At 50.8% G+C, this 67468-nt stretch overlaps 1 long non-coding RNA gene across 1 annotated transcript; it reads left to right on the forward strand.

Moving 5' to 3' along the window:
- The first annotated feature begins 7039 nt into the window (after positions 1 to 7039).
- Positions 7040 to 44775, forward strand: LOC125126722 (uncharacterized). Its single transcript, XR_007134766.1, has 3 exons — positions 7040 to 7201; positions 24745 to 24835; positions 43765 to 44775. It is a non-coding gene; the product is annotated as an uncharacterized LOC125126722 (long non-coding RNA).
- The last annotated feature ends 22693 nt before the right edge of the window (positions 44776 to 67468 follow it).

A 67468-nucleotide genomic window follows, 5' to 3' on the forward strand; every position in this document is an offset into this window, starting at 1 on the left:
GTCTTCCTTCAGTGTTGAATGGCAAGGAGATGAAGCAACAGAGATGGCCCCAACACTCTTGGAACCACAGTCTCTTGCCATAGAGACGATTCCTCTTGTGCAGAGAATGTGATGTCTGCCCACTTCCCCACTGTCACTATGGTATTGCCTAGAAGATGGGCCAGGAGAAAATGGAGGGTAGGGTGGGAAATCTTAGAATTTCTCCATCCTCTGATCTGTAGGCATCTCCTCTACTACTCCTTGGACCACAAGTAGAGCTCTTTCTGTCTGCATCCTGTATGTAGTTCTGGGTTTGAGGCTGCCTTTGAGACCAGGGTAGGAGATAGTAAAGGAAAAAAATTTTAGTCCTTCCATTTACTCTCATAATACTAACATACTCAACACTTTTAACAAGAGATACATGCGGAGTTTTCCCCATCAAGCAATTTTTTATGACGCTAGCTGGATATCCTACAGTTTAACTTGGTTACCTGGACATAGAGTTAGATCCCACAAACAAAGGGATCAGTCCTACAAGACTGTTCCCCCTTACCCCCCCCTCAGATGCCAGTTGCAAATTCTGGTGCCACCTGTGCTTCTGATCAATTGACTCATATCTGAGGTTCCATGGCTCCCTCCTTGGGTTCAATTAATTTGCTAGAGCTGCTTGCAGAACTCAAGAAAATAGTGTTCATTAGTTTATTATAAAATGATATGATAAAAGAGATGGACATAGAGATGGGAGAGATGAGTAGAGCAAGATAGGTGGGAAGGGGTGAGGAGCTTCCATGCATGCCGCAGGTGAACCACTCCCAGCCCCTCCCTGTGTTCACCAGTTCAGAAGCTCTCTGGATGCTACACTGTTGGGATTTTTATGGAGGCTTCATTAGGTAGGCGTGATCAGTTATTAACTCCATTTCCAGTTATTAACTCTCTGGAGAAGGAGGGCATGCTGAAAATTCTAAACTTCTAATCATGGCCTGGGCTTTCTGGTGATCAGCTCCCATCCAGGAGTCACCTCATTAGGACAAAAGACACTGCTATCACACGGGAAATTCCAGTGGTTTCAGGGGCCTGTGTCAGGAACTGGGGCCAAAGGCTAAACATTTTTTTTGTCTTTTTTTTTAGGGCCGTACCAGCGGCATATGGAGGTTCCCAGGCTAGGGGTCTAATTGGAGCTACAGCTGCCGGCCTACACCACAACCATAGCAACGCAGGATCCAAGCCGTGTCTGCGACCTACACCACAGCTCACAGCAACACTGGATCCTTAACCCACTGATCGAGGCCAGGGATCGAACCTGCAACCTCAGAGTTCCTAGTCAGATTGTTTCTGCTGTGCCACAATGGGAACTCCCAAAGGCTAAATATTTTTAAAGAGATACTTCTAGTACTCTTGTCATTTGTGAAATTACAAGGGTTTTAGGAGTTCTGTGCCAGGAACTAAGGACAGAGACCAGTACATATACACATTTTCCATTATCACATATATATAAATTTTTTCCATTCTTTTACTATTTTGGTTTATTTAGGCAGCATAGTTGGGTCTTGCTCTTATCCAATTTGACAATCTCTGCCTTTTAACTTTTAATTGAGGCATTTAGACCACAATTGAAGAATGTTTTCTGTAAAGGACAGGTAGTACATAATTTAGGCTTTGTGGGCCGCATATGGTCTTTGCTGTGTACTCCTTTGCTTCCTTTTTTTTTTCTTTTTTTTTGTCTTTTTGTCTTTTTAGTGCTGCACCAACGGTATATGGAGGTTCCCAGGCTAGGAGTCTAATCAGAGCCACAGCTGCCAGCCTACGCCACAGCCACAGCAACTCCAGATCAGAGCCACATCTGTGACCTACAGCACAGCTCACGGCAACGCCGGATCCTTAACCCATGGCGAGGCCAGGGATCGAACCCGCCACCTCATGGTTCCTAGTCAGATTCGTTTCCACTGCGCCACGAGGGGAATTCCTCCTTTTTTTCTTTTTAATAAATTTATGGATTTTTTTTTGCTGTTTTACCACTAAATAGAAGATAAGATACGTGCCAGATACGATAGTGCCATTAATTTTTAAGTGATTTTTATTTTTTCCATTATAGTTGATTTACAGTGTTCTGTCAATTTATACTGTATAGTAAAGTGACCCAGTCATACACACACACACACACACACACACACACACACACACACATATGTATCTCACATTACCCTCCATCACATGTGACTAGATATAGTTCCCTGTGCTATACACCAGAATCTCATTGCTTTTCCACTCCAAATGCAATAGTTTGCATCTGTTAACCCCAGGCTTCCAGTCCCTCCCACTCCCTTCCACTCTCCCTTGGCAACAACTACAAGTCTGTTCTTCCAGTCCATGAGTTTCTTTTCTGTGGAAAGGTTCATTTGTGCCATATGTTAGATTCCAGATATAATGATATATGATATTTGTCTTTCTCTTTCTGACTCATGTCACTTAGTATGAGAGTCTCTGGTTCCACCCATGTTGCTGCAGATGGCATTATTTCGTTCTTTTTTTATGGCCGAGTAGTATTCCATTGTGTATATGTACCACATCTTCTTTTTTTTTTTTTTTTGTCTTTTCTAGGGCCACTCCCGAGGCATATGGAGGTTCCCAGGCTAGGGGTAGAATCGGAGCCGTAGCTACCGGCCTACGCCAGAGGCACAGCAACTCGGGATCCAAGCCGCGTCTGCAACCTACCCCACAGCTCACGGCAACGCCGGACCCTTAACCCACTGAGCAAGGGCAGGGACTGAACCCGCAACCTCATGGTTCCTAGTTGGATTCGTTAACCACTGCGCCACGACGGGAACTCCTACCACATCTTCTTAATCCAGTCATCTGTCGATGGACATTTAGATTGTTTCCATGTCTTGGCTATTGTGAATAGTGCTGCAGTGAACATGTGGATGAATGTGTCTTTTTCAAGGAAAGTTTTGTCTGGATATATGCCCAAGAGTGGGATTGCTGGGTCATATGGTAGTTCTATTTTTGGTTTTCTGAGGTACCTCCATACTGTTTTCCATAGTGGTTGTACCAGTTTACATTCCCAACAGTATAGGAGGGTTCCCTTTTCTCCACATCCTCTCCAGCCTTTGTTGTTTGTTGACTTGTTAGCGATGGCCACTCTGACTGGTATGAGGTGGTACCTCCTTGTTGTTTTGATTTGCATTTCTCTAATAATTAGTGATGTTGAGCATTTTTTAATGTTATTATTGGCCATCTTCTTCCTTTTTAACACTTTAAGTGTACAAACCATTGTTAGCTTGAGGGCCATGTAAGAGTATGGTGTAGGCAGGCTTTAGCCTACAGACCATAGTTTTCTACCCATACTGTAAACCATTCACATTTTATATAATCACTGATATGGTTGGCTTTAAATCTGCCATCCTCATGTTTGTTTTCTGTTCGACCCATCTGTTCTTTGTTCCCTGTTCCTTCTTTTTTGGCTTTATTTTGAATTAATTGAATACTTTTTATAATTTTATTTCCTCTCATTTATTAGTTTCTTAGGCATAACTCTTAGTTTTTTATTGTTTTAGTGATTGTTTTATGGTATCTTTGTACAACTTTAATTTATTAGTCTACTCTCAAATAACATTATACCACTTAAAATACAGTATAAAAACCTTACAACCTTGTACTTCTATTTTCCCTCCTTCCCATTTGTGCTTTTATTGTCATATATTTTGCTTCTCCATGTTATGCACTCCACAATACATTGTTATTATTTTTACTTTAGGTAGTCAAGTTCCTTTTGAAAAGATTTTAAAAATAAGAAAAATACTTTTTTATATTTATCCACACACTTACCATTTCTGATGCTCTCCATCCCTTTATGTCCATCCATATTTCCATCTGGTAGCATTTTTCTCCTGTCTGGAAGACTTCCTTTAACGTTTTTTGAAGTGAAGATCTGCTGGTGATTAATTCTTTCAATTTCGTATGTCTAAAGAAATCTTTAGGCTCTAGTTCTGGGTAAAATGGAGTAAGTGCACTCCACCCTGTCTCTCCCACTGAATACAGCTGTAAAACCTGGACAGAATACATGGAACAGCTATCTGAGGACTCTGAAAAGTCAATATTAGTAGGAACATTGGAAAAGAAGACAAGAATTTGGAGCACCACTAAACCAGCGGTGAGTCTACCAATTTTTTTCCTACAGTATTCTCCAGCCTGAGCACAACACAGCCTGAAACTGAGAAGTGGTGTTGGCATACACAGTGAGGAGTCCAGGGGAAACCTAGTTCTCACTGGAGGAGCAGGAAAGGGACCTCCTAATGCTCAGGGAGAGGAGAGAAATTTTCTTCTTCTTTTTTTCCTCTAGTCTCTCACACCACAGCCCCACTCAACTCTGTGGTAGGGGTATGAGACATCCCAGTGGAGCCCATGGGACCAATTCCTCAATAACAGCAAACTTCTGAAATGATTAAATAGTTAACCTGAATAGCTCCATATCGATTGAAGAAATTGAATTCATAGTTAGAAATGACCACTGAACTCATCTAGGTCTGGAGCTGTCTGTTTTGGAAGGTTATTAATTATCGATTAAATTTCTTTAATTTAACAGGCCTATTCAAATTGTCTGTTTCTTCTTGTGTGAATTTTCCAGGTTGTGTCTTTCAAGGAATTGATCCATTTCATCTAGGTTATCAAATTTGTGGGTATAGAGTTCATAATATTCCTTTACTATCCTTTTTAAAAAGTCCATGGGATCTATAGGGCTCTCTCCTATTTAATTTCTGATGTTAGTAATTTGAGTCCCTCTCTCTTCTTAGTTAGCCAAGTTAGAATCTTGTGAATTTTATTGCTCTTTTTAAAGAACCAGTTTTTTGTTTCATTGACCTTCTCTATTGATTTTCTGTTTTCAATTTCATTGATTTCTACTCTTATTCCTTTTTTTCTTTTGACTGTTGCACCTGCGGTATATGGAAGTTCCCTGGGCTAGGGGGATGAATCAGAGCTGCAGGCCTATACCATGGTGACAGCAGCACCAGATCCAAGTAACATCTGTGAACTGTGATGCAGCTTGCAGCAACATCAAATCCTTAACCCACTGAGCAAGGCCAGGGATTGAACCCCCATCCTCACAGCCACTTCTTAACCTGCTGAGCCATAAAGGGAGCTCCTCTACTCTTATTGTTATTATATCTTTTCTTCTGCCAGCTTTGAATTTAATTTGCTCTTCTTTTTCTAGTTTTCTCAAATGGAAGCTTAGATGATTGATTTTAGATCTTCTTTTCTTTTCTTTTAATATATTAAAAGCTATAAATTTCCCTCTTAGCACTGCTTTTGCTGCATCCCACACATTTTGATAAATTGTTTTAATTTTCATTTTTCAAAATATTTTAAATTTTCTGTTAAGATTTCTTCTTTGATCTATTTGTTACTTAGAAGTGTATTGCTTAATCTCAAAAAGTGTTTGGGGATTTTCCATCTTTCTGTTATTGATTTCCAGTTTAATTCCACTGTGGTCTGATAGCAGACATCATACATTTTCTGTTCTTTTAAATTTGTTAAGGTGTATTTTATGGACCCAAATGTGGTCCATCTTGCTGAATGTGCCACATGAGCTTGAGGAGAATGTATATTCTGCTCTTGTTGGGTGAAGTAGTCTATAGATGTCAGTTATATCCAGTTGATTGATGGTGTTGTTGAGTTCAGCCATGTCCTTATTGATTTTCTGCCTGCTGGATTGAATCTGAGCCACAGCAGTGACAACACCTAGTGCTTAACTGCTAGGCCACCAGGGAACTCCCTGCCCTTTGTGGTTTTAATTGAACACTTTTGTTATTCCATATTCTCTCCTTTCTTAGCAAATCAGTTATACTTCTTTTTTTAGTGGTTGCCCTTGAGTTTGCAATATATATTTACAACCAATCCAAGTTCACTTTCAGATAGCACTATACCACTTCACAGGTAGTGCAAAAACCTTGTAATAACAAAATAATCCTAATTTTCCTCTCCTATACCTTGTATTGTTGTCATCATTCATTTCACTTAAACATAAATATACATATATGTGTATGTATTTAATCAAATAAATACATTGTTGATATTATTCATTTGAACAAGCTATTATCTGTTAGATCAATTAAGAATAAGAAAAATGTTTTTATGTAAACTTCACTTATTCCTTCTCTAGTGCATTTCTTTTCTTTATTTAGAAGTGAGTTTTTGTTCTTTATCATTTTCCTTCTCTCTAGAGAATTCTTAAAACATTGTTTGCAAGGCAGGTCTACTGGAAACAAATTGTCTCAATTTTTGTTTGAGGAAGTCTCTTTCTCATTCACTTTTGAAGAATACTCTCAACCTAGAATTCTAGATTGGTTATTCTAGATTTCCTCTAAATACTTTAAATATTTAAAGTAACAGTGCTTTTGATCTCTGGCACTTTTTTTTTTTTTTGGTTCTTTCTTAAAATTTCCATATCTCTGCTTACATTGCCCATCTGTTTTTTTTAATCCTGTCTTTTTTATCCCTTAGAACTTTTAGTATATTGATCATAGTTGTTTTAAATTTCTGGTTTGGTAATTCCAGCATCCTTGTCATATCTGAGGCGGGGTCTGATGCTTGCTCTGTCTGTCTCTTCAGACTGAGTTTTTTTGTGTTTTAATATGCTTTGTAGTTTTTTCCTTGATAGCTAAACATGATGTACTGGGTAAAAGGAATGGCTGTAAACAGCCCTTTAGTGATACAGTGGTAAGGTGGGGGTGGGGGAGCAATCCAGATTAGATCTTAGTCTTTGAGTGAACCGATGCTCTTGAACTGGGAACTTCACAAGTGCTTATCAGTTGTTCTCCCCCACTTAGGTGGGACAGGATGGCTTGAGTGGGCTGGAGTTGAGTATTTCCTTTCCCCCAAGTCAGTTAGGCTCTGATAAAACCCCTGTAAGTAAGGCTCTGGCTAGAGAATTGCTCCTGAGTGCAGGCTTTGTTAAGAAGAACAGAATGCTCTGGTATATTTCATAATGGTTTGTTTTCTTCTCCCCCTGCCAGAAGCACTAGGGGATTTTTCTCTGGTATTCATCCTGAGAACTTGGTAGAGCTTCAGGAGGTAAAACTCACCGAAAGTGTGGAGGGTCATCCTGTGACTGAATCCCTTGGAGTTTTTATTTATCAGACCTGTCCACCCTGAGCCTTCAGCAGTTTGTCAGTTGCAGTTCACGTTCCCCTATCCCAGTATTTGGTTCCCATTAGTTTCTGCTCGGGTAAGCTATGATTCTCTGCATTCACCTGCCTGTCTCTGCAGTTTGGGGGGAGAGCCGTTATACCTGTGACCTAGCTTCACTGATAGATCTGAGAAGAATTGTTGCTATTTCAGTTTGTTCAGCCTTTTACTTATTAAGATGGAGTGATGCCTTCCAAACTTCTTACATGCTGGGTGGGAAACTTTCCCTAAAAGTTTTGGGGTTTTTTTTCAACATGAATGGATGTTGGATTTTATTGAATGCTTTTTTCTGCCACTGTTGAGAAGACTATGTCATTTTTAACCTTTATTCATTAATATGTTGTATTACATTGACTTTTTTTGTAAATTAACATTGTATTTCTGGGATAAATTCCACTTGGCTTGATGTTTTATCTGTTTTATATGTTTCTTGGTTGATTTGCTAATGTTTCTAATGGATTTTTTATCTTTATTCATGAGAACTCTTGGTCCATAACAGGGAATCAGCAAACTTTTTCTGTGAAGAGTCCAGTAGTAAATATTTGAGGCTTTGCAGACTATATAATTTGTGTCGCAACTACTCAACTCTGCCACTGTAGCATGAAAGCAGCAATAGACAATACATAAATTAATGGGTGTGGCTGTGTTTTCATAAAACATTATTGACATAAACAATTGCAGGCTGGTTTTGGCCCCTAGGCCATGGTTTGCTGTGTCCCTGTCTACATTTGTTAGGGTTTTTTCCCCCTTGTAATGTTGTTGTCTCAGAGTAACACTGGCCTCATAAAATTAGTTGGGAAGTATTCTCTTCTATGTTCTCTAAAAGTTTTTGTGAGGTTGGTATTACCTCATTCTTAATTGCTTGCTAGAATTTACCAGTGAAGCCATCTGGGGCTGGAATTTTTCCTTGTTGGAAAGTTTTAACTCTAAAATATAAATTTTAGTAGATATAGACTCATTCACATTTTTCTGTGTTTTCTTTGTACTGAGGCATAAATCACATACCATAAAATTCACTTTTTAAAATGAACAATTCAGTTTTTTTAGTGTGTTCACAAAGTTGTACAACCATCTTCCAGTTTCATAAACATTTTTATCCATCCCCCCCCAGAATAACCCCATACCCATTAGCAGACACTCATTGTCCCCCTCCTCCTAGCTCCTGGCAAACCACTTTCTGTCTCTATAGATTTGCTTATCCTGGACATTTAATGTAAATGAAATCTTATAACATATGACCTTTTGTGACTGGCTTCTTTCCCTTAGCATAATATTTTCAAAGTTCATCTATATTGTAGCATGTTAAATACTTTGTTCATTTTTATAGTTGAATATCATTCAACTATATGGGTATACCACTTATATACCATATGTGGGTATACCACTTTATATTTATCCATTCATCAGTGATAGATGTGAAGGTTGATTCTGATTTGGGGCTGCTATGGATAATGTAATGCTATGAACATTAGGGTGTGCATTTTTGTGTGAACATATGTTTTCAGTCCTCTTGGGTATATACATGAGAGTAGAATTGCTCCTTTGGCAACTCTATGTTTAACTTCTTAAGATACTGCCAAACTGTTTTCCAAAGTGGCTGCACCATTTTCTGTTTCTGCCAGCTATGTATGAAAGTTCCAATTTCTCCACATTCTTGTCAACACTTTTTATTGTCTTTCTTTTTATTATAGCTATTATAGTGGTTTTGATACATCATGGTGTGGTTTTGATTTTCCTTTTCTCAGTGACTAATGATGTTGAGCTTTTTTTCATGTGCTTATTGGCCATTTTTATGTATATCTTCTCTTGGGAAATGTCTATTAAAATCCTTTTCCAATTTAAAGAATGGGTTATTTATCTTTTTATTGTTGATTTAAGAGTTCTTTATATATTCTAGATATATATATATAGCTGATAGTGCCTTATCAGCTATGTGATTTGTAAATATTTTCTCACATTTTGTGGGTTGTTTTTTCACTTTCTTAATAGTGCTTTGAAATACAGATGCTTAAAATTTTGATGAAATATGATTTACTTCTTTCTCTTGTTGCTTGTGCTTTTCACATCTTATCTAAGAAGCCATTGCTTAGTGCAAAGTCACAAAGATTTGCAACATTTTCTTCTAAGAGTTTTATAGTTTTAGCTCTTGCATTTGTGATTCTTTTAGTTAATTTTTATGTATTGTAAGAGGAATTGTTTCATTACATTCATTTTTGAATTGTTCACTTCCAGCATATATAAATTCAATTGATTTTTGAATATTTCTCTTGTATTCTTGCTGAATTTGTTTATTAGTTCTAATACTAAGTGTGTACGTGTGTGTTCCTTAGGATTTTCTATGAATAAGATCCTGTCATCTGCACATAGAGATAGTTATACGTCATCCTTTCCAACCTAGATGTTTTTATTTCTCTTTCTTGCCTAATTGTCCTGACATCTTTGTCCTATTCTTGATCTTAGAGGGGAAGCTTTCAGTCGTTCACAGTTATGATGTTAGCAGTGGGTTTTTCATAAATGCCCTCTATGCCATTGAGAAAGCTGTGTTCTCTTGTAGCTCACTCAGCTTCTTTAAAATGATGATTTTGAGTTATTTGCCAGGCAATTCATAAATCTTCATATTTTTAGGGTTCATTTACTAAAAAATGATTGTATTCTTTTGGTGGCTGACATGTCACCTTGATTTTTTTGTGTTCTTGAATGTCTTGCACTGTCTTCACATTCAAAAAAGCAATCACCTTCTCCAGTCTTTACTGACTGGCTTTGGGAAAGAAATACTTTAACCATTCAGCCCAGTTAAGAATTCTGAGGCTCTCTCAGACCTTTTCCACATGTCTTGTTCCCTTAGAGGGGAATTCTTCTATTGATTCTTTAAAAATCAGGCTGGAAACTGAGGGTTGTGTTTGTTTTTCCCAGGGTTGTACCCTGAAAATGCTCAAGTTTGGGTGCTTCCCCTCAGTCCTAGAGTCAGGCCAGCGCTCTGTATGTGCTTGCAAGTTGTCTGCAAAGATTCATACTCAGTGTCCGTGCGGGCATGTGCAGGGAACCGGCCGTAGTCGTATGTGTAGAGCTTTGGAGGTACACTTGGGCCAGTTGAGGGGGTCTGCAGGTGAGGTGTCCCAAGGGCATCAAGGGTGGGCTTCCCGATGGAGCCCACAAAGTGGTTTAGGATCTGCAGCCCTTTGATGGGCCACGGCAGTAGCAGTGCTGAGTCCTTAATTGCTAAGCCACTAGGCAACTACCAGTTTCTTTTGAGTCCATTTTAGTAATTTGACCCTTTCTAGGAATTTGTCCATTTATTCTAGGTTATCTACTTTGTGGTATGCAGTTGTTCATAGTATTACTGAATAGTCTTTTCTACTTCTGTAAGGTTAATAGTAAGGTCCATTTTTGCATTCTCAATTTTAGTAATTTGAGACTTTGCTCTTTCTTTTTTCTTTTCTTTTTTTTCTTTTTTTGGTCTTTTTAGGGCCGCACCCATGGCATACAGAGGTTCCCAGGCTAGAGGTGGAATCAGAGTTGTAGCCGCTGGCCTACGCCAGAGCCACAGCAATGAGGGATCTGAGCTGCGTCTGCGACCTATACCATGGCTTACGGCACTGTCGGATCCTTAATCCACTGAGTGAGGCCAGGGATCAAACCTGCGTCCTCATGGATGTTAGTCGGGTTCTTGAACCGCTGAGCCACGACAGAAACTCCCAGAGACTTTGTTCTTTCTTTTTCTCATTCAATCTAGTTAAAGGTTTGTGAATTTTGTTGATCTTTTCAAAGAAACAACTCCTGGTTTCATTCATTTTCTCTATTGTTTTTCTATTTTATTTACGTTCCTTTCATCTTTATTTCTTTACTCAGCTATAGTTTGCCCTTTTAGCTTTTATCTCTTGTACCAGTCTTGATAATTTGTATCTTTAGGGAATTTGTCCATTCCTCTTGAATTTATTGAATATATTGGCATGATATTGCTCATAATATCCCCTTTTTATCTGTTTAATGCATATATAAACTTTAGTTATGCCCTTCTTTCTTTACATTGATCATGTGGTATACTGTTTTTTGTTTAAGGAATCTAGTCTGAGTTTTAATATTTGTGACAAGAATCTTAGGCAGCCCTATCTATGGTCCCCACCTCCTGGTATTCTTTCCCTTGGGTTATCTTCTCCCCTTAAGTATGGATGTGACCTGTGACTTGCTTCTAATAAGTAGAATATAGCAAAGGTAAAGGAATGTGCATGATTATGTATATATAGTTGTTTTATATGAGATAATAGTCGACATTACTAGGAGATCCCTCCTCCCCCATGGCTTTGAGGAATTAAGCTGCCATGTTGCAAGCTGCTATTTGGAAAGGGCCTTATCTCAAGGGGCTGAGGGTGGCCTCCAGCTGACAGCCAGCCAGGGACTGAGGCTCTTAGCTCAGCATCCTGTTAGGAACTGAATTCTATCGATAACCATGTAAATTGAAAGTGACCTCTTCCCCAGCTGAGTCTCAGATGAGATAGCTTGATTGCAACCCTAAAGCTAAGACCCAGTTACTCTCTGCCTGGACTCATAATCCACAAGAACTATGAGAAAATTAGTGTATGCCACTTAAAAGCCCCTGTGTTTGGGGTAATATTGTTATATAGCAATAGATAAGAAATTCTTTAATAATTTGAACTTTTCAAATCAACTGCTTTTTGTATCACAGTTTTCTTTATTGTTAGTCTACTTTCTGTTTCATTAATTTATACTCTTTATTATACATATTTCATATCTCAGGTTTATTTTGCTGTTTCATTTCATAGCTTTTTAAAGTAGAAGATTGATTATATGCTTTTCACTTTGTGTATAGCAATGAAAACTGTAGATTTTCCTCTAAGCACTGCTTTTAGAGCTACTTCCCACAAGTGTTGATACAGTCCTTTCATTTCCATTTAGTTCAAAATACTTTATATTTTCCCATGTGGTTTTTTGTTTTGTTTCACCTATGGGTTATTTTTTAGAAGTATGTTGATTTCTTAATACCTAAGAAAATTTCCAGATATTAGAATTCACCTTGTTTCCCTCCTCTTAGGGGTCGCAGTTCAATGTTGCTTCTTGTCCATGTTGGACAGCTTCTGTGTCATATCTTTTATTTGGTTTTCTACTTGTTAAAATGGGAGGGCAAATCCAGTGTCTGTTCCTCTTTGTAGCTAAATACAGAGTTATATGTTTGAGTTTATCTTTACCATCTTGTTTCTTTTTTTCTCTTTGTTCCCTCAGCTTTTTTCATTTTTGCTTCTTTCCCTTCCTTGCTTTGGACTGACATTTGTATGTTTGTTTGTTTGTTTCTTTTGGTTTTGCCTTACATTGTTATCATTTTTAAACCATTGAAAACTAAACTGTTAAACTACTAGCCTATTATCTAGTTTCTCTCTCTTCCCCCGCCCCTGTGTGTGTGTGTGTGTGTGTGTGTGTGTGTGTGTGATATTGCTCTAGAGTTACACTTTGGATTTGTAGTTTATCATATTCTACTTTTAAAGTATATTTAACACTTCGTGAATAATATAAAAACTTTACAACAATACTTCCACTCCCCCTTTCCATCCTTTGTGCTATTGTAGTCCTTCATTTTACTTCTTTGTAGGTTATAGACCCCACAATACAGTGTTATTTTTTCCTTAAAAATCAGTTATCTTTTTTCCTTTGGTGTTTTTGTTTGTTTATTTGTTTTTTTAGGGCTGCACCCACAGCATATGGAGGTTCCCAGGCGAGGGGTCCAATCGGAGCTATGGCCACCAGCCTGTGCCACAGCCACAGCAACACTGGCTCTAAGCCATGTCTGTGACCTGCACCACAGCTCACAGAAATGCCGGATCCTTAACCCACTGAGCGAGGCCAGGAATTGAACCCGCATCCTCATGGATGCTAGTCGGGTTTGCTAACCGCCGAGCCATGGTGAGAACTCCAAAAGTCAGTTATCTTTTAAGGAAATAAAAATGAGAAAAAATGTATTTTCTACTAAGTCCACATATTTACCATTTCTGGTGCTCTTTGTTGTCTTGTATATCATATTTACATATGGCATCTTTTTCCTTAAGCCTGAAAAACTTTTAAAATATTTTTCTACTGTAAGGTAAACTGGCAATAGATTTTCTTACCTTTAATTCCAAAATACCTTTATTTTCATCTTCATTTTTGAAAGTCTCTTTTCATCAAATAAAGAATTCTGGGTTGAGTCTGTCAGGAACCTAAAGATGCCATTTTATTGTTCTCTACTTTTCATTGCTTCCAGTAAGAAGTCAGGAGTTAGTCTTATCTTTATTTCCTCTGCATAATATATCATATCTCCCTCTGGTTGTCTCCCTTTTTTTTGGTCTTTGGTCTTTTTAGGGCCGCACCTATGCACATGGAAGTTCCAAGGCTAGGGATCTTATTGGAGCTGTAGCTACTGGCCTACGCCACAGCCACAGCAATGCAGGATCTGAGCTGCGTCTGCGACTTACACCATAGCTCACAGCAATGCCAGATCCTTAACCCACTGAGCAAGGCCAGGGATCGAACCCATGTCCTCATGGATACTAGTTGGGTTTGTTAACCACTGAGCCACAACGGGAATGCCCCCCCACCCCAGTTTCTTTTAAGATTTTCTCTTTATCATTGGTTTTAAGCAACTTGATTATGATGTGCTTTGGTGTGGCTTTCTTTGTATTTTTTCTCCTTGGGATTGTTTGAGTTTCTTGGATGTTACAGTTTATGTTTTACATCAAATTCGAAATTTGAAAGAATTTCAGCTCTTATTTCCTAGCCCTATGGTTCTTCAGTAATAAATGAATTAATGTTGTTTCCAAGTATCTATTAAACTTAAAAAAAATCTTTTCCCCCCTCTAATCTGCATCGAAGCTCATCCAATGAAATTTTCATTGCAGACATATTCTCGGCTCTAGCAGTTCCATTGGTTCTCTTTTATGTCTTCTCTCTGTCTCTCTTCATTACATTCATTTTTTATTTTAAAATATTGAATACATTTATAGTAGCTTTTTAAAAGTTTTGTCAGCTCATTTGATTATCTTTGTCATTTTTGGATCTAGTCCATTGATTTTTTTTCTTGGTTATGGGCAGTGTTTTCCTTCTTGGTTCCCCAGAAACAGAGGCTGAGTCTGTTATTAGAATTAGGTGCAATGATTTCCTGAGGGAGGGAGGCAGGATATGGCCTTAGGAAAAGTGTGTTTTGGGCCTGATTTACAGGGAAGGCTGTGGAGCATAAATTGCACCACCATTTTCACTTCCTAGAGACAAGAAGGCCCCCATTTCAGCTGGTCATTGACTGTCAACTGCTTGACTTCCAGGCTAATAGCTCCCATCAGCTGAGAGTCCATTCTCTGGGGAAGGGACAGCTGTGAGCCAGGAGCAGTCCATGTTCACAGCTCAGTTGTATAGGTGCAGCCAACAAAGGGGATCTGAGCGGAGTCCTGCAACAGCCTCGATCATGACATCTTTCTCAGAGTGTGCCTGACAGCAAGCGCCATTCTGGATGTGCGGGTGGAGGTTAATTACCCTAGAAGCAACCCTCAACCAAGGAGAAAATGCCCATCTTTGTCACTCGGACAGAGCAATTGGGTAGCATTCTGTACAAGCCCTGGAGGTTCCCGTGGAGTTGATCCCCTGCTTGCCTACAGCAGACCTTGAGAGAGTATCCTTAGGTGACTTGCGTACTTTCTCTTTTCCTCACTCCTGTCTCTTGGAATCCTCTTCCAAATTCATGCCTCACCTGGGCACTGCATTTGGGGGAATCCAGACTATAACTCTTGGAGTAGAAGTTCTAGACTGAACCCTGAGGGTGACAGAGACCTGTAGAAAGGTGTTACACTTCCAGGGTGACTTAATTGAATTTTCACTTTAGAACAGTCCCAAGGGGCAGTGAGAAGTGGGGATGTCACAGTGGACCATGGGAGAGGGGTTCAGCTGGTGGGTGTCAGGGGAGGAAAAGGACAGCAGTCACTGAGAGGGTGTCACTGATTGGAGAGGGCAGGGAGAGTCTCTAGCCCAAAGCCCTGGCAGCCTGGAGCCCGGATCCTGGGCAGCATGGGTCTTGGAGAGAAGCTGGTTGGGGGCAGCAGGCGGATCCGGTTTGCCCAGTGCCCTGCTTCTTTAAAGAAGCAATGATTGCATGAGATGTCCAGGGTAGGCAAGTCTGTTGAGACAGAAAGTAGATGAGTAGCTGCCTAGGGCTGGGTGGGGGCGGGGGAGGCCGGAAGGATTTGGGAGTAGGGGTTGATAGCAAACGGGTTTATTTTGGGGATGAGGAAATGTTCTAAAATTGACTGTGGAGTTGATGGTACAGCTCTGAATATGCTAAAAACCATTGAGTTGTACACTTCAAATGGGTGAATTGTATAGTACGTGAATTATATCACAATAAAGCTGTTGTTTAAAAAAAAAAAAAAACCAGTAAGTGCAAAGTTGTGCAAGGGATGTGGAGTTGGCCGAGGGAGGGCACTTTGGTGACTCATGGAAGGTGGAATGGACCTCCAGAGTTCTTTCACTCACCCACCTTGTTTACCAGTGGGGCGCAGGGAAAGGGGGAGTCGAGGGCTTAAAGCCAGGTCTCGGGACTCCCTGGTGTAGTGTTCCTCCCGCCACCACCAGCCACTTTGCCTGTAGGTGCCCCCTCCCGAGCCACTTCATCTGTAGCGTTGCCTTTCCTTTTGCCAGTGGCCTGCTGAGAGGTGGGTGACAAATTATATGAATGACCTTTCTGCTTTCTGCCCCCTCCCCTGCCTGCCTGGTGAGTCTGACTCCCGCCCCAGGGGTCTTCTTGCTGCCAAGGAGGCGGCCTGGGAGGACCCAGCTTGGGTGGAGGGACAAGATGTTTGGTTCTTTGAGCAGGAAGAGTTGGGAAATTGAGTCTGACACCTGGCAAGGCCCACTGCCCGGGCAGCACGCAGGGGAGCCTGGCCGGCACCCCGGCCAGCCTCTTCCAGGCCAGCCCCTTGCCAGGGTCCTGGCAGAGGCCAGAAGTGGGCGCGCCGGGGGATGGGGGTGGGGTGGGGAGGTGGTGGAGTGGGTGGGGGTGTAGCAGACAGCCTGTGGGTAATGGAAAAGCTAGAACATTGGTCATGGAGGGCCTGCAGTATTCGTGTGTTGATGTCAACAATAGAGGAGGAATTTGTGACCTTTTGCCAAAGATGCTGGAATTCCCAGTGGCTGCCTCAGAACGCATGCTCGGATCGCTCCTGGAATCCTCTTGCCACCCTTGCTTCACCCTTGCTGCTAGCAAGACCCCCAAGGCCCCTCGGTCTCAGATACTTCCATCAACTTCATTATCCCATTCCTGGCAACACCTGCCTGCTCAGAAACCTACCTAGTGCTGGTACCCAATGTGCCCCTTTTGCCTGTCCAGTGTTATTCTCAGCAGACCCTCTGCTGGGCTCTTGTCTCCCCACTGTAGTGGCCTGGGGGCTCAGGGCTGCTCTGCATTCACCCAGTAGAGCCTTTGCTTTCCTGCCGACTGTGGCGAGGGCCTTGCTTCCTCCCTTGAACAGGAGGGCCTGTCCCCAGGCCACCTCCCGACTATCTGGCACCCCAGTCACTAGGCCTCTCACTGAGTTGGAAACCCCTACCCAGTCAGCCGCCTGAGTCATTCCTGACGCTTCATTCACATTAGCTAATTCTTGGGAGGCAACTGGATCCCCTTTCTCCCCATCCTGTTATCTGGAGCTAGATGCTCATTGGTGACACTGACTGGTCAGAGGGGCTTCGGAAACTATAATAAAGTTATGGCTAGAGGAACTTCTGCGTTTGGTGGAGGGTCCTGGGAACTTGCGTGTTTGGTGGAGGGTCCTTGCAGCAGTTCTCTGACTGTTAGTTTCATGGTTCCTCTTGCCTCCAGTTTCACTGGCCACAGCGGCATCCCCATTACCAGCACCCTCGCCACCACCACATCTCTGTCATTCCCATCATTTTCAACATCATCACCTCCATTCTCTCTACCACATCTACCATCACCATCACTCTAGTCCCATCCCTGCCGTCTTCACCAGCTCTGTCGTCACCACCACCATTGTCAGTGCCAGCTCTGTCGTCACCGTCACCATTGTCAGTGCCAGTTTCTCCATCACCTCTATAATTTCCTCCATCTTCACCTTCACCAACCACACCACCTCTACCATCACCACCACTGCTACCCACCCAGCTCCCAGGTTAGGCCCCTGATGTCACTAGACATTTCTTAACAACCAGGCCTGTGTCTGGAGAGGTGGAGTTTGGCCAGAACCAAGGTCCCAGCTGCCTTGTGGCTCACATTTGCCTGTGAGTTGAACTCTTATCTTGTGCAGTTATGGTAGAGGTCTGGGCTGACTGGCCTAGAGTCTGTGCAGCCAATGCCTGAGAATCCATCTGGTTGATGTGCCCTGGGGCCAAGGAGCTTGTCCTCATATGTAACCTCAGAGACAGCAGGAGATCCCAGGGTAGGGGAAGAGCCCGAAGCTGGAAGCACTCTGGCTGTGCCATGGACTCAGCGTGGCGTCCAAAAGTCACTGCTTCTCTTTGGGCCCGCCTCTTCAAGAGCAACCCTCCCTTTCTCCACGGAGAGCTCTTGACAGATGCAAAATGTGTCTGCAGCCTCCGCTCCCCCGAGGGTGTGCTGCCCAGCAGGTCACCCCATCCAGCCCACTTGGGTTATTTCCAGCTTCCACCTCTTACCAGTTCTGAGATCTTGAGGAAATCATTCATTCTTCCTGCAGATCTTCCATTGCCTTATCTGTAAGCGGAGGTAAACTCTAGACTTTACCTCTTAAGACTGCTGTGAAGATTAACTGAGCTCATCCACGGACAGCACTTAGTTCAGATTCTTACCAGAGCCTGAGGCCTGCATGGGTGTTGTTGCTCCACTTTGCAGTGGGGGATGCAGAGCTGACAGTGTATGGGTAGGTGGTGGGGAGTCGGCAAGGAGAATTGCTGAGGTCAGTTTGCTCAAAAGTGACAGAGCAAGGATTGGGAGCCAGGCCACGAGCGTTCTGGTTCCTTTTCAGAGTTCCTGTTGACTTGGGAGCATCTGCCCAGACTGTGAGGGCCACACAGGGACATGGAGTCTCCTGCCCTGGAGCCCATGGCCTGGGCTGGGGAGGGGAGAAGACAGGGCCCTGGCAGGAGAGCCCAGCTAGAGTGTGTGTGCTATTCCAGGCCTGCCTGCAGGGCTCAGGAGAAAGTCCTTGACAAACTTGGGGCAAGTGTCCCAGAAAGGGTAGGCTGGGTAGATGTTAGGGAGCCATGGGGTCTTGGGCCACCAGAGGCAAGGAAGATGGCATCCCAGTTAAGAGAAACTGAGCAAGTATTGGAGACTCGAGGGAGCATGGCCCGTGTTGGTCAAAGAGGGTAGACTGGGTTCAAAGGATCCTGAATCCTGAAAACTGAGGGCCGAAGGGTCCTTGGAGGCCATCAGTGTATCCACCTAGTTCAAAAGAGAAGCAGAGCCAAAGGGCCAGACAAGGGCAGAATCAGGGCTGTCACCAGAATTCTTCCTTCCTGCCACCCTGGGCTTAGAGGGGTCATTCTGATCATCATCACAACTGTTGAATGTCACAAAGTCTGGTGGTCAAGTGCTGGCTGAAGCCCTAGACTTTGTTGTTCAAAAGGGACAAGGTGTCCTTGTTATGGGTCCCTCTCTAGACGAGGACTTCAAGAGAATGATCAAGAGGAGTTCCCATTGTGGCTAAGCGGTAACAAATCCAACTAGTATCCATGAGGATGTGGGTTCAATCCCTGGCCTCGCTCAGTGGGTTAAGGATCCAGTGTTACCATGAACTATGCTGTAGGTCACAGACACGGCTCAAATCTGGCATTGCTGTGGCTGTGATGTAGGCCAGCAGCCACAGCCCCAATTTGACCCGTAGCCTGGGAATTTCCATATGCTGTGGGTGTGGCCCTAAAAAGAAAAAGAGAAAGAGCAATCAAGAGAGTGACCCAGCAATGTGAGAATTCCTGGCCACAGATCTTTCGGGAGACTCTTCCTCCTGTGCCATGATCCTTCTGGGGGTCACTGCCTGGTGCATTGTCATCTGCCCTTTAGTGAGGCCCAGCTAGAGTCTGGGCACTGCGTCAAGTTAGGATCCTCATTTTTTTAGTGGAGAAACTGAGGTTCAGTGAAGTTAAATCACCTACCCAGGTGCTTTGCTAGAGCAGGGCTGGAGTTGGATGCAAGGGGTGTCTGTTAGATACCCCCTTGTGAGACTCATGCTAAAGCCCCCTGACTCCATGTACTTGACCAGAGCCTGTGGGGGAAAGGGATGAGCTGGATGGTGATTTGGGGAGGAGTGGAAAACAGGATGAGCAGCTGTGGCCACAGCCAGCTGCGTGCAGGCCAGGGCTCCCTGCCACCCACAGTCCAGCTTGCTCCCTCGCCAGGGCCTCTTGCCTGCTGCACTGCCGGCGGCCAGAACGCCCAAGCTCCTGGGGCCACCACCCTCTCTCCCCGAGGCCCTGGCACAGCTCCCTACGCCAGTGGGCCTGGATGCTCAGAATGCCATCCACAAGTAGGCTCCAGTTCTATAGCCCAGTGTGGCCAGCCATGGGATCTGCCATGGACACCCGGCCTTACTGAACAGGAGGCCCAGGGCCTCTAGGGCTGCCACTGGCCAGGATTGGGCTGTGGGCTGCCTAGGCAAAGGAGTGCCCCCCTTCCACCACCCATGCAGGGGAAAGCTATCTGAGGTGGAATGGGGGGCTGGGGCCTAGGCAGTGACTGGGCACCTGGGGAGGGAATTTCCAGGTAAAAGGCAGTCTGAGGTCCTCATACCCAACCATCCCCTGCTGGATGGCCCCCGGGTTGCTGCCAATCACTTGCTTCCCCTGGTCCTCCTCTGTAGGTCCTGTCTCAGTGGCTGAACCTGCCAGCTCCTCAGTCCCCACCAGAGTCCTGGCAGCCCTCTAATGACAGCCACATGGTCATTGCTCCAGGAGAGACCTCTCCATCCTTTATGCAGTCATTCACCAGCCTCTGCCAGAGACCTACCCTCTTCCCCCAGACCTGCCTCTCAAGCCCCATTGGTTGTCAGGGTAGGCTTGAGTAAGTGGCATTTGGGGCCATGTCACCCCGAGCCTTATGTCTTCCCTGGCTCCATGTGACTGCAAAGAAAATTCCAGCTCCTTAGCCAGTTGTCAAGGTGCCTGGTGTCCCAGGCATCCATGCTCTCTGGGCCCCAGTCTCCCTTCCAGGTGAAATGTCTCTGATCCCCGTTCAGTAGCACCTCCTCAGTCCCAGGCCTAGAAAGTTCTTCCCACAGATTTGGCTAAAACACGCACCCTTCATGAAGCATTCCTGCTGACTCCTTTGGCCTGGGGGACTTGCCGTGATGTGGTGCATCCATGTGCCACCCTTATTGCTATGCTCATGGGCACTGATTTGGGTCTTAGCCTGCCTTGCCTACTACAACGGAATATTCCTTGTAGTAGGAATATTCCGTTGTAGTAGCAGGAATCAACCCTATTTCCTTCTATCGTCCCAGTGCCCGGCTCAGGGTCTGCCCCAGAGAGAGGATGCAGGAAGTGCATTCATCCATCCGTTCATCCATCCGTACACTTTTGAGATGTTCTTGGAAGACTGGACAACATTCTCAAGCAGGACAGCCGTGGGCAGCTATGCTTAAAACCGCAGTGTTTGGAGGCAGCTGACAGGACCTGAGAGGCAAGGGGAGGGAGGCACAGATGATTGGTGTCTGAATGGAGAGACCTGCTCTCATCCCAGGGAGACTTGTTTTGCGTTACCTAGTGCACGGGACAGCGTGGGTGTGACTGTAAGTTCTCCCACTTCCTGGCTGTGTGTCCCAGGTAAACCGCTCACGTGCTGTGAGCTACAACATTTTCCTTTAGAGTTTTTAGGCGATGAGGTGGTGCTGGTAAAGCATATAGTGGCTGCTCGATAGATGGTTACTCTCCACCCCTTCCTTCTTTGGGGAGCTTCTGGTTCTATGTGGGACATTTGGGGCCTATTCTCAAAGAATCGGGGAGTTGGGATCCCTCAGCCTGTAGAAGCCATCCTGAGTGGGAACGTGAGGGCAGCAGAGCGGTCCTAGAGGTCTCTGCCCTGGGAGAAGGGGCAGCCCAAGGGTGCCCACCTGCCCTTCCTGCCCACCAGCTGCCATGGCTCCTGCCCTCTACACTCCTCAGCATCCCAGCAGGGCCTGGACTGGGTATGCCCAGCATTGGCCCTGCAGCTGCTGGCAGGGCCAAGCCTGTCGTTGGGCCTGGCCCTGTGCCTGGCATCCCTCTGGCATTGCCTGGATACTGGCTTCCTGCAGGCGGATGCAGGCTTGTGCCCTGTGTTGGCAGGTCCTGCACAGAGCCAAAGGTACCTGGGGCCAGGCCCACTCCTGCTGACCTTCCTGAGGGAGGCCTGATGAATAGAGATTTGTCAGAGAAGGGCTACCTCTCCCCTCAGGTCACAGCAACCAGGGCAAGGTGACACCTCCCTCCTCTGACTGGGGCTTCTCAGAGCAGGACCTTGCACAGCCCCCACACTAGACTTTGTGAGGCAAGTCTTTGTCTCCCCCCATCAGATTAACTGAAGTTCCAGGGTGGGTCCATGTCTCCTCCTTCATGCCACCTTCACGAGGCACAGCAGTGACTCTTGCTGAGACTAAGAGAGAGGATGCTTGCAAGAACATCCTGGAAGTACGTGATGGCGAGGGAAGCATGGCGAACTAAGGACCCTACAAATGGTCCCGAGGGTGGTGGATGTCAAATGGTAGAGGAGGGGAAATAATGGATGAATTGTGGCGGGCCCTGTGACACCCTAAGCCTGGGCTTTTGTCCTGGGGATTGTGAGAAGTAGGAGAGGAGAGCAGGAGGGTCAGATGGGTGATTCTCACAGATCCTTCTAGCTGCTGTGCGGACCACGGGGGACAGAAGCCTGCTGAGTGGCGGTGGGGGGTTGAGAGGGCACAGGTGGGGCTGTTTGGGGAGGTGGAGTTGCTGGACCTGGTGGAGGGGGGAGGATGGGGAGTCAGGCCCAGGCCCCTGAGTTCTGGCTTGGGCAGTCAAGGTGGGACCTGCGGCAGGGGAACCACGGTGATAGCCATTTGGGGCCTGCACTTAGGAGGTGCCCAGAGACCATACAGACTATACACCAAACTTCAGAATGCAGAAGTTTGAGTCTGAGGAGTCGGGCAGCAGGTGGAGTTGCCATGCGTGTGTGAAGTGGCCGGGGAGAGGGAGATATTTCAAGGTTGTGTTGGGAGGACACAGGGATGAGAAAAGGAAAAGAAAGTCTCTGCTGCTATGCTTGTTTCTTTTTCTGGGGGTGGCGGGGGGGAAGGACACTTTTGGCCTGGCTGGGGTAGGGGGCCCAAAGTGGCCGATGGCTCAGATGACTCTCTGGGTTCCCTAAGGTCCCCTTGCCCCAGCCTGAAGCCTCTAGCCTGGCCTCCGGCCCTTCCACTCAACACTGAGCCCTCACACTCCTTTGGAATTTTCCAGGTGGAAATTCGCCTCAAAGGTCCTCTGGCCCCACGTACTCAATACATCTTGTCTCTGGTCCCACCACCCCTGACCCCCAGCAGTCCTCTGGGCTCTGGGACTGAGGCTCCCCTGGAGCCCTGGGCCCTCCTCCCGGGGCGGGGGGGGGCTGGCAGCCAAGGAAGGAGACAGGCCCCCCTGGTGACCCCCATGTACCTCTCCCCACTCCCCACCAGTTCCAGACACATTTGCGATTTATCTTTCTCTGTTGTTTATTGTGTGGAGGCCAGGCCTCCCAGCCAACTCAGAGCTGGACCGGCCAGCCGTGGCCCGAGACAGCCGTCCCAGCCAAGCCCAGAGCAGCCCCCCGCCTGCAATCCTCTCCGCCCCTGAGCCAAGCCGGGCCGGGCCGGACGCTCTTTATGGAACCCCAGGGCCTGTCTCCCCTATTGTCTGCCCATGTTTACAGCCTCACTGTGTTTGCCTCATGATTTTACTCTGGGTGACGCCCCAGTCTGGACAGGGCCTGCATGCCATCCTGCTGAGGCCTCTCTCATCACTCAGGCCCTGGGCCCTGGGCTCCTGGACTCCTCATCCATCATTTCCTTGAAACTTGCCCATCTGCAACAGCGGTGGGAGGGCTTATCAGCCACAGCAAGGGCTCATCGGAGGAGCAGGGTGGGAAGTATGTATTTCTGTGCATTTGTGTATATGCATGTGTGCATTCACCTGCATGCTTGTGTTTGTGTGTTGAGAGTTGGGGAGGGTGTGTGCACAGACACATGCTTACACACTCACTCACCCCGTGAGCCTGCCAGCTGTTGCCCTGTCTCTGCTGTTATGCTAGGACCTGGAGAGCTAAGGATGTGAATGCCCACAGACCTCCAGACCGGGCACCCAGGCTGCCCCTCTCTCACAGGCCAAGTCCCTCATCTGTCTCGGTCTCAGTTTCCTTGTAGGCAAAAGGGAGGCTATTTTGATACTGGCCTCACAGCATGCCTTTGGGCATCTAGAAGGCTTGTCTGTCCCTCTGTCCCTCTTTCCCTGAGCTGTAGTTGTTAATCTTTGAGGCTCTTCCCAGAAAAACACACCCGTACACATGCAGGTAAAGTTCAGTGAGTCCCCTGAAGCACCCCCATTCATCTTCTGGCGAAAAAGCTTCTCTATAGGGCTGGACAGAAAACTCCCCAGCAGGCCTAGTTTTCCATCACAGGTGCACTGAGAGTGGTCATCACTGCGAGGACCCAAGAGGTGAACAAGGGACCCAGGTGGCCACTCGGGCCCATCTCCTCTGTCTACTAAGAAACAAAATAAGGGGGCAGGTCTCAGACACGCTGAGGCCAGGTACAGCTGATAACCTGAGGTCACACCTTGACCTGGATTCTTTGATGACAAAGGTTGGCGCCCCCATCTCTAGAAACTGGGGGTACCGGAGTGCTCATGTAGCTGTGTAGCCATGGGTTGAGGCCTCCCGCCAGCCTCCTCCCTGGTGTGACCAGGGGAGACTGTGACCGGTGGCCTGGAGCTCTCCAGGCCAGGAAGTGGGCATGAGGGGAGGACATGGCCAGGCATCGAGGTGGGTGGTGTGTAAGACGGCAGAGCTTTGTTGATCTTGCTCATTCTTTATGGGTTGCCAACAGCCAGGCAGCACTGCATAGCACTTCCCAAGCACACCCCTGTCCCTCGGGACTGGAGCCCTAGGGGCTGACAGTGGCGGTCGAATGACCACTGCCCGGGGCTCCCAAGAATAGGCCTGGAAGGTTTGTAAACTCCTTGGAGACGTCAGTTCCCAATGCCACCTGCCTAGGATTCCTGCCCCACAACATGGCTGGATTCCCAGGGTCTCCCTTTCTGGGAGCTGCAGCAGTGTTCCTGTGTTCCCCGGTGCTCCCCTTGGCACCAGAACCAGGAATCTGGAGACTGAGGACCAGCCCTCTGGGGCTGAATGAGAAACTGACAGGTTGGGTAGTTGTAGCTGAGGCAGGGGTGGCACAGGGGTGCCCTGGGGAGGTAGAAGGGTCACCCCCAGGAATATGGAGCCTCCAAGGGGACAGGGATCTCCTGGGCCTTCTGACCTCAGCTCACCCATCGCCACTAACCCGGGTGGGCAGGGGGCACCCTCAGAGCTTGAGGTGATCAGGCCTGGGTAATCTCTGCTCCCCTCATCCACCCCAGGCTGCCTTGGACTAAGAAGCTTCCGCCTGTGCCACACCAGCCGAGATTGCCTGAGGAATTGAGTCAGCGTCTTCCTGGATGGTGCTGAAAGGTATGTGGAGGATGGGAGGCTCTGTAGTGGGTCCCCTGTCCCCATAAATGAGCCGATTCCTCAAGATCCAGGTTGGAGGCGGGGATGGTTCTGGAGAGCTCAGCTCCTCATCCCTCCCTGTGGTCAAGCCGGCCACTCAGGAAAGGCTGCACTGTGCACGTTTGTGAATGCATGCATGCCTGAAGCCTGGAGGTCTGTCCAGAGTCTACAGAGACAATTAGCATGCCCTGTGACTCTGAGGCAGGCCATGCGGATCCATCTGGGAGTCCGCGGTCCTGGCCAAGGACGGGCTCTCTGCCCACCCACCCCATACTCACACAAAGGCCAACATCTCTCTGATCACCCGCCTTTCAGAGAACAGAGGGTTGAGGGTTGAAGGTCTTGGGAGAGCCCATAAAATCACCAATAAATGCATTTATGTTCCTCCAAATGACACCGTAACAAAGCACACGAAAGAGAGGCAGCGTTTCACGCATCTTAAATCATGGTCTTGGGGACCATGCAATTAATTTCCATTTATCATCTTTCCTGTGCACTAGAAACATTCACGTCTCAGACTAGCCCCAACCCCCACAACCCTGTTTCAACCAGACGCTCATAAATCTGTTTTGCTGGTTCCACACGAGCTGCCTGGGAAAAGGCCCCATTTGCTGCGTCTGCTCTTCTGTCCAAGCATTCAACGCCTTCGAGATTTTATGGTTTCAAGTTATTGACTTGGCTTCCCAAGTCTCCTGGGGCAAGCAGCTGGCTATTTGAGAGTGCGGCAAGAGGCTTGGGGCGACCTCAGGTTCACCCCCTCGCCTGGCCGGAGCAGCCTAGACCATGTAAAAGTCCTGCAGCTGCCCAAGGGCCCTGTGGCCTCATGTGGGAACTCTTGGGGGACCTTGACTGGGGGGCTGCCCCCCGAACCCTTCCTTAGGCCCCCACCTACCCCATCCTGAGGCCCTGGGCCCGTTTGTCCTCAACTTCCCCAACCTGCCTTGCCAAACCCTTAGTTTCTGCTTCCCTTTTCTCTCTCCTTCCCTAGCCTGGCTCCTCCTTTTCCCAAATGCCCCCAAGGAAACAGACTTGAGGTCAGTGGGTCCTGGAAACTAAATGTCCAGGTTCAGGGGAAGCTGTGCAGGGGTAACACTTAGGGTCACTCACTCTCCAGCTGTTCCAGGCCTCCTTCATGCCACGGAGGGCACAGATAAAGAACAGGCTGATTTTCAGTTGGTCTGTCCTGGAAAGGTGGCACAAGTCGCTAAATATTTTGATGGTGGCCCAGAGTGAGGGGCTGTTGCCCTTGCCTGGAGGGAGCTGGTTCTAGAGGGGGAAACAGGCAGGTAACTAGATAATGATGATCTAGGTATTCAGCATGATATGGGTACTCGGAGGTACCAGGTGCCCTGGATCGAGGCTCCTGGGGGAGGGGCAACATCTGCCAATCCCTAATGAACCGCAGGAAATTCTCAAAGTTTATGGTGCCAGAGGGGATGGGGTAGTGGGAACTTCCAGGCAGAAGGAACAACATGTTCAAACTCAGAAGCAAGAGAGAGATGTTTGATGTATTTGAGAAACTGCTTGTGGAGTTGATAGAACAGGAGATACAAGCTGGAGAAGTTATCTGGGGCCAGCTGTGAGCTAAGGTACCTATGAAGCTGGGCTAGAGAAGCTGAAGTTGGCCTGTGGAAAATGGTTTAAGCAGAGGAGTGATATGGTAAGATTTGAATTTTGGCAAAAACCATCCTTCGATGAGAGGAGTCTATTGGAAGAAGAGTAAGATTAGAGAAGTCACCCTACCTCCTACCATATGGAAATTAATACAAAACGGATCACAGATCTACCTGTAAGAGCTAAAACTATGAAACTTCTAGAAGAAAATCTTAATTACCTTGGGCTTGGCAAAAATTTCTGAAATGCAACACAAAAAGCATAAACAATAAAGAAAAAGGATAAATTGAACTTCATTAAAATGCAAAAGTCTTCTAAGACAATGATGAAGGCAAGATACAGACTATGAATTTTTAAAAAACACATACCCAGCAGGAGTTACCGTCATGGCGCAGTGGTTAACGAATCCGACTAGGAACCATGAGGTTGTGGGTTCGATCCCTGGCCTTGCTCAGTGGGTTGAGGATCCGGCGTTGCCATGAGCTGTGGTGTGGGTTGCGGACATGGCTCGGATTCGGCGTTGCTGCGCCTCTGGCGTAGGCCGGTGGCTATGGCTCTGATTGGACCTCTAGCCTGGGACTCTCCATATGCTGTGGGAGCGGCCCTAGAAAAGGCAAAAAGACAAAAACAAACAAACAAAACCTCCATATACCCAACAAAGAATATTTGGAGAAATTTTACAACTCTGTAGTAAGAAGGACATCCAATTTGAAAAACAGACCAAAACAGGAAGCCTCATTCATGGCGATGGGATTGTAAAGTGGAACAACCACTTCGGAAAACAAGAGTGGCAGTTCCTTAAGATGCCGAACACACACGTACCTCATGACACAGCTATTCCAATAATAGGTATTTCCCAAGAGAAATGAATGTATCTATCCACACAAAAAATTATACGTACGTATTCATAGCAACGTTATTTGTAAAAGCCCCAAACTGAAAGCAACCCAAATGTCCATTAATGGGTGAATGAACGAATAAACACACTGATATATAATTATACAGTGGAGTAAGACCCAGCGATAAAGAAGAATGAGCTCTTGATACAAGCTACAACGTGGACCCATCTCAGAATAATCATTCTGAGTAAAAGAAGCCAGGTAGAAAAAGAATATGCAAAATTGTAGAAAATGCAGCAAATTTAAAGCGAGTTATTTGGGTGGAAGGGTGGATGGAGGGACTGAAAAGGGGCAGGGGGACACCGGTGAGTAATGGATGTGTGTGTTCATTATCTTAAATATGGCAGTGTCATGGGTGTGTACCTCATAACATGGAAATCATGCATTTCAGATCATTGCTGCTAATACGTGTCAGTTGAACCTCAATAAAGCTGTAAAACAAACAAACATACAGACTGTAGCAGGCAGCCAGAGAGGTGTTGTCCAGGGGTGATGTCCAGGACTGTGGATGGAGTAGTAAATCCGTCATCATTTGTTCACTCATTTACGCCCATGTTCACTCATCTTTGGCTAAATTTTAAGCTCCATAAAGGGAGAAATAAAGTTCCCTGTACCCCACGTTGTTGGAGGCACTGGGGTAGAGAAAAGTGGATCGATTCAGGAGGCCTTCAGAAGGTAGGTGGCCAGACCTGAGGATATCTGAGGTGGGGGAGGTTAAGCAACTGAAAATGACCACCGTGGTTCCAGCTCAAGTAAATGCTGCCAGAGTGCAGGTCTCAAGGGGGAGAGCAAGATGCATTCAGACTTGGGGTGCCGAGTTTGTGGTGCTGGGGGACCATCCTGTGAAGGCAGACAGGATTTGGGAGTCACTAGCATCTCTCCTGGTGGTTTGCAATGTTGGCTTATATTAGAGTAAAATTCAAAGCTTTTAAGAAATGCTGATGCCTGAGCCCCACCCCTAGAGCAGCTGGATCTCTGAGGAAGGATTCTGCTTGGCACTGGAATTTTCCTAAAGCATCCAGGGGATTCTAACAGGCAGCCAGGGTTGATACACATCCCTGGGGATGGTAATTGAAATCTTTGGAGAAGATGAGCTCCCCAGAGGAGGGTGTGTGGAGTGAGAAGAGGACAAGGGACCAAGCCTCCAGGGAAATATAAATTAAAGCCACAACAAGACACTCCCATATATCTCCCAGAATGGCCAAAATGAAAAATCCTGATAATTCCAAGTATTGACAGAATATGGGGCATTTTATACTCACAGGATGCTGGAGGAAGCATAAAATGATCTGCCACTTTGGAAAACTCTTCAGCAGTTTCTAATAAATTTAAACATGCATCTACCTTCTTTTTTTTTTTTTTTTTTTTTTTTACTTTTCAGGGCCACACCCACGGCATCTCCTTTCTGACCCAACAGTTTCATTTCTAGTTGTATAGCCATGAGAAGTTAGTTTACAGGTCCAACCAGAAGACTGGAATGAGAATACTCAAGACAGGAGTTCCTGTCGTGGTGCAGCAGAAATGAATCTGACTAGGATCCATGAGGATGCAGGTTCAACCCCTGGCCTCGCTCATTGGGTTAAGGATCTGGCATTGCCATGAGCTGTGGTGTAGGTCGCAGACACAGCTTGGATCTGGCGTTGCTGTGGTTGTGGTGTAGGCCAGCACTACAGCTCTGATTCGACCCCTAGCCTAGAACCTCCATATGCTGCACCTATGGCCCTAAAAAGCCAAAAAAAAAAAAAAAAAAGGAATACTCAAGACAGTTTAATTTGTAATGCCCCAAGCCATAAACAACCCACATGTCCATCTGCAGAGAATAGATAAATGAATTGTATATCCATACAATGAAATTGATACAGCTAACTCTTGATTCACACAAAACACGGATGAGTCAGAAACATGTTACTGAGAAAAACTCGGCACAAAGATATATATACTATGTGACTCCATTTTTGTAATGTTCAAGAAGAGATGAAAGCAGAAGTGGTGACTGAAGTGGAAGGAGATGTGCTTCCTTCGTCTTCATGACTGGAATGAGGATGTGATGACTGGAGCTTGGACAGTCATTTTGGGCTGTGAGATGGATGTCTTATGTTGATGCTAAAGATAGCAGGGAAGCAAGAAGGAAGCATCCTAATGACTCTTGAAGCTCCCCTGTGACCCTTGAATACATTTCTCTAAACTCTTTTTAGAGAGAGATAAACCTCTGCTTGTTTGATGTACTTTTATTTTGGATTTTCCGTCACTTATGATCCAGCCTTTTCCTGTCTGATACAGCAATGGAGAGGTGGAATCTGGTCCGGAGAAGGAAGGTGGTGAGGGCCAAAGATGGTGGAAAACATTCGAGCCCACAGACTGCAGATCCTGATGCAGTGGGGGGAGAGTGGGTGTGGAAGCCAAGAGGTCAAGATGCTGTGTCACAGGCGACAGTCACAGAATGGGAACAGTGTAGGTGGTGACACTGTCCAGGGTTGGATGGGAGTAGGGGGCAGAAATGGATTAGAAGTCTGCACGCTGTCCATCCTGTCCTTGGGCAGCAGGAGACATGGGGCCTGGGCCACAGGTGAAGCATGCAAACTAGAAGCCATCACCTCCTGGGAAGGACGGGTGACCAGGAGGTTGGGAGATGAGGCAAAGGAGAGAGTGGCTTAGCCAGAAGACCTGAGCCTTGGGTTCAGGGTGGAAGAATGGCTTGGAAAAGGCATCAGGAGGCAAGGAGATTGCGTACTCCATCTTTCTAGCCTGAAGCGGGTGGTTGAGAAGCTGGGAGGCAGGAGTTTGGCAGGAACCAGCTTTCCTTTGAAACCAGAATAGGCTAGAAATAGGGACCAAGATTCCAGAAGCCCAGAGGCCAGGCTTGGGAGAGCAGGAGCAGTGGGAGGGGTGAAGTGCTAGGCCAGAAGGTGCAGAGTGATATGAGGTGGACAGAAGGGATCAGATGACCTGGGCTCAGGGCAGGACCAGATGCTCAGGGCAGGACCAGAACATGAGTTGGGAAGCTGCAGGCAGCAAGGACTTGAGGTCTGCGCTGGCCAGATTCTGAGGTGTGACCAGGGAAGCAGGTCCCAGCGGCAAACTGGTTCCCAGGGGTGTTAGAAACAGCAGTGGGAGGGTGGGCTCTGGGCTTTCAGGAAAGTGTAGATGTGGCCTTTTTCCCACAGCTGGGAGGAAGGGGGCTTGATGTTGACAAGGAGTCACAGTGCTTTGACGTGCTACTCTCCAAGGCCTGAGTGCCCCTACTCCCCCAGAGGGCACAGCTGGGAACGGCTGCCTGAAGCCACACAGTCCCCGTTTCCCTCACATCCCTCCTGTCCCCCACTTTCTTTCCATTTCCATCCCATCAGCCTGTGGCCCCTGAGGTCACAAAGCACTGCCCTGGGCCATCCTTTTCAAGGCCCGCAGCGCAGCCAGCACAAATCTCAGCTCACAGGGTGGGCAGCAGAGGCTCAGTCGTCCTCTGATGGCAGGGTCCCCTCTCTGTGCTGGTCGTAGGGTCTCAGGGCTAAAGGACCCAGTTCCCAGCTTGGTGGAGGTGAGGAAGGTTCTGGGTGTAAACAGTATTTGTCCTGCAGGCCCTGGGCTCTGGATTGGGTTCTGTACCAGGAAGGTCTTGGCAGGAGGTCAGTGATACACCCAAAGGGATTAATAGAAGCAACTTTAAGGAAGAGTGTGCAGAAAGAGGTGGGGGTGGGGCAAGGAAACTGAGAGGGTTGCAGAGGCCCGACATGTTACCCGCCGCCCCCAGGCCTGCAGTGGCACGGGAAGGGAAGGTCAACCGTGAGCTGGGACCATGCCGTGGGAGCCCCTACCCCACGCCGGAGCTCAGACTCTGGCAAAGTCAGGACCAGGCAGGAAGCTAGCTGGGATAAACATCCCAGTTTTCTCCTGCCCTCCTCCCAGGAGCCCCTCAGTGTATCACTCTATTGTCATCCCTCAAAGAGGTGATTTTTAGTCCATTTTATGGGGAAGGAAAATCAAGGTCAGTAGTGAGTGGAGCTGCCTGCCGCCACCACACAGTTGGTAAGTGGCCAAGGCACAGGCCTGGGACCTTGACCTTGATGCTCAGGGTAAGCCTCCCCAGGTGCTCCTTGGGCAGAGGATAGAGAAGACAGCCTGGGGTGGCTGGTGAACCAGCTTTGAAGACTCCAGCTTGTCACCAAGCAAGGTGGTTCCCTTAGGATGGTGAACTTAGCCCCCTCCTGCTTCAGAACTAGGGCATTGAGGCAAGACTGGCCCCCTTCTGGTGGCTCCCTTCATGGCCATGGCTGGAGGCCGGCCCATCACGTGGCTGGTGCTGATAGATTGGGTGTCTCCGGTGTGCCTGCAGCTCCCGCTAAGTGGCTTTCTGGCAGGGAGTCAGAGGTCACCTCATCGCCACTCTGCTCAAATAGAGCTGGCCTCTTCAGGGCGCCTCCCACGTCTGTCTGCTGTGGTGGGGTGTGTTTAGCATCAACTCTGAGATCTAGCCCCTGCCTGTTTACTCTCCAGGGAGAGCAGCCTGGGGAACCAGCAGCCCCACAAGACAGATAAACTGCTGGCCAGAGGGGCTCTGGGCCCTGGTTCCAGAGAGAGCTGGCAATTCTCACACCTGTGTACCCGGTGTGCCACACATGCAGGACTGGCCATGTGTCCTGTGATCCTGTGTTGCATCCCCTTGTTCTGGCAGGTGATGTCCAGGCCCCTGGCTCTGGGCAAGTCTTTGACGTCAGAACTTTTCTTTTCCTTTTTGCGGTAGTTTTTCCCCCTCAAGGCCATCTGTGGACTGGGTGAGCCTGTGGGGTCCCTGGTTGGGGCTGTAGGCCTGGATCCCTGCAGCAGGAAGCCTGGCTCCATAGCCAGCAGGCAGAGCCCTGCCCAGCTGACACTCACTCTTTGTCTGCATCCCAGCAGGGGAGGGTGCCTGGGTCGGTGTCCAGCTTGGTTGGTGTCCAGGCCAGGTCAGCAGCGCCAGCCTCCCATCTGGCCCCAGAGATGCCCCCAGAGTTCCAAGGCTCCGCTCAGGACACTGGCACCAGGGTTGGAGAGGCCTTGGGCTTTTCCACCACTCACAGGCTGAGGCTCAGTGGGTGCCCAGAGACATGGATGGGCTGTACTGGGCCGAACCCCCAACCCAGCTGGACCAGGATGGCAGACCTCACGCTGCCCAGATAGCTCGGGGGCTCCATGAGTTTGCACAAGGGATCACCAAGGATCCAGACTTGAAATAATCCCTGCTCAGTGAGGGCTAGGGGCTGAGGAGGCCAGGGAAGAGGGTGGGGCCCAGGGACAGAGCCCAGGGAGGGCTGGGGGCTCTGAGAGGAGCTTATGTCCTGAGCTGGGGATCAGCCGAGGTTTGGCTGGGGCTGAGCTCCCTTGGTGCCTGGCACTGGCTGAGGCTGGGGGTGTGGGTGGGTCCGGTCTCTTCCAAAGCCCTCCTTGTTGGGCAGCAGGCGGGGTGGGCTGGGGGCTGGGTGAGGCCACTCATATCTTCCCTGTTACTTCATTCATTTTGCTCCCACTGATCCCTTGTTTATCTCACTGGGAACATAGCCGCGGTGAAAGCTGGGGCCAAGGAAAAGGCTTGAGCCTGGGCCGCCTCCACGAGGGCCCCAGCCCCAGTCGCCTGCATCCCTCACCTAGGTCCCTGAGCTCCCGGGGACAGCCATCTAGGCACCAGTCACACAGGGAGGGACATGATTCAGCAGCCTCTAACACAGAGCCCAGAGGAAGGGTTCTGGGCTGGGCCCTACCATGGCTGAGCTCTGTGGCCAGGCTGAGAACAGACTGTCTCTGGGTCTCACTTTCTCCATCTGTGAGTTGGAAGTTGTCCTAAATGACCTTTGAGAATGCCTCTTGCCATGAACAAAATAAGCCCCGACCCTTGGCCCCTCCTGTGCTGGCTCTGGGGAATCCCTGCTCTCACCTGAGCTGCACATCTCTGTGGATTACCACGATCTCACTTTTAGAGGGGGCGCTGGGCTACCGGGGAGATCCCCGGGTGGAGGTGGGGGTGGAGGCCAGGCTGGGGAAGACCCTCTGGGTGGCCTGGGGAGCAGCATGGGAGGTCAGAACAGCCTCAAGCAGGGGTATGAGGACCCAGCAGGGCCAGTGCCTGAAAACGTCCTTTAGAAACTGGTCAGAGGGATGTGCCAGGCCCCCACCACACCTCCTGTTGCAGTGCCTGTGGCTGAGGGGAAAGGATGGGGGCGTTGGTGGCCCTGGGGGCTTAGGTTAGGTGCGCCCTAATTCTCATTGCCAAGAAAACCTGTCTGCCATAGAAGGTCATCCCCTCTTTGGCTTTGGGCAGGCCAGTCTGCAGCCTTGCCCTCGGTCAGTCATGTCCAGGGACACACTCTGCCAGGAAAGGACTGCTAGGACCCCATCATATGTGGAAACTGAGGCCCAGAGAAGCTGATTGAGTTGCTCAGGGTGCATAGCTGTGAGTGGCAGAGCTGGGGTCCAGTCATGCCTGTCTGACCAGAAGCTTACCCAACATTGATCTGGGCCAAGGCCCTCTTCTGGGTTAGGACCCAGGAAGGCCGGGTCCCTGTACTCAGGACCCAGGAGGGCATGAGTTTAGGCTGCATACAAGAGCCAGAGCCTCTGTGCCCTCTTGTCTTCTTTCCTCCAGCGACTTGGTTTTCTAGTCTGTGAAATGGGGTGGGTGGGTCCAACTCCAGGCCTGTTTCTGCCCTTCGTCCTGGAGCCTTGAAGAGGAATGAAGTCATATTTGTCTAGGGGTTGAAGCATCTTGGAAGGAAAAAGCTCGGCAAAGACAAGGGCCCATTGTCCCCCCTTCCCCGGCCCCCTGCCAGCTCTCGCCTCAGTCACCAGACAAGGCCAGCCCTGCCTGCAGGCCCCAGAGGCCACCCTGTGCCAACAGGGGGTGACTCAGTGTCCCCTCTCTTCCCATTGGTTCCCTCTGCCTGGAATCCCACCCTTAAAGCTTTGTTGGGGTGCACAAAGGGGCAGGTCGTCAAAGAAGGGAATGATCTGGGGGTCCTGGCTTGGGGTTCCCACACTCAGAGCGTTACAGTGGGCTTGAGTGAGGGGTCGGGCAGTAATAAATCAGAAGGACAGCAACATGTGTGCTTGCCTTTCATCAGCTTTACCGGGAATCTCTTGCAAGCATCAGCTCAAAGAAAGCTCACAGCACCCCTGATGGGGGGTATTCATGCCATCACCCCCATTTTGCAGATGCAGAATACTTGTCCTGGGCCACCCAGCTCATAACTGGTAGATGTGGATGGAAGAGGTGGAATTTGCACTGCCATCTGTGTGGGTTTACCGAATTCTGCAGAGAGGACCCAAGATGTGTAGGTGGGGGCTGGACAGGGAGGACAGAGAAGGGACAGGCTCGGATCCTGGAGCTCACAGTGGATGAGCAGTCCCAACAGATTGAACACCTCCCCACTGACCAGGCCGTGGTCCCTCTTCGCTGCAGAAGGAAGAGGGTGGGGCAGATCAGTTTTTTCCTGGTAGGGACTGGGAAGGCTCCTTGGCCTCCAGCACTTGGAAGGCAGGATAAAGGATGCCTGAACAGTTTCAGCACTTTGAAACACCTAATGGAGCCACACGTGGCCAGAGCACTTCTGGGCCCGAGACGTCCCTATTTCTGGCCTCTCTGCAGCTCCGAGGTCTGGAGCTCTTTCAGCAATTAACCAGGCAAGACAAATAACAGCTCAAGCCTAACACGTCCAAAAGTAAACTCTCGATTTCCTCCCCAACCTGCTCCTCCCTGTGTCTTCCCCATCTCAGGAAATGGCACCATCATCCACCCAGTTGCTCAGGCCAGAAAACTGGGAGGCATCCTTGAATCCTCCTGCTCCTCACTACCCACATCCATCCATTGCCAAGACTTGTTAACTCTACCTCCAAAATAAATCCCAAATCCACTTTCTTCTGTTCCCACTGCCACCACTGTGTCCAAGCCACCACCCGCTCTCCCCTGGACAGCAACACCAGCCTCCTGCCCGCGTCCCCTCTGTTCCAGCCCATTCTCCAACATGAGCCAGAGGAATTGGCTTAAAATGCGAATCAGATCTCACCCTTCTGCTTACATTGCTCCTCTCCCCAATGGCTTCCTATTGCTTCTGGAGCAAAACTGATGTCCCCTCAATGGCCATGAGGTCCTCCTGACCTGTCACTACCTTACCTCCTTCCACTTTCCCAGTACAGTCTTCTCTCTGCATGTTTGCACATACTGTTCCTTCTGCCTGGAAGCTCTTCCCCGCAGTTCTGTAGCCAGATGGCCACTTATCATTCTGCAGGTCTTGGCTTGTGTTTCTCTTTCTTCACCACTACACCCCACTAGGTATCCCACAGGTCTTTCCTTCAGAGCCCTTGTTTGTCTCCTTTATAGAAATTTACCTTAATTTACAATGGTACATTTACCCTGTCTCGGAAACAAGCTGTTACGATCCATGAGGGCAGAGACACATCTGTCTTGCTCAGTGCTTCCGGTTGGCACTCAGATAGATCTCTGTCGAAGGAATTAATGACTGAAATGAAAAGAGCAGCTATTCTTTTTTTTTTTTTTTTTTTTTGCTTTTTAGGGCCATACCCACGGCATATGGAGGTTCCCAGGCTAGGGGTCAAGTGGGAGCTGTAGCTGCCAGCCACAGCAACTCGGGATCTGAGCCACATCTGCGACCTACACCACAGCTCATGGCAACGTGGGACCCTTAACCCACTGATTGAGGCCAGGGATCAAACCTGGGTCCTCCTGGATGCTAGTCAGATTTTTTTTCTGCTGAGCCACTATGGGAACTCCTCAGCAGCTATTCCTAGTTGAGCATTTCACTTTCTCTCTCGTTTGGAATATAATCATCTCCACTACCTGATGAGGTAGGTGATATCAATGCTTCTCCACTTCTCAGATGTAGAAACTAAGGCTCAGGGAGTTCCCGTAGTGGCGCAGTGGTTAATGAATCCGACTAGGAACCATGAGGTTGCGGGTTCGGTCCCTGCCCTTGCTCAGTGGGTTAACGATCTGGCGTTGCCGTGAGCTGTGGTGTAGGTGGCAGACGCGGCTCGGATCCCTTGTTGCTGTGGCTCTGGCGTAGGCCGGTGGCTACAGCTCCGATTCAACCCCTAGCCTGGGAACCTCCATATGCCGCGGGAGCGGCCCAAGAAATAGCAACAACAACAAAAAGACAAAAAAAAAAAAAGAAACTAAGGCTCAGGAGCTAGGATGAGTCACCCACTGTGGACTGCCAGAATAGAGAAAGCTCAGAACCCAGGTTAGTCAACTCAGAGGTCGACCTTCTAACCACAGTGCTGTCTCAGTGGCATAATGTAATCACCGCCGTTGCTGTATTCCATCAAGTCTTAGAAGCCATTGATTCAAGCCATCATTTATGGCCCATTAGGAAAGGTTAAAACGCCTGATAATTAAGCTAGGACGTGCCATCCCAATTTCAAAGACGTGAAAACGGTGCCTTTGATGTTTTGGAATTGATAAAATAATGGTATTTTGGGAACGAAAACTGCTTAATCCTTAGGGACAAAATGATAGAGATTTCTCAGCAGGGGCTGAGGGTTGTTTTCTAGCTACCCGGGAGCATGGCGACGTCATGCCCTTGGCCCCGGAGGGTTCATGGTCAAGCAAGGACACTCCAGCCTGATAAATGTGCTGCGTGCTGTGACCAGGAAGCGCAGGACACCGCAGGAGTGCAAGGAGGAAGACCCCAGCCCTGCTGGGGAGGCAGGAGAGGGAAGGGCACACAGGTTTCATGGAGGAGGGACATCTAAGGCAGCCCTGGAGGAGGAGCAGAGGGGCCGAGAGGTTGGGAAGTGTGCTAACCTCCAGAGGAAGGAGCCCGTGCAAAGGCCTGGAGTGCACCTTCCCTCATGGGACATGGCATGTAACTCCCTGGGGCTGGAGCCAAAAGAACAGGCAGCAGGTGACACGGGGTGAATGGTGATGGTACTTGCAGGGCTGATGAAGCCGTTGAGGCTTCCTCCCACAACACAGGGGGCCCATGAAGTCATGAGGCAGTGAGGTGACAGGGTCAACTTTACAAGCTAGAAGGCGAGAGAGGGGCTTGAAGGCAGCATGGAGGCCTGGGAATGTCTGGGAAGATGCTGTCAAGGATCCCCCGCCACCCTGGAGCTGGACGGTACAGGCATTTGTGTCACACACTCACTCTTGGGGGCTCCTCTGGCTGGGGCCGGACCCACTGGTGAGGGGCACAAGGAGCAGGCTGGAGCAGGGGGCAGCCTCCCCCAAGGCCTGGGAATGTCCGGGCCGGCTGAGAGCCCACTAGAGGCCGGTGAAAGGCCCACTTACCATGACAGATGGGGGCCCCGTCAGGCCACGCCAATTAGGCAAGATGGAGTGCCAGGGCAGTGCTATAAATATCTTGGCTGATGACCGGCCCAAGAATGTAAATGGTGGTGTTGAACAAGCAGGAGAAAATGTTCAGTTCAGACAGGATGGGTTTTTTTGTGTTTTAAAAACATGTTCTTCCCTTGTGAAGACTTTAGTTGGGCAGCAACGAGGCTGGGTACCCAAGAGCCAGCTACTTGTCCAGTCGGACCAGAGCAAAGGCTCGTGAGATTAAAGTTTTGGGGCAAGTCCCTGGGAACATCCATGCATGTGAAGCCCAGAAAAAACCTGAACCCCACTTGCATCTTCAGCCCTGGGTGAGGGAATGTACTAACCATCCACTTTGGGGACGCAGAGCCCGAAGGTTTTAGGGGTGCCATCAGTGAGTAGAGGTGTCTGCCAATGCCGGGCAGCTCCCTAGAGCTCTCTGTCCAGCTGTTGGCAGACTGGACAGAGTGTCACTTGTTGGAGCTGAGGGCATAGCGGTTCTTCAAGGGGAGACAGGGAGGCCTGGAGGGGTCATGGAGCAGCAGTGCTGGGAGGCTCTCAGCGGTGCATCTGGAGATTGGGTCCCGTCCCGCCCAGACTAACACCCTTTGTAAGTCTTGAAGCAACACTGACCCACAGGATGAACCCTCCGCTGCACCGCCTCATTTGTTTCTAACCATGAGGTTGCAGGATCACAGGCAGGGGAAGTGGAGGGCTGGCTGAGAAGGGGAGGTGCTCAGGTGCCCTGGGCTTTGTTACCTGTCCCTCTGTCCAGAGAGACTGACTACCTGTGCCAAGGGCTTGGGGCAGCCTGGAACCCCTTGGTCAAACTATGAGAGTGAAATTTACATACTCAGAGGAAACACGAGGGCGCCTGGCACAGGAGGGGCAGGGTGGGAGGCCTGGGCCTCCAAATGGAACAGTGATCATAGCGCAGGGTGAGCTAGGCCTGCACACAACTCCAGAAAAGCCCAGGGCATCAGAAGGAGTGATGTCTGGGGAACCTGTGGTGCTAGGGCTCTGCTCTGTGTGCCCAAGAGAAGGCACTTTGAACCAAAATGGACATAGCCTCCCAGGGAAGGGAGAGGCAAACAGGGTGCATGTGTGTGCACAGTGGAGAGGAGGCCTAAACAGTTGCAACAAGCAAGTTCTCATTTCTTGGCCCAAAGCAGGAACCCCTAGGGCTGAGGCTGAGGGGATGAGTCAAGGAGATTACTAGTATTCACGGGGTTGTTGAGGAATTGACTCATTTGATCAATATTTGCTGAGGACCTATTATGTGCCAGGTGCTGTGCCCAGCCTGGCTGGAATCGCCATGCATGAAGTGGAGCAGGGGGCCTGGCTTTCCAGACAAGGGGCTTACAGGGGCCTAGAAATGGGACAAAGGGCTCAGCCAAGCTCCAGACAGAGCTCAGGGCAAAACTCAAGTTCTGAAGGGAAGTTCTGAGTCTGGGGGTAAGCCCAGGCAGATGTTGGGAGTTGGGGCTAGACTGACTGGAGGAGTGTAAAGGGTAGTATGGGGCTTGCTGCGCAGGAGCAGACCTGGGAAGCGCAGGTGGAGGTCAGCACTGCTCCCTTGGAGCCCCCGAGCAGGTGGTAGTGCCTACTCCCGGCCTGGGTAGGTAGGAGGGCTTGGAGAGTGGAACTGAACCTGCAGGTGAAGGGGATCCTGTGACCTTGCCTAGAACATGCCACTTCAAGGCCTGCAGACACGGATGAGGGCCAGTCACAGATGCACAGTACTGCTTGGGCTGAAGAGGAGGTCCAGAGTGAGGGTACTGGGGGGCAGTAGGAGCTGGAGCACAGCAGAGGAGTGAGTTGGCCCAGGCTTCCGCTTGTCCGGTCTGGGTTGGCCTCAGCCTCCCTGTCAGGTAGGGGTCTAACCAGGCGCTCAGCTGCCACACTTTGGAGTAAGGTGACCACTCCAGGGAGGCCCAGGCTGTGCAGATAGATGGGGCCCTGGTCTGTGTCCAGCCACTGGCTGCATCTCTCTGATGGGTATGCATGTGTCCAAGGGAGCGCTTTTCCAGGGGTGCATGAAGCCAAGAGGAGATGCATCTGAGGAAATCCAAGGGTGTGAGAGTGCAAACCAGGAATGTAGTGTACAACCAAGGGTGTGAGTGTGCCCTGAGGGTGTGGCCTGTGTGAACACCCAAGTGTGGCCGTAGGATTCCGGCCCGGCAACATAGCAGCCATGTGTCGGTCTGTTTTCTCAGTCTTCACAGATGCCTTACCCTGCTGGCCACTGTGGCTTTGTCCCCTATGGTCACTCCCAGGGGTATGCCCTCTGCCCTTCCCCCCCCACACCACCCCTCCCGTAGCCAGAAAGATTCATCTTTTTCCTTGTGATTTCTTCTATTGGAAACTTATAAACCCTTCGGGAAGTTTAAGAAAAGTTAAAGAATTTAAGGAAAACGTATAAATGCTTTTCCAGAGGGTAAGAAAATCTTCCAATATTTCCTACTAGCTACTGTGGAATTTTATTACCTATTTATGTAAGTTTTAACTCTGTCATCTGCCTGGGGATGATTTTATTGTTAAATAGAAAATGTTATCTAATTTCTGCCCACCCCAGGGTGCTGACCCTTCCCTTCTTTTTATGACCCTTGCTTTACCATGTATTGTATTTTTACATATAATTATTGCTTCTGTATAAATCACTGCTTTGTATTCTATTCCAATGGTGCATGTTTCTGATCTTACTCCAGTGCCACACTGTTAAGTTATTGTTCTTACAGAACACGTTTTATTGAAGGCCTTATAGCATAGTAATTGAGCTATGGCCTTTGAAGTCAGACTGACTGGGATTTATATAGGAACTTTGCTACTTAATAGATGTGTGACCTTGGGCAAGTTATCTCACAGTTCCTCCTCTATAAAATGGGGTATTAGGATGTCTATAAAAAAAAAAAATCTCCCTTCCAAATTCAGAACAAACTGAGAGAGCTACAGGAGTCAGTCAGAGACACAAAATTGCCCACATTACTGTGGGTTGGTGTCCATTGTCACCACTTGACTTCAACCTTGTCCTGAAGGGCCTAGCCACTGGAATAAGGCAAGAGAAAGAAACAAAAGGTGTGATGGTTAGAAAAAAAGCCCAAACACAGCCTTTTAGTGGGCATCCTAACCCTTCCCCCCTGACTTAGGTAGACTTGAACCCCCGTCATAGGTTGTGCCAGACACCCAAGGTTTTCCCTCAGTGTCTGCTGGGCAGAGTCTTCCCCTATAAAGTTACTATAGAGCAGAACAGAAAATACAAGTGTCCTGAGGGAGGAGAAATGTGAGTGGAGAGAGGACTGGACCGTCCTCTGGCCGAAGCCCCTTCACATAGAAATACGAGGTGGGGTGATCCTGGAGGCTCCTCCAGGGACAGCCTCACGGGAACCTGAGTGGTCATGCGGTGAGATGCCATGAGGTGCTCAGCACAGCACCTGGCACACGGTAAATGCTGCTCACGTGATCAGTATGCATGGGTCTTGTTCCGTTTCACTTCTCTCGTCTTGAATTGCTTTAAAAAAAATTGTCACCTGTCTGTTTTTCCAGATGAAATATAGAATCTTTTGATGGTATTCTAAGAAAAGGGGAAAAAACAAAAAAAAAACCCTCTTCCCTCCAACTCTTGCCCCACTCCTGTCATTTCAGTTGTTGCCACATCAACATGTAAAATGATCCTGGGGAGAGGGTGCTTAATCCAGGTACACGACAGGGGTGGGCAGCAGGGCAGTCAGAGGTAGAGGTGGTGGGAGATAAGGCAGCTTCAGGGAGAGGGTCTCCAAGTTCTGGCAGAAAGGGGAGCATTGTACGCTTCAAGGTGGCTGCGGTGGAGTTGGAACGAGAGAGTCCAAGGTGAGGCGGGTACAGAAGGCTGAAGGCTGATAGCTCAGGGCCTGTGGGCATGGAAAGAATTTCTTAGGTTCTCCTACTAGTGGTGGGAAGTTCTGGGTGGATTTTAGGCAAGTGGCATGATAAGATTGGCATTAAAAAAAAAAAATCAAGCTGAGGCAGACGTGGATGACAGTAGATGAGTTGGAAAGCTCTCCTAGTAAGGCGGGGGAAGCTGGCGGCAGCTTAGACTTTAGGTCCATCACACCATCCCACCATCCAAACTTCAGGATCCAGAGAGGCAGGAGGAGGCAGTCCCTCTAGGCGTGATGATGTATACCTGCAGGGGCCAGGCTCTGCAGTGGCACCTTGGGGTCAGCAAGGACTCTGGGTCTGCCTGAGAGGGAACACAGCAGGCCATGGCACCCTAGGAGACAAATCCAGGAGAAACTCTGGACTCTTCATTTTCCCTCTCCTACCTGATATTCCACACTGAGTCCATGCCCAAATCCATAGTTTCTACAGCAAAACACATGCCTGTCCCCTCCCTGCCTCCACAGCTGCCACTCTGGGCCAGGCCAGGACCTGCTCTTGCCACTCAATTGGATCAGCCTCCTCTTTGCTCTCCCACCTCTGTTCTCACCCACTTGGGGAGGAAGGGGATGATGGTGGAGGAGGGTGGTGGTGATGGGGAGGTGAGAGAAGGATGGCGTGGGGCAGGGAGATGGCAGTGGTGGTGAAGGGGCAGTGGTGATGGGAAGATGGTGAGGGTTGGATAATGGGGATGGTTTGGGAGTGATGAGGACATAGTGTGGTGACAGGGTAAGTGAGGGTGGGAATGGTGGCAGTGATGGGGTGGGGTGAGTGAAGTTACTAAGACAGTACTGGCGTGGTGGTGGGGTAGGTGTGGAGGAGAAACAGTTAAATGCAAGAGGTGCTCAAGAGGTCAGATTTCCAGGGCACATCCTGGTTTGGACCTGGAAAGTGTGGGAAATGAAAGGGTGGGATTGAGTGGCTGGGACATGAGCACTGCAGGGGGAGCATTTTGGGAGGAGAGGAGGAGTCTAGGTTTGGACCACTGAGATTGAGGGGCTGAGGGACAGCCAGGCAAAGATGACACTACCTGTCTGGACCAAGGAGGGCAGAGTGGGGTCCTAGGAGCCCGGAAGGAGTGGGTCTTGGAGAACAGGTGGTCCGAAGTGTTGAATGCAGCTGAGATGGAGAGTAAGTTGAAAAATACAATGTTGCCTGTGGGGCTGGGCTCCGTGGGGTCACCGCTGACCTCAGTGAGGGCCGTCTGGGCGCGCAGTGGGGGCAGGAGCCAGACAGGAGTGGGCTGAGGAGAGAGAGGGAGGTGAGGAGTGGAAACAACTGTGCAGACAGCTTTTTGGAGAGTTTGGCTATGACAGGGAAGCAAGAGATAGGGGGCAGCCAGAGGTGGATGTGGGGTTCAAGGAAGGTTTTCTTTTTATTTTGTCAATGGAATGTCTAAATGCCATTGAGAAGGGACTGATAAAAAGAGAAGTGCTGGAAACCTAAGGGTGGTGGATGGGCCAAGATGCAGAGCAGGTGGAGGGAAGGGGGCCAGGCACAGTGGGCGCACCTTGGTAGAGATGGCCTCTCTTCCACTGGACGGGGAGGAGGAAAGCGGGCAGACCGCCAAAAGCGTAGGGATGCAGGCGGAGGACAGTCCCACAGACCTAGCCTCAGGCTGAGGATGAAGGCTTGGAGTTTGAGGACCGGGAAGGGGGCAGGAGGGATTTCTGTGTAAGAGCTCAGTGACAGAGAAGAGCCGCAAATTGGCCTGGGGTTGGGGTCAGAGGTCTTTGGGGACTTTGAGCCAAGTCTGAGTCTGGAGTTAGGGTCAAGATTCAGTCCAGGTGCACAGAGGACTCTGTCCAGGTGAGGAGCAGATGGTTAAAACACCTTCAGAGCCCCGCACCTTGGGGCTCATCCAGACCCCAGAGTGCAGCCCAGGAGTCACCAAGGTCAAAGGTGAGCTCTCCCCAGTGCTCCAACTCCAGGTGTCTGACCCAGTGGCTCCCATCCAAGTACCCTCCACCCCAAGGGGCGATGCCAGCCCAGACCCTACTCTTCCTTCAGGCCAGCAGGGCCCCCCTCCCCACAGCTGGGCACGAGCCGAGTCCTGCCCGGCCCCATCCAGGGTGAGAATTCCGGCCACACGTCTCTGTGATGTGGTCACGTTGGAAAAATGTTAATCAAATATTCTCCTCCGTGTTTCCTTTCTTTCCCAGGCTGGATTCCTAGAAGACAGGAATTTATGGTGTGAGAGCTCCAGCCCCCGCAAACCCACAGCCAAGGTCAACAGCACGAGGCGGGCAGCGCTGCCAAGCAAGGAGGGGAGCCCAGAAAACCAAAGTACATGCATTTAAAAAATTCTCTTCTCTCCCTCACGTTCCCAAAAGGGGGGCTCAAGAAAGGTCTCCCAGCCTGGCCCAGATGAACCCCTCACAGAGACAGAGCCTGTGAAGCTGCCGGGGAGGGGGTTTCTTGGGCCCCTGGAGGGTTTGAAAGTAGCCCCATTGCTGGGTCCCAAGCATGGCAGTGACCATCTGGTCTTAGGGGGTGGTAGCGAGCTACCCTTGGTGCCCTCTCCTTCTGGTCAACCAAGGGCAGCTGAGGTGCCCTAAGCCCTGTCACAGAGGCCCCTGAGGTGGAAGCCTGATTCACAGTCTCCCCTCTGCCATCTTGGGTCTTGGGTCTTGACTGCCTGCCCAACAGTAAACACCCAGTGCCTGGGGCCAGGGCTCCCTGTCACAGGCTGTGGCCCTGGACTCTGACAACACAGGACAGGCTTGTTCCAGCCCCCTGTGGTAGCCAAGCGGAGGTGAGGAGAGGCCTGGAGACCACCTTGATTCGAACCCCAATGACTTATGCTGGCAAGGCAGCCCCCCCCCCCCCCATAGCCGTGAGCCCCTAAGAGTTTAAATATCCATGTGTCACCCTCACACCTGCCACTCATGGAGCCCCCTGGCAGGGCCAGGACCTGAGAAAGAATAGGGTAGCGTCTTGCCCCAGAGTCACGCCTCCAAGTGGGGGTGAAGGGAAGGCTGGCATGGAAATGGGGGGTGACCAGCACGTGAGGGGCTGTGGGTCCCCCCCCAGGAGCGAATGACCCAGGGCTGGGAGGAACAGCATCGGTCAGAGAAATCACGAAGGAGGCAGCCAGAGTTCACCAGGCGGACACAGAATAGGAGAGGGGCTTAGAGGGAACATTCCAGCCAAGTCTGCAGCATGTGCAAAGGCCCAGAATGTTTATACCTTGGTAAGACTTTTCATATAAATAAATTCTCAGATCCAAAACACAACCCAGACCTCTGGCAAACCATATGTCTGGGTTTCTTGCTTGAAGAATGAGGCCTTGCTCTGCCCTGGAGCCCAGGGACCAGCCAGGCCAGTTCAGCGCTCAGTTCTTGCTCCCCCAGCAGCCACCATCCCAACAGCACCACACAGCGCCCCCAAGGGGTCCACTTCTGCTTGGGTCTGTGCCCTCAGCCCAGGCCTCACCTGGCCTGCTTCTCCTCCCTGCCATCTCCTTCCCAGGCCCCAGGACCGCCTTCAGCCTATTCTCCACACGTGCCAGGAGTCAAGAAGGGATGAGGGTTGCTCCCAGGGGGCCCCAGAGTCTCTCCGGTGTCTCTGCTCCCTGAGTGCCTAGAGTAGAGGGCGTCTGAACCTCCAGCTGGTATTTGATGTTTTAAATTTCTTTTTGGCCCTCAAGCATGTCTCTTTCAGTGCCCTGCCCCCGCAGTCCTCATCTAATGCCTGCCCATTTGTTTCTTAAATAATGATTTTTATTTTTTCTATTACAGTTGGTTTATGGTGTTCTCTCAGTTTTCTGCTGAACCGCAAAGTGACCCATTCACACACACACATACGTTCTTTTTCTCACGTTATCCTCCATCATGTTCCGTTGCAAGTGACTGGATACAGTTCCCTGTGCTCTACAGCAGGATCTCATTGCTTCTCCATTCCAAAGGCAATAGTTTGCATCTGTTAACCCCAGGCTCCCAGTCCGTCCCACTCCCTCCCCCTCCCCCTCGGCAACCACAAGTCTGTCCTCCAAGTCCATGTGTTTCTTTTCTGTGGAAAGGTTCATTTGTGCCGTATAATAGATTCCAGATATAAGTGATATGGTATTTGTCTTTCTCTTTCTGACTGACTTCACTTAGTATGAGAGTCTCTCGTTCCATCCATGTTGCTGCAAATGGCATTATTTTGTTCTTTTTTATGGCTGAGTAGTATCCCATTGTGTACATGTACCACATCTTTTTAACTTCTTAATCCATTCATCTGTTGATGGATGTTTAGGCTGCTTCCCTGTCTTAACGCCTGTCCTTTTGTTCATGTGTGTGCTTGTGCAGTGTGGACAACAGTGACTGCTTGACAGGTACAGGGATTCCTTTTGCGGTATGTGACCTGTCTTGGAACTAGATAGAGGGGGTGGTTGCCCAACATCGTGAATGAACTAAATGCCACTGGATCGCACACTTCAAAAATGGCAAATGGTGGCATTCCCACTGTGGTGCGACGGGATCTGCGGCGTCTTGTGAGCACTGGGATGTGGGTTCCATCCCCGGCCTGGCATGTGGGTTAAGGATCCAGCATTGCTGTGGGTGTGACTTGGGTCGCAGCGGATCTGATCCTTGGCCTGGGACCTTCATATGCTGTGGGGCAGCCAAAAGAGAAAAAGAAAAGAAAAAGATGGAAAATGGTGAATGTTAGGTGAATATTAGCTCAATTTTTAAAAAATGTGTATCATTGTTTGGGGGGATTTTTAGTTGTATGAGTGGAATTGGCCATGGGCTATATTTTTTTCTACTCTGGACTCTGTTTCTAAGATCTAACAGCATAGCCCTCTCTCCATCAGGCTAGTTGCTTCTCACAGTTACTTGGTGACCCCTGGGGGTGGGGGCTGGCCACATGGTACGTCCGCACTCCAGCAATGTGCACCATGGGGGCCCCCCTCCCTGCCACCATGAGCAGTGTGGCCATGGATGGCCCCTTATGGGACTGTGTGGGAGTGCCTTGAGGGTACAGCTGGGAGAATTGTGGAGTCTGAAGGTTCATGTGCGCTTGATGTAACGAATCCCTGCTAGATGGCCTCCAGCAGGGCTGGCTGCTTCTGCCTACATCCCTGCCATTTGGCATTACCTGACTGTCTAATGCCTGGCAGTCTGATGGGTGTTAAATGTCTCATTGTATGGCATTCCCATTGTGGCTTACCGGGTTAAGAACCCAACTAGTAACCATGAGAATGCAGATTCGATCCCTGGCCTCGCTCAGTGGGTCAGGGATCCAGCATTGCCGTGAGCTGAAGTGTAGGTTGCAGATATGGCTCAGATCCCACACTGCTGTGGCTGTGGTGTAGGCTGGCAGCTGTAGCTCCAATTCGACCCCTAGCCTGGGAACTTCCGTATGCTGCAGGTGTGGCCCTAAAGAGACCCCAAAAAAAAAAAAAAACCCAAACTTATTATTGTTTTCACTAGCATTTCTCTGATGATGAGTTTGAGTCTCTTCCTATGCTCGTTAGTTGTTTGGTTCCTTGGCAAATTGTCAGCTCATACCCTCAGCTCATTTTTCTTTTTCGCCTTGCTTTGTAGGATTCCTTGTATATTCCATAATGTAGTTGCTTGTTGCTTAAAAATGACAAATATCAAACATCCTCCCAGCTGTCACTTTATCCATGGGGTCCTCCATCAAACCAAAACCCGTAATTCCATCTGGGTATTTTTAAGGAATTAGATGAACTTACTCTAAAATTTATATAAAAGACAGATTTGTGAATGGCTAGATGACTTTGAAGAAGAAACCAGAAAGGGGGACTTGCCGTGCCTGATAACAGCACATAAAACAAAGTCACTGGGAAGAAAGCAGTGTGGTGTGGGTGCAAGAACAGACAAATGGGTGACAGCAGATCAGCAAGCTCAGAGCCAGGGCTTAACACACCGCAGTTCCCGGGGAAAGGATGGGCTGCTTAACAGGGTTGAGGAAACAGGCTTAGTTTATGGAGGAAAATGACAGCCAGATCCCTACTTAATATCTCATAAAAAGGTGACCCCAGGTGGATTACAGACCTAAACATAGAAAGTAAGGCTCGAAACTTGCTAGAATGAACTGTTGGAGAACCTCTGTAACATAGGAGTGGGGAGGGGCTTCTTAAAACAAAACCCCAAAAGCACAAACCGTAAGGCGAAAATGGCGGGCCACCAGCCTTATCCAGAGGAAGTGGCATTTCCTCCCGGATGCCAGCCTCAGCCCTGCCCACCTGGTGAGTCATGGGTGCTCTCGAGGCTGGCAGCCTGGCCCGCCCTTCCTGTCGGTCCCCTGGAGGGAGCAGTGTGCAATGCCCGTCTTATCTCGCCGCCACCCAGGCCTTGCAGACATGAGGTCAGGGCCAGGGATGGAATGAGGGTGGGGGGCAGGAGTCAGCGAGGGGGTCAGGGAGAGGCCAGGGGTCACTGACAGAGCTGCCGCTGCCCTTTCAAGGTGGGGTTGGGAGACAAAGCAGGCCTTGAAGGACCCCGCCAGCCTCTGGGGCTGGGGACAGTGCAAGGCTCATGTCATCAGGGGGTGGCAATGGTGAGGGGAACTGGGACCGGTGAGGCAGCCTAGAGGAGCTGAGGGCCCTAGATTAGGGTATCCTTTCTGAGACTCTGTGCGTGCGCGCACACACACACACACCTCCCAGCATCCTCTTCGTTTTCTCTAGCCGCTCTCTTTGGGGCCAGATTTTTTGTTTGTTTGTTTGTTTTTTGTCTTTTTGCCATTTCTAGGGCCATTTCTGCAACATATGGAGGTTCCCAGGCTAGGGGTCTAATCGGAGCTGTAGCCGCCGGCCTACGCCAGAGCCACAGCAATGCGGGATCCAAGCCGCATCTGCGACCTACACCACAGCTCACAGCAACGCCAGATCCTTAACCCACTGAGCAAGGCCAGGGATCGAACCCGCAACCTCATGGTTCCTAGTAAGATTCGTTAACCACTGAGCCATGACGGGAACTCCATGGGGCCAGATTGAGAACAAGCAAGGTGTGTCTGCCTCCCCCACTGGGTGTCTCCCTGGGGCATTTTGTATATCTGTGTCTCACCCCCATGGTCACCCGGCACCAACACCAGCCCTGCCCACCAAACACTCTCTGAGTCCAGGGTGGGCTGAGTCCCTCTCAGCAGCAGGATAAGTGTGCATTTGGCTGCTCAGGTCCCAGCCTGTGTGGGGGGGTCCACATGTGCTTGTGACCGTGTGTGTGCAAATGTCCAGCTGTCTGTCCCCCTTGCTTTGTCCCTGAATACGCCAGTTGTGTCACACCTCTTTTCTCAGAAGGCTGCGATAAGTGGGATAAGACGGCATATCCTCTGCCTGCCTGTGGCCTCCTTGGGCAGTCAGTGGATCAACAAATATTTATTTAGGAGTGTAGGTCGGCCGTGAGGGGCCTACAGCCTGGTCTGCCTCCACCCGCCGGCTTGCAGGGACCGGGAGGGGACGCAATTGTCTGCTCTGGCCAGCATCGTCATTTGTTTCTGCAGCTCGAGGCATCCACCCCCAACAAGCCCTGTCCTGCCCCTGGGAGCCCTTGCCCTTTGGGGGTGAGGGAGGTGCCAGGTCTGGGGGTTGGGGTGGTCTCTGTCCAGGGTAAGCTGGGGAGGGGGCCCTGCTCCACAGTCCATGCCTCCCTCCACTCACCCTCCTAGGGAGCCCAGCTATGCACAGGGAAAAAGCATTAACCAGACTCTCCCGAATCTAGCTAGATGGTGATAGACAGGCTGTCAGAGATGTGTACACGCACACATGTATATACATACGTGTATGTTAAAATACTGCATCCAATTTTCCAACTCTTTAATCACAGTGTTCTTTCATAGAAAAGCACACAAATCGTATGTGAACTCTTCATCAGATCAAGTGGGAATTTTCGCAAACTGGACACCTTTGTTGACAGCATCCAGATCAACATGTTGACCATTGCCTGGCCCCCCAAAGCTTCCCTACACCTTCCAGTCACGACTCGTCCCCACCCAGGAGAACCACTCTGCGGACCTCTCTCACTGTAGAGTTTTGCCTGGTTTTGACCCTGATGTAACTGGCATCCTAGAGCACGCTTTCTTTGACAGCTGACGGCCGTCAGAGCTGTGCATGTAGCCGCCGGTGTATCTTTTGCGTGTTTGTTTGATGTGGGTGACAGCCTGTACCTCCCCACACTCGGCCCCCATCTCCACCCCAGCTCTGAGGAGCCCACCCCTGAGGGGAAGATCCCAGGAAAAGCCTTTTCTGAGAGGACAGACACCCGAGGCCCCCTGAAGCTCTTGTCCTCCCAGAGACGTGAGGCCTTGGGGGTGTCCACCAAGCTGCCCAGACCTGTGTCCCTGACACCAGGCAGCAGGGAGTGAGAGGTCTCTTGAGGAAGCAAACCGGTGCGGATGGAGGTACATCCTAGGCACCAAGGGAGACCCAGCCATCCACTGCCCCTCTCTCCAAGGAAGGATCCGTTTATGGGCCATTCACCCAGCAGGCTCCCTCCTCAAGCCCTCAGTCTGTGCCAGGCACAGGGACACAGATGTTGGCCAGATGCCCTTCCTCTCCTTCTCCTTTGAGGCCCAGATGGAGTGACACCTCCTCTTGAAGCTCCCTCGCTTCACTGTCATGGCATCTCCTGCATCCCATAGCCCTTTCTTGGTACCAGCGGGTGGTGGTCTGCACATAGGATTCGATGCCCCAAGGGTCATTCTTGGATGCATATCTCGCCGGGTCAGCCGGGTCATTCCTATGCTTTGAACTTCACATGACTCTCGTTTACCTCCATAAAGGCATTCAAACTCCTCCATCAGGCATTTCATGCCTGGAGGGATCCAGCCCCACCGGCCTCCCCACCTTGTTCCTTTTCGTCTCCACTCTCAAGCACCTTACTCAAAGCCCAGCCTGCGATTTCTGGCTTCTGTGCTTTCTGAATTGTGATTCCTCTAATTGCAAGGCCCCTGTCTTTCTTTAAATGAGCAGACTTTGCCTTGTCCTCGAAGACTTGGCTGAAGTGTCCTCTCCTCCAGGAAGCCTTCTCTGACTGCCGAGGCAGGGTCAGTGCCTCTGCTGGGTTCCCACAGCCTCATGCTCCCCTCAGAGTCCCCCATTCCTCTGCTGCAGCAGTATCGGTCCATGTGACCTGGGCTGGCACAGGCCCTGGGAGCATCTGGCCGTGGGAAGATGTCATAAGGTCCTGACCAGGAGGCCCAAATGAGAAACATCTCCCCAGGGCTAAGCTAGCCTCTCCTCCAAGCTGGCTTGGCAGTGGGGAAGGCAGCATGACCCTTTGGGTCAGAAGCCAGCACCTCTGATTTGGGCCTCCTGTGACTCCCCCAGCTCTCCTGGATCCCACAGCCCCCTAGCAGGGCTCTCCAGCTGGCCCAGCTAGTTCTCTGCATGGCAACCAAAGGGTACCCGCTCACATGCAGATCTGACCATGATGCTCCCTGTCTCAAGCCCTCCACGTCTTGGCCCGATTCCCATGGTCTACTGACCTCTCCTGGCTTGTGTCTCAATGCCCACACCTCATCCCCAGCACTTCGCTGCATCAGATAAACCACGGACAGGTCCCTAAACTCTTCCCCTGAGAACTTTGCCCACCTCATGGCCTCTGCCTCTCTGCATTCTCCAGCCTGGAGCCAGGTACTCTCTAAATGGATCCTCTTCTCTCCAGAAAAAACTGACCATTCTGCCTTTGTCACACTTTATTATTTGTCCTAGACTGTGAGACATTTTGGGAAACTCCTCTGGACTTGTCTGTCATCCTCTCTAGACTGTGGACTCAGGGCCAAGGCACTGCTTGGTGCATCTCCAGGCCTGGGACCTGGCGTGCAGTAATGTTTATTGAATGAATGAGAAAATGCACCCATTTTATAGACAAGGGGCGTGAGGCCTAGAAGAGCATTGATGGTAGCTCTGATCCACTGAATTCCTGAGAGGCTGTGGGCTAGTTTCTGGCTTCTAGGCTCTCCCTGGCCCCCTTCCCACCCTGGGTCAGTCCCCTGCAGGGAGCAGTGGCCTTGACCACTCCTCTAGGAGCCAGGAAGAGGGGAGTCCCTTGGAGGAGTCTTAGAGACCTTTGGGGACGCTTCCTGAGAACCAGGTCACCTGGACACCTGCTCTCCAGAGCCAGGAGTTCTGGGTAGCCCCTCAGCTCACCTCCTCTTCCCCTACCCCTCCCCGCTTCCCCAACTGGATAGGACTCAGGGTGGGGCAGGCAGCAGGGGAGGGTGTGGCAGGAACAGGGAGGTGTTGGGGAGAGGCAGGCCTGATATATGAGGAAAGCAGCGATGGGACCACTTGGCAAGGTGGGCACGCACGACAGACCCTTGGAGATAAGAGCCCAGAAGTATGTGAGCGATGTAAACAGTGGGGGGCAGGTACCCCAGCTCCTCCGTACCAGCTGGAGACAGGGAGGCTGGGGCAGGTGGAGGCAGCCATCCTGGATGGAAGGAAGTATCAGGACCTTCCAAGAGCTGGGGCCCCCTCTCCCCATGAACCGCTTGGACCCCTCATTTTCCCCATGTTTCCACCTCCGCACATCACTTCATCACTGCATCCTCTCTTGAGGCACACCTGCTCCAGAATTTCCCCTGACCTCTCCAGGCTCTCCTTCAACACTGCCCCCCGGTCAGGTCAGTCTCTCCCCCTCCATGGCTGCTCCGGCTGCCTGCTCAGGGCCAAGGATACACGTGGGCAAGGTCACATCAGTTGTCCACATAGGGCAGGGAGATGTACCAACTGAGTGCCCAGGGCAGGACACAGAACAAGGGCGTCAGCTGTGTGACAAGGACAGCAGGACCACAGCTGCCTGTCTGTGGCACAGCCACTGGGTGGTGCGTCCAACAGACTCCCTTGGCTGTGGGCACAGCGTAGGGACCCACGTCTACAGAAAGGACTGCGTGCCCTGGCAGAGCCCCCGCTTCTGCAGACAGCCGCGACCCCTCCTCACAGCCCTCCCACAGGAATGCATGACTTTGGGCGGAGACGGTGTCATCCAAGAGACATTCCATGTTTTCCTTGGTGCGTGCTCTGGGAATATGGCAAGGACGGCTGTCCACACTGCCGTCCACATACTTGGGTGGCTGCCAGAACGCCGGGCGGCCTGGGGCCAGCCATGTCCCCAGTCCCAAGGGGACTAGCCTCTGGGAGGACACCACCCCGCCATCTGCCTGGGAGACCAGGTGGGAATGTCTCTGGGGCTGGGATCCAGGTCGAGGAGGGGAGGAGTTTGCAGGGGGTGGAGATCAGCAGCCCCCCGACCAGACTGGCCAGGCAGTCTTTGAGTCTGGGAGACAGAGACATGGATGCCAGTTCCTTTACTGGCCACACCCATGTGACTTTGGGCAAGCCGCACCCCTCTCTGAGCCTCAGTTTTACTCTCCAGTTAATGGGCTCCCTCAGGGCTCTCTCAATCCTGAGGGGTCTGAAGTTAGAACCTGGGTATTGGAGTTCCCACTGTGGCTCAGCAGGTTAAGAACCTGACATAATGTCACGAGAATGTGGGGTTTTGTCCCTGGCCTTGCTCAGTGGGTTAAGGATCCAGTGTTGCAAGTTGTGTAGGTCGTAGATACAGCTCGGATCCCACCTGGCTGTGGCTGTGGCTGTCGTGTAGAGCAGCAGCTGCAGATCTGAATTGACCCTGAGCCTGGGACCTTCCATATGCCACAGGTGTGGCCCTAAAAAGACCAAAAAAAGAAAAGGGGAACCTGGGTCGGGTCTCAACCTGGGCAGCTCGCACCCAGAGCACCAAGAGGGGCTCGCAAGTATCCCGACATCCACACCCTACGACGGCAGGGACACACCACCTTTGGTCCTGTGGGCATCCTACCTGCAAAAGCTTCTCTCCCTCTTGCTGCTTTGAGCACAGAGGCCAGCCACAGGGTCCTCAAGTCTCATACTGGTCCCTCCCCTTGTGCTGCAAGTATCCACCCCCCGGCCCCCCGCTTCTCAAATGAGGAATTCAGGCCCAACCCGGAGGTGGCTCCAGAACATCTCTGGGATGGTTACATTTCCTTGGGGACCCGAGGATGGCAGAAGAGAGTGTCAGTGACCCAGAAGGCCTACAGTGGCTAGCCTTTTCCTCCCTCGCCACCGCCCCCCCCCCCAGATGCCTCCCACTAAGGCAGCAGGTTTGGGTGTCAGAAAGCTTGAGCTTGGCTGTCATGGGGCACTCACCTGCCAGCCAGTCCTGAATGTGCCAGTGACAGAGCCTGGGGCCGAGATGTGCACCCGGACCCAGCCTCCAGCCCCAGGCCCGTCACAGGCTCTCCCAGAGTTAACAGCAGTGCTCCAGCCCCTTCTGTTTTCAACTTGGACATGGTGGACGGAGCTTAAGGATTTTCATGTTTCCTTAAGCCTTTCTGGGCTGGGACCCAGCGCAGGGGCCGAGGACAGGGACTTCCGGGAGAAGAGTTAGGCACTACCTGCCCCCTCCTGAGAGGCCACATCAGCACAGCAGACCTGGGGTTGTCCTCGCCCACAGGTTCACAGGGCACGAGGGTCCAGTGGGTGATGGACAAGGAAGATGAGGCCCACAGGTCACCTGCCACTCAGCCTTCAGCTGAGCAGCTTCTGAGGCAGTGGCTGTAAAAAGGTGTGTCTTCTAGGAAGCAGAGACCCAGGTTGGGAGGGGCCTCTCCATATAGGCTGGGCCTATTCCTCCTTTGGGCCTCAGGCCCTTGCATGGGGGTACAGGTGTATGTCTGTGTGAGGGGTCAAGGCTATGCCCTGGCCCTCTCTGACTGGCATTCTGATTTAGGGGACTCTGGGTCTGTAAATTTATCAGAATGACCTTTTAGGGCCTATTGCCTCAGCCTGGCAGCTCAGGGCCTCAGCTGGGACCCCTGGAGCTGAGAACCAGGCTAAGGTCAGCCTTTGGATCCCTTGACCTGCGGGGCCTGTCCTCCCTGCCTGCCCCCTGCCCAGCTGGCGTTTGCCTTGGCCTGCCTCTCCCCAGCCCCGGGGGGGAGGGGGGCGGGGGCGCAAAGCTCTTCCAGTCGGTCACATCCGGCCCAGCCGCCCAAACAGGCCTGCGGCCTCAGAGCCTGCCGGGCCCAAGGGGAGCCCAAAATAACATCTGAGTCAGCGTCCCTGCAGACACCCCCACCCGCCTGGGCCCACAGGGAGGGGCCTAGAGACGGCCCAGACAAGGGACTGGGCCAGGTCAAGTGGCCACCTGCTCCAGTGGGGACTCAGCCAGTGGCGGGGCACAGCTCAGAGGGCAGGAAGACCATTAGGGTCAAGGGAGGGCAGCTGGGGAAGAGAAGGAAGAGGAGCCTTGCCCCGGGGCCCCTGTCTAAGGGAGACGGAAGGGTCTGCAGGTGGGGCAGTCCGACAGGGTCAAGGTCACAGCAAGGGGAGAAGTATGGGGCTGGGAAGCAAAAGGGAGCCATCAACCCAGGCTAGGGTCAGAGAAGGCTGCTAGAGGCCCACAAGTCTTGAAGGATGGGTTGGATCTGGACAGGACAGGAATGGGGGAAACACTCTGGACAGGGGAGTAAAATGAGAAGCCACGGGCCCTCAGGGACTGACACCAAAGCAAATAGGGCACCTCCACCCCCAGCAGGCAGACTCAGGCAGCCTAGGGCAGCCCCTGCCCGGCCCTCTCGCCAGGATCTGCCCCTCGCACCATGAGCCAGCAGCCAAGGCCAGGCTGTTGAACCCACCCTCTCCTGACCCAGCACAAAGGTGGCCCCAGCAGAAGGGACCACCTGCCCTGAGCCATCCATATCCATCCGTCCCCTCCCGGTGGGCCCCAGCCCCAGGAGACTCAGGAGGTGAGGTTGCAAGTCCGGGACAGGGCTCAGGCTGGGATGAAGAATGGGCTAGGCCACTGTCATCCAGGGTCTCGGCTGGGGTGGGGTCAAGGTTCAGCCCAACCTGACGGAGCTCCATGTTGTCAGACCTGGGCCTATTGGAGACAGGAGGCCTGTGACCTCGGTTCCCCTGTGAAGGTGGTTCCCGGGCAAGCTAGCCCAGGTGGTGCTGTGTCCCCATGTCCCTGGGAAGGTGGTAGCTGTGAGGTCGTCCTGCCCCTCATCTCTAGGCTAGGGAAAGAGGCGGATACCTGAGTCCCCGCTGGCCTGTGGCTTAATCCCCCAGCTTTCCTGAGAACAGCTCTGCTGTTCTTGGCCCAGGGCCTCCTCTGAGCCTGGCACGGCCCCGGCTTGGCCCTCACCAGCGAGTGAGGGCTTGGCGGGGGCCCAGCCAGGGCGGTGGACATGATGAAAGCACAGAACATGGGGCTGGGGCGGGCAGCAGGGGCCCAGCGGGGCTCTGGTCAGTGGTTCGGAGGCAAGGTTAGGGCTCACGTTCTGGGGCCCCGCCTTCATCCAGCAGAGGCTGCAGGAATCTTTCCCCAGCTTACCTGGTACAGAAAACAGACAGACCCTGAGCCTTAATGCCTCAGAAACAAATTAAGACTTCCCCAGAGGGAAAGAACCAGAAGATTGAGAGCAAAACTCTGATCTTCCCTCCCTCCCCACCCCTTCCTGCACCAGGCCTTGATTGGATCTTTACCATGCTCCCAGCTCAGTGCCAAGCTCAGTAGGGGGCACAGGCATGGATTTTCTGTAGAGCCCTGATGGCTGGACCACACCCCTCCTTACTGCCCCAGTTTCTCAAAGTCTCCTTGAGCCAATGATCTGAGCGGGGCTTTGGGGGGAGCTCCAGCTACCCCATGCCTGATGTATGCAGTAAACTTCTCTTAGGGGGATAACTGAGGCTCGGGGAAGCTAACTTGCCCAAGTTCAGATAGCTCAAAGTGGGACAGTGGGAACTTGAACCTGAGCTATGTGAACCCAGAACCCTATGGGGTAGAGAATGTGTCTAGGCATACATATGTGTGTGTCTGTGTGTTCCTCTGTATGTGTGTCCCTCTGTGTCTTCTATGTGTGTGTGTGTGTGCGCACATCTGGAGAAGGGTGGAGAGTGCTGAGCCTGGCTCAGAGGGAGAAAGGTCAGGGCCAGGAGATTTGTCACAGAATGGTGCCCAGCAGTCCCTGAGGATCGTCTTATAAACCCCAGAGTCCCCTGGTCCATTTCATTAGCAATCTCACATCCTTTTGGTACAGGTTTCATTTGGTTTTTTTGGTTTTGTTTTGTTTTGTTTTGGCCATGCCTGTGGCATGCCGAAGTTCAAGGGCCAGGGATCGAACCCACACCACAGCAGTGACAATGCCAGATCCTTAACCTCTAGGCCACCAGGGAAGTCTACAAATCTCGTTTGTGGATCCCTCTCCTGAACGTTATCTGCAGAGAAATATTTTGACTGTGAAACCCCAGGTATCCACCAAAAGTTGTACTTCCCATGCCCGTGACTGGGGCTGAGGGTGAAGGATTGAGCAAAGGTGGGCTCGCTGGTTGGCAAATGCCCGACACATGAGGCTCCTGATTTGTTAATTCTGCATGTTAATTAGCATGTTAATTCTGCATGTTAATTCCCCAGTCCCTGGAGATCTGCGAGACCAGGGCTTAGTCATCTTTATATCCTTGATGCCCAGTACAGGGCCTGCAATACAGTAGGGGTTCAATCAATATTTGCTGAATAAACAAATAAGCACCTCTTCGCTGAATGGAGAATACCTGAGCTTCCAAACCATCTCTACTAATTAAGAGCTGAATGCCCTTGAATGAGTCATTTAAACTCGACTTTGACTAATCCTAGTGAGAGCTTTAGACTAGATCAGAGGCATTAGAGTCACAACGTGTAGGGCACGAGGCCCATCTCTTGCTCCCAGACAGACGTTACCAATATAATTCTCACCTGCTGAAACTGGCTATCCTCAGAATCCTTTTTAACTCCATTTCAGGCAGCCATTGCCAGTCAAATGTGGTTGGTGAAGGAACATATTTGCCCTCCTGGGACAGGACACACTCCTCCAGCCCATAAATCTATGAACAAGTGGAGAGAAGCTTCTGGGAAGGGCCAGGCTGTGGGGTGGGTTTAGGGAAGAGAAAGGATCAGATCAGGAGGCTTCCTCCCTGGGGATTCTCTACCCCAGTCTGGGGACCCTCAGAGCTGTAGAAACTGGTGGGCTTGTCCCACACCGGTAGGAAAGGACCTGCATATAGGGGGAGGGGGGGGGACCCCACTTCCTGCCTGAATCCTGATAGAATTTGGAACCATCATTCAACCTAAAAACCACAGGCAGCTCAGAGCTTTTATTAAGTCCAGGGCCTGGGGGAAGGGTGGTGAAAGAGGGCGCTCAACCAGCAACTCAGGAGGGAAGGAGCTCTACCAAATGCCAGGGCCACCAAGCTGGGGGAGGGGTCGGGTGGGCAAGCTGAGCGAGGCCTGGCTCTGCTGAGATTTAAAATGCTCTTGTGTCAGAGTTCCCATCATGGCTCAGCAGTTAGCAAACCCAACTAGCATCTGTGAGGACGTGGATTCAATCCTTGGCCTCACTCAGTGGGTTAAGGATCTGGCATTGCTGTGGCTGTGGTGCAGGCCAGCGGCTACAGTTCTGATTGGACCCCTAGCCTGGGAACCTCCATGTGCCATGGATGTGGCCCTAAAAGGCAAAAAGATGAATAAATAAATAAATAAATGCTCTTGTGTCAAAGTAGATCAGACCTAAAAGTGAAAGGTAATACTATAAAGCTTCTAAAGAATACTTGGGTGAGTATCTTCAAGACCTTTGGGATACACAAAGATTTCTTAAACAAGACAGAAAAACACTGACCCCTAGAGAAAAGACTGATAAATATGACCTTATTAAAAGCAAGAACTTCTGGAGTTCCCATTGTTGCTCAGCAGGTTAAGAACCCGACTAGAATCCATGAAGATGTGGGTTCAATCCCTGGCCTCGCTCAGTGGGTTAGGGATCTGGCGTTGCTGAGAGCTGTGGTGTAGGTCACAGATACAGCTTGGATCTGGTGTTGCTGTGGCTGTGGTGTAGGCCGGCGGCTACAGTTCTGATTGGACCCCTAGCCTGGGAACCTCCATATGCCTCACCTATAGCCCTAAAAAAAAAAAAAAAAAAAAATCAAGGACTTCGGTTCATCAAAAGACAATCTTAAAAGTAGGACAAGCTTCCGGGTGTGAGATTTTTCTAATACATATAAGTAACTACAGAATTGTATCAGCATATATAAAGAACTCCTAAAATTCAATAGGGAAATATCAAACCAATTTTTTTTTAATGGGCATAAGAGTTGAATAGGCACTTCACAACAATGATACATGTAAATTCCCAAATTTATGTAAAAATGTGGTCACCACAGTTACTCATCAGGGTGATGGAAGTTAAAACCACCATGAAGAACCCTTATATGGAGGGTAAAATTTAAAGGCTGACAATTCTAAGTCTTGACAGGATGAGGAGCAACTGGAATTCTTGTAGACTGCTGGTAGAAGTTTAAATTGGTACTATTTGTAAAAACTGTTCAGAATTTCTTCAATAATTAAACATATACTTAATGTAGAACCCAGATGTTCCATTCCTAGCTCTACATCCAGGAGAAATGAGCACATATTTCCACAAAAAACGGGGATGTTCCTAGCAGTATTGATCATAATACCAAAAAAATGGAAACAACTCAAATGAACATTAACATTACAATGGATAAATACACTGTGGTATATTTCTAAGATGGAATACTACATAGCAATGAAAAAGAATGAGCTACAACAGTGTGGATAAATCTCGTAGTCTTAGTATGAGCAAAAGAAACCAGACATAAAAGGTACATAGTGTAGGATTCCATGTATATGAACCTCTATTTGATTCCTGAGACTGTCATTGACAGATTGCCACATACTTGTCATGAAAACAACAGAAATCTATTCTCTCACATATCTGGAGGCTGCAAGTCCACAATCAAGGTGCTCCTTCTGAAAACTCTAAGGAAGACTCCTTCCATGCCCCTTTCTAGCCTTGAGTAGTTGAGAGCCATCCTTGGTGTTCCCTTTTAAGTTTAAAATAAAACCCTTTTGTGTAAGTCACCTGATCTGTGGTACTTTGTTAGAGCAGCCTGAGAAAACCCATATACCCTCTAGAAACCTCTGGTGGCTCCACCTTCTTTCCAGAAGCAGAAGCTGTGGTTGTGAGAGAGGTGACCCGCATGCAGCAGAATCTCATAGTCAAGGTTAGGCCAGTGGTTCTCACCTTTTAAATGTGCATTGGAGTTCCCATCATGGCTCAGTGGCTAACAAATCCGACTAGGAACCATGAGGTTGTGGGTTCGATCCCTGGCCTTGCTTAGTGGGTTAAGGATCCGGCGTTGCCGTGAGCTGTGGTGTAGGTCGCAGATGCAGCTTGGATCCCGCGTGCTGTGGCTCTGGTATAGGCTGGCAACTACAGCTCTGATTAGACCCCTAGCCTGGGAACCTCCATGTGCCACGGGAATAGCCCTAGAAAAGGCAAAAAGCCAAAAAAAAAAAAGTGCATTACCATCAGCTGCTGGGCTTAGTAAAGCACAGACCACTGGTCTTACCTCCAGAGTTTCTGAGTCCATATATCTGGGATGGGGCCCTAGAATCTGTGTTTCTAGCAGGTTTGTCCTCATGGGGTGCTGATGCTGCTGGTCCAGGGACCACACTGTAATAACCCCTGAATATGATGCTGAATAAACTAAGAACCACTGGCCTGGCACCCAGAGTCCCCCGTGGAAAGGTCACTTGCATAGATGGGCCATCTAGCCCATTCTCAAACTCTGCTGTGCGTTGGAAGCATCTGAGAAGCTTTGAAAATATCAATACCTTGGGCCCTACCCTAGAGATTCCAGTCCCAGGTACAGCCTGGACAGTGGGATTTAGAAACGCATGGCCAGGGTTAAGGAGCCCTGCTCCAGTCTGCCCTCCAATTGTTCAGAGGGGCCTCTAGGCCCAGAGAAGGAAGAAGTTACCCAGGGTCACACAGCAATTGGGGCATGAAAGCCACCAGTCCTGCGGAATTTGGAGGGCTTGGGGGCCAGGAGCGGGCCTGGTGCCTCCCGAAAACAATGGCCACCCAAGCTTGGGAGCCAAGACCCGGTGCTTGGCCGGAATCCAACATGTGGCCAGGCAAGGGGGGCCAGGAGGCATGTAGGAATGGGGGGCTCCCTCCCCCATTCACTTGTTCACCTACATCACTCAGCCACGTCATGGGTGCCTCCTTCCCACCAGCACGACGGCAGTGCCCAGGGCAGAGCGTTGAGGACCATCTGTAAACGCTCACAGTAACCATGTCTCTTGGCGTTTCTGATTGTGACATGCAGGGAAAAAAATCCATCATCGTCCAGTACTCCATGCAAACACGTGAAACTCCGACAAAAGATTCAAGACACAGGGCCGATTTGGTCACGTGTATTACAGTTGCATCCATTCTATTCTCTCATTTTAAAATGCTGTTCCTGACCCATTAAATCAATTTTACACCCTCTCAATAGGTCACAGCCTGCAATTTGGAAAGTGCTGGTAGAGCATGAAAGGCTGAGCAGGAAGGGCCAGCATCCACCCAGAGTCAGTTACTGGAGGCTAGAAGCAGGGCAGGGACAGCTGGGATCTACACTTTCAGAAGCCCCACCCTACCCCCACAAGCAGGCAGGTAGGCGGCCTGTGGCTGGGCTGAAGGGTAAAGGCCTTGGTCAGGGCTGATTCAGCCTTCCTGCTTTTGCAGATGCCACCCAGAGCACATCTCCTTTTGAGAGAAGAGAACAGGATGCCGTTCTAACATCATCTCTTCCAAGAAGTCTTCCTGATTGCTCCTCTTTCCCAGGATGGCTGATGCTGGTGTCCCCTAAGTGTCCCAAGGCTCAGTGCCCAGCCAGAGCAGGCAGCTCAGGAATGTGGAGGACAGAATGAATGAGGGAGTGGATAACCCAGGCCCAGCAGGAGGCCCGGCCCAGCCTTGCCTGCCTTCCACCCTGCATCCTGGCAGCTGCCCCGTGGGACCCGCCCGGCACCGCAGGGATCAGGCCAGCTGAGGGTTCTGGGCATGAGTGGAGGGGTCTGCTCAGGGCAGGGAGTGGCCAAACGTGGTGTAGGGATGGAGACTGGCAGGACCCAGGAGAAAGAGAGCTCCTGCCTGGGAGTGTTCCCAGTTCAGGCTCTTGGAAGGGCTCCTGGGCACGGCGGGCTGGAGGAGGCGAGGCAATAAGGGTCTGCAGGAGCTGGCACTGCTGTGAGCCGGGCAGAGGGAGCACGGAGGAGGGCGGGAGTGCACAGACAGCTCTGCCCCCAGCTCCCAGACCCTGCGCAGGAACCTTGGGGAGCAGGCGGCTCGGCCCCAGGCCCTTCTGTGAGCCCAGCCCAGGAAAGAGAAGGCCCTGCACTCCAGGTGCTGAGTGTCCCACAAAACTGGGGCCATTGCCCCATCAGAGGACAGTGTGGCTGGTGAGGTAAAATAGCCCGAAGGCCTCAGCTCCTGGCCACAAGCCCTTGGGGTGACCTTGGGCTAGCTGTGTACTTCCTCAAGACAGTTTCCTGACCTGGGGAGCAGGATGGACAGTCTAAGTGATGAACACCCGTGTATGTGTCAGTCCCATATCCCCTCCCTCCACCCTGGAGATGGAACATTCCCCGGTGGATCCCCTGGGTGGATCACCCTTCGCAAACATCCCCAGAGACGGCTCAGGCCCCCAGCCTCAGCTCAGTGTCGGGCTGCACAAAGGCTCAGAGGCTCCCATAAGGGAGACAGTGAGGCCAGGGCTGCTTCTGGCCTCCAGGGCTTAGAGAAGACGCCTGGATTTTGGCTGGGGGTGGAGGGTGGCGGCGGAGAGACCCAGTAACGGGGATGGAATTTGCTGCCCTAGCCCGTGTGACAGGGGCTCAGAGTTAAAATTAAATAGATCTAAAGGAGATAGGGAGAGTGCTCTTTCTGGCAGCCCAAGTTTGTAGACAGGGCTCCTAACCCCTGTGTTTATAAACTTGGTTAATAATATCTCTGATCAGAAATGGAGATGTGCTTTATAAACTGTCAAGTGTGAAAGCAAGGAGAGGCGTGTTCTAGACTCCTCTGTCCCGGGTCCCCTGGGGAGGGGTGCACAGAGCGCCCGGCTCACGATGTTCCCCCCAGACCGAAGCAGACAGCCCGTGAGGCCATGTGCGAACAGCCCGGGGCAGAACGGCCCGTCCGGGACACCCACCCCCCTGCTCATCCGGGCCAAGGACCCAGACTGACAAATGACTCAGACACACAAACACCCAGGCCTGGGCAGTGGTTGCTGGATCAGAGATGCACGCCTCAGGAGCTGGGACACCCTGGGGCGGTGGTGGGGATGGGTACGTGTGGGGAGGGGGCACCTTCCTGGGCCTCCCCCATCCCCCAGCCTTGACCTTTTGCTTCAATTGCCTGAATTGGGCTCCATCCCACTCTTGGGCACTTGCTGTATACCAGACTCTGACAGACACGAGTCTCCCTTCGTAAGGGCCGGGAGGACCCCTCTCTCCCTAAGAGAAAATGAGGGTTTCTGGAGGTTAGTTGCTGTTACTATTGACATCACCGATATCAGGTATTACTAGGTGATCTGTCCAAGCTCACACACTAATCACAGTGAGGGCCACGGGCCTCCCTCCACCCCTAGCTGCCTGCTCCCTGCACCCCCAGCCGCCTGCTCCCAGCACCCCAGCCCTGGAGGTGGCAGAAGCACCCTGTGCTGAAATTTCAGCCCGTCTCCCCCATTTCTAAATGCCCCTCTGAGCACAGCCTGAGCTTCCCTCAGGCTGAGCCCGAGTGATGAAATGAGCTTCAGTGCCTAGCCCAGGCCCAAGCATTCAGTCTCTCCTCAGCCATGGGCGCATTACCGCCAGTAAAGTCCCCTGAGGGGTCCCAGTCGCCTCTAGGGAGAGCCGAGCTGCAGAAGGCCTTTCTCCTCTTCTGGCTGAAATGTTGGCTCTGGGCTGCTGCTGCCTGGCACCTCTCAGTAGGTGGCCGCCCTCTCTGGCCCTCCCCTGGGGCTGCCTGTCGTGGGTGCGTCCCAGGCCTCCCCCTGCCAGCCCTCAAGGACATCCTTCTCTCCCTGTCCCTGTCCCTCATCCTTATGCCCCATCCCACCTGTACCCCTTCAGGAGCAGGAATCACCCTCAGATCTTCCCATCTCGCTTGTCCCAAATCAGGCTCATCTTTACCAGGCCCTCACAGTCTCACTCTGCACAGTCCACCCCTCCAGCCACATTTGGCTGCTGAACCCTAGAAATGTGACTAATCCAGCTCAAGATGCCCTCTAAGTATAACCTCTACGCCAGTTGTTTGAGTTCTTTTGGCTGCACCAACAGCATGCAGAAGAAGTTCCCGTGCCAGGATCAAACCTGTGCCACAGCAGTAATAATGTCAGATCTTTAACCCACTGAGCCACCAGGGAACTCCTACACACCAGTTTTAAGACTTAATATAAAAAAGAATGCTAAATATCTCACAAGTAATTTTTTATACCTGTTACATGTTCAAATGATAATATTTTAGATAAATTGGGTTAAATATAGCTTATTATTCAAATTTTTCTTATGTTTTCTTTCATTTTATGTGGCTACTAGAAAATTTAAGATCAGAGTAGGGGAAAGTTCAGACATTAGTATCCTTAGCTGGGTCTCATGGACAGGAGAAGATGGGTCTAGGAAAGGTGTGTATAGAGGTCTTTCACTCTGCCTTCCTGCTGATTCTCTCTTAAAACATTTACACTGGAACCCACACCACCCAACCAGCATGTGTTTCCTTCCCAAACCCACTTTGATCCATATGAGAAATTCATGCTCCCCCTGTGAGTGTAACCTTGACCTGCTTTCCTGTGGGGCTGCCTGGAGGGACATTTACATGGAGGTGTACATGACTGAGGGTCCACAGTAGGGGTCCCAGGTCTGGCTGCCCCCAAGGTCTTCCCAGGCTAGCCCAGCAGCACATGCTTAGCACCCTCTGGTCCAAGGTCCCGTGCAGACAGCACATCCCACACTCAACAGATAAAAGGACCACATGTAGACAAGGAAAAAACCAGAAACCACACCTCCCAGGATTCTGGAGGTCTGTCCCCACCACCAGAACTCTGCCCCCATCTCTGCACATCTGCGCTTCTCATCTCATACTCTTGGACCAAGTGGGAGGCAGCAACTGCCGTCCCCAAACTGCCTTCAGGGATGGCCAGGCCAGTAGAGAGTAAGAGGAAGTACCAAGTCCAGCCCAGGGCCCCGCAGAGAGGCCCTGGGGCGGGGAGGCTGAGGCGCACAGACCTGGAGGAAGCTGAGACCAAGGACCCTCGGTGACCAAAGTCCAGAACCCAGCCCTCCAGGACAAGTGTGGGTGCTAGGGGGCACCTCTGCCAGCCAGGAGGAAGGAGAGCAGAGAGCAGTGAAGCTAGGTCCTTGGGGCCTTGAAGGCCATGCTCGGAAGTCTGGACTTTGGCTGGGAGGCAACTGAGGGTTTCTGAGCAAAGCAGTCACATGCTAAGAGCCAAGGGCGGCTGGTGGCTCTGTTCTTCTTCCTAAACGGCTGCACCTAGAGATCCTGGCGGACAGGAATGGCCTGTCATTGACTCACCTGGATGCCTAGGAGCAGTGGGGTGGTTTACTTGTCAATGATAATGGTAAAGCTGTTATCATTTTCCAGCATGTGGTGCATCAGGCAATTCCACATTTATGGCCTTACTTAATCTATTCAGTTCTGCAGGGAGGTGGGCCTAGGGCAACTGAGGACTCTTAGGTTTCTTAAATCATGAATGAGTGAATGTTACTCTAGAACTGTCACCCCCAGTCCTTACATTATGCATTGAGTGCGTTGGGCTAAATTGCGCTGGATAATCTGGGTTTGATTATGGTTTACTGGGTTTGATTTTGAACTGAGGCCCCCTTTTGAAGTGTACAGAAGCCTTGCTGAACACGAGTTCATGGAGCTCCTGCAGCACGAGATGCTGAGAAGATGGAGGGACGCAGGTGGGGGACGGGACACAGGACCCTGGCCCTGGGGGTAGAGGCCCAGCAGCCTCAAGCCTGTCCCTGTGAGCGCCCCTCCACACCTCTCCTGGATGCCCCTGCCGCAACGCAAGCCCTCTTCCGTTGGCTCCAGCCTCTCTCCCAGTCCTGGAATTAATAAAGACTCTGAGCAGACTGCGGTTTGCAAGTCTGAAAGCCGGTTCCTGCCCACGTCACTGCCCCGAGAGGAGTGGGGCCCAGCCTCTCCCCAGCACCCCGTTCCATCCCCCTCCCTGGGAGGGGCAGGCGCAGAGTCGCCCCCCCAGCCTCCCCTCCCTTCCCTCAGCAGGCCCCTCTCAGGCCACAGACCCTAACCCTGAGCACCCCCTCCCGCCACCAGCGAGGGCTGTCTCGGGCTCATAGTCTCCATCAGCTACCCCCCAAAGCACCCCCAAATAACACACACAGGAAGTGAGAGCTGTACGCTTAGTATGCCTGCACTGCTTCAAAACAATTCTGCCTGCATGCCCACCCCCTTCCAAACCTCTGGAATGGCTGCTGCCTGAGAGCAGAGAGAGGAAGGGATGGCCCAGAGTCCCAAGCTGACCCAGCCTAGAGCCAAGCCTCAGAGTTCTGCAGGAGTGGTGCTTGCAGAACCCAGGTACTCGCAGCAGCACTAGGACGAGGACAGTGTACAGAGCATTTGGACCTGCAGACACAGTACAGAAATATACGACCACATCTTTTCATCTCTGCAATAACCTCCTAGGCAGGGATATTTATCACTGTTTGACAGATGAGGAAACTGAAATTCATAGAAGAAGTTACCCTGCAAGCAAGTGTTAGAGCCAGAATTTTAGTCCTAGGTCCTGCTGGGTCCATTGCCTGGCCTTTGGCATCTACACTCCCTGCTGGCCATAAAAACTGCCCAGCGCTCCTGGCTGGAGGAGGGGTCATTCAACGCCCTTCCTCGGACTTGTGGCTGTGTCCTCCTCTCTTTCTCCAACTGAATGCCGGGAGAAAGCTCTCAGAACTTGTGGTCTCTACTTCTCCCCGTCACAGGCTGTGATGAGGGTCAGTGCCAGTTTCTCTCTCCTATCCTCTAGCTCCTAAATTTCTTGAGTGGGGAAGTATGACCCCCTCGCTTTCCACTCCACCCCCTAAAGTCCCCAGGTCCCCATCCAGCACAGGCAGGTGGGAAGAACCCAAGGCCTGGAAGTGCTGGTCCCAGCTGTGTCGGCGCAGGGCCGCCCCCTCCTGGCCACCAAAGGAATGTCAGCCCCAGGCGTTCTCCCGGGGCAGGGAGAGAACCAGCAGTCTTGGGACTCCAGAGTCTGGTTTGGGTTCTAAGGATGCTCAGCACTGGGACAGATGGGGGCCAAGTGATAAAGGGGGACTGAGCCACCTATCAGTCTAGGTCAGCTCCCCCAGCCTTCTGGTTGTCTACAGGGCACCTGGGGAACGAGCCTGACCTTGACCGGACACTGTAGCCTGCACAAGCCTGCGAGGGACTGCACCTTGATACATGAGAGATGGAACCCGTGAGGTGTGTCAGGGGCTCCCACATGTCCCCCAGAGACCCCAGGGAACAGCACCAACAGTCTCGATCCCCAAGCCATTCTGCTCACAGCCCCTCAGCCTCTTCAGACATGGACCCCAGATGGACACATCACCCCCTCCCCAGCTTCAGGCAGGAGGCTGTGACCTGAGACCCCAAAGAATGGAGCCCTGTAGTGCCTCAGGGTCCCCAACCCTTCCCCCTGGTGCCCTACAGGACAACACCAGCAAGAATGGCACCTTCCTGGCCATTCTGCCTACAGCCCCTTGACTCTGGCCTGGGCGCTGGACCCCAGGTTCTGACCAACACCCGCCTCCCCAGCTTTGGGCAGAGCCTGTATCTTGGCCAGGACTGGTGCTGTTGGGGGAGTCCGGAGTGCTAGGGTGGGGGCAGAGGCGCGGGACAGCTGGCCTGTGTCCCCACACTGGGCCTGGGGCCCAGCCGGAGGGGCGGGGGCCTGGCCACTCAGGCCTTGGCTGGGGCCGGATTTTTGGCCGGGCTGCAGGGCCCTCCCTCCTGCTTCCTCTCCCGAGGGCTGTCCTG

The sequence above is a fragment of the Phacochoerus africanus genome, chromosome 5 (assembly GCF_016906955.1).
Source record: "Phacochoerus africanus isolate WHEZ1 chromosome 5, ROS_Pafr_v1, whole genome shotgun sequence".
NCBI classification, from domain to species: Eukaryota; Metazoa; Chordata; class Mammalia; order Artiodactyla; family Suidae; genus Phacochoerus; species Phacochoerus africanus.